We start from the raw sequence: 72,089 nt of genomic DNA, 5'->3' as shown, positions 1-72,089 counted from the left end.
TCTCAGATGAACAGTTGGATACCACCACTTTGGTTCTGTCTTCTGATTTTCATGGTGATTCGTGATTCAGACTCACTTCCAGGGGAAACACCTTATTCATCTCTTGTCTGGCACCCCTGCTGGGATTACCTTCCTGCTGAAACTTGGATTTGCACGGAACCCATTTTTTCAGAAATATGTTAATGTCTAGGCCAGCCTCAGTGCATGAGGATGCAGGTGTTCTCTTGTGAGCGTGTGTGGGGACATTTTAGACCATTGGGTGTCTGGTTGGTTGAGAGGTGAGCTGCAAACCCACTCAAACATGTCCACGTCGGAGCCACCATGAATGGGTTGAGAAAGCACACTGGGCTCTTCAAGTGGGAGACAAACAGTTTGGAGGATCCGCCTGACTTCCAGGGTGGAGAAGCAGCCTTTCTCCAGACTCTACAGGAGCAGGGACTCCGGGAGAAATCTACGAGTTACTTGCTACACGTCAGTGAGGAGCGAGCCAGGGATGAGACTCCGTGCCAGGCTTCCCAGAGGGCAATTAGGCCACTTTGACAGCGTTCTCATCTTTGACTTGGAGGGGCCTCTAAGACTGCTCTCGGGAGAGGGTGGCACAGTTGGACTTAATAAGGAGGAAATGAGCCAACGGGAAAGAGGGAGCCCTGAATCTCAAAGGAGCCCCGTGAGCTTGGTGGGAGATGGATGGCGGCTGGGACTTGGGTGTGGGTGGTGCCTCGGGACACCCGGGGAGGATGGATAGGGCTGCGGAGAGGAGAGAGAACGCCAAGGAACAAACGGCTCTGGCTTTCTGGAGGGTGATGGCAAATCTCTTGTACCCATTGCTGGACGGAAGGTCATTGATGCAGCCGAAAGGAAAGATGCCCAAGGCTTATTGAACACCCTGCTGTAGGCTGTATACTTTACAGGTGGGGCTTTATTTTATCCTCATAAGAGCCCTTTCATGAGAGTGCAGCTGAGATCACTTGTCATTTTGAGCTGATGTCGTCCAGGGTCAATGCCAGGACTTGCTTCATCCCCCCTCATGGCCATCTCACTGGGAAGAAGGCAACATGTTTCTCCAAGCCCTCCCCTTCTTTGTTGGGCACTTCCTCTCTGTACTGGAGCTCTTGGCTTCTGAAGCCCCTGCTTCTTGAGTTCCTACTAAGCTTTAGAAGCTGGCTAAAGACTTTTCACCCACTGTTTCATTAACTCCTCACCACACAGAGGTAAAGCCACTTGTTCAAGGTTACATTGTGAGGGAGTGACAGAGCTGGGCTCCATCCCAGCCCCGACTGAGAGCCAAGATGTGCTCTTAACAGCTATGGTATCTTGCCTCCTGCCCTTCTGATGTCTGTAGGACCAACTTGGCATCCCAAGATCTGGGGTAGGAAACAGCATTCGTGCAAGAGAACAGCATGATGCTTTGAATGACAGCCTAGAAAGCTCTTCTTTTTCTTCTGGGGTCTTCACTGCCGACCCCAGAGAAGGTGTCTTCCCTTGCCATCTCAACACCTTTGCCCTTCAGCGAACATGTGACAAGTATCGGGAAAATAACCGACAGTTGTTAATTCTTCCATCCCAAACCCAGTTGGGAGTGAGTTAATTCCAGAGTTAGAAATGAGGCTTCAACTTCAAGTTTACATCCAGCAATGAGGTTTCAGGACAACTAGATTTTTGTCCTTTAAGGGAGAGGTTGTGTTGATGGAAAAAGGCTGTGTTGTGATGCTGTGGCCTTACTTCACCTCCATGCCCACTAGGTTAAAACCCATCAATCAGCTCTAAAATTTACTAAAAAGCATGAGATTGTCTACTTATAATGGGTTATTTTTATGGTATAGAAATTACACTTCGATTTTAAAACAAAAAAGAACTACAAAGGACAGCTTGGGATCATTTAAGGAAATTTTGATATGAACTTTCTATTAGTTAATATTATCATATCAGTGGTAAATTCCTTGTATTTTTGTGGGCAGATGTTCTTATTCCTGTTCATAGTATTTACAGGCGAAATGTGATGATTGCAACTTATTTTCAAATGGTTCAGTCAAAATAAAAAGAAATATAAATAGAAAAAAAACCCCATCAATTGAGGTAAGTTTATCTTTTACCTATTACTTAGTGGCTCTTGGTATTGAGTCGGTTACTCTATCCTGCTGGGCCTTGATTTTTTTCATCTGTGAAATGGGTCTGATAGAGAAGAGAGAGAACAATTCCTCTTTACCTGGGTTATTATAAACCTTGAATGAGAAAATGGAGGTGAGCAAGTCCAGGTGCAGCGTGGGGGCCATGATGTGGGAGGTGCGGTCAGATAAGCCAGGGGTTTGCAGCCCAGCTCTCTCATTTACTAACAAGGCAAACTTGGGAGAGCGTTTCAGCCTTTCTGAGCATCTGTTTGCTTATCTCTGAAACGGGGGGTGGTAATAGCTCTTGCCTCCTGGGGTAACACATGGGGAATGCCCAGTGCAGCGCCTGGTGCCCTGTAAACACAAAGCCGTTAACTATTGTTCTAACAGGGACCTTGTTAATCACCCATCAGGGGGCTTCAGTAGGAGCTGGGAGGCAATATGGAAGGTGCGGACAAGGACTTGGTAGGGGGCATGGCGCAGAGGAGAGAAACCTCACTGAGGACTCCAGGAAGAGTCTGGGGGTTCGTGTGGTTTGAGCTGGGCGTCGGGGCAAAGAAGGCATTTTAAGAGTGGCTCCATTGAAAGTAGAGGATGGAAGGAACATTGCAAGGAGAGGATGGAAGGGACAATACTTATGGGACATTCCGGAGACTTTTTTCTACACTTTCACATACATCATTTCCCTTAATCCTTGAACAATAGCAGTCAGGTAGCATCCTTATCTCTGTTTTACAGATTAGAAAACGGAGGTTCCGGTGAGTGAATTGGATCCAGCAGCAGGGTGGGGGGGTCCCAGGTCTTTTAGGGCTTCTGGGAACACAGTGCTCTGTCTACTACACCCCTTAAGAGCCAACAGAGAAGCAAGCTGAAGGGGAAGACGGCTCTTGGGAGAAGAAACCAGGGAGGATGACGGAGCTCCCGGCAATGCTGGTGGCTCAGTCCTCCCCCCACCTCCACCTCCAGGGGACCCGAGGCAGCCCCAGGCCCCAGCGGAGTTTCTGATGACCAGGACACCCCCCTGCTTGGTTCATTCTGCCTCTCTGCATGCCCCAGCCCAGCAAGATACCAGTGGCCTCAGCTAATGTTCCCAAACAGCCCGTTCCCAGAGACCCAGACAACAGCCCAATTATCTTGGGCCAATCGCAGGCCTGCTCGCTGCTTGGGGCCCACATCTAGAGGCGATTTCTCTCTTTCAGGAGAGTCGTCCAGGGACCGGAGAGCCGCTGTGAAGGTAATTAGGAAAGTTTGGCCACGGAAACCCGTCTCCTCCTCCTCCCCGTGGAAGGGAAGGGAGGGGCTGCGTCAGGATCAGAAGGGAGAGGGCAGAAAAGCAGGGGCCTGTGTGTACGGAGAACTCTGGACCACAGAGGTAGTTTTCATGTATTTTCGAAGCAGGCTGGAGGCGTATCTCTCTCCCCCTCCTCCAGCCATACTTCTCTCCTCACTCCCGCCTCTTTCCAGCAACTGGTGATTAATAGCAATTAAGGTATTAATTACGGCTCCTTCTCCATTCACTGCACCCAGGAACCATCCTCTCTTGTCCCTCCCTTTCCCCAAGTCCCGCTCATCAGCAGGGTCTGCTGGCTCTGCCTCCAATATACACTGGGTCAGATCATTTCCCTCCCTCTCTGCTGCTGCTTTGGTCCAAGCCACCCATCTCTTGCCCAAACCACCAGGGCAGTTTCTTAACTCTGGATGATCCATTAGAAATGCAAATCCGGTTACGTGGCATCACCCTGTTTCAACCCTCTGGTGACTTTTTTTTTTTAATTTATTTATTTTATTTATTCATTTTTGGCTGCGTTGGGTCTTGCATTGCTGTGCGTGGGCTTTCTCTAGTTGCGGTGAGCAGGGGCTACTCTTCGTTGCGGTGCACGGGCTTCACATTGCGGTGGCTTCTCTTGTTGCAGAGCATGGGCTCTAGGCATGCGGGCTTCAGTAGTTGTGGCTTGCGGGCTCTAGAGCGCAGGCTCAGTAGTTGTGGCTCACGGGCTTAGTTGCTCCGCGGCATGTGGGATCCTCCCGGACCAGGGCTCGAACCCGTGTCTGCTGCATTGGCAGGCAGATTCCCAACTACTGCGTCACCAGGGAAGCCCTGGTGACTTTTCTTTGCTTTTAAAATAAAAGCCAAAGTCCTCTCTGTGAGCTGACTCGTGCCTGCTTCTCTGAGGCAATATCTGCATCTCTCCCCTGGGCTCAACCCCTTCCAACCAACGTGGACTTCATCACCTTCCTCGCAAATGCTCTCTGTTCCCCTGTCTGGATGCCTTTCCTCCAGGTCATTGAGTGGCTGGCTCCTTCAGGTCTGAATATCATCTTTATTAAGAGGTCTTTCCTGACCACCCTTTTAAAGTATCAGCCCACCCCACTTCCCAGTGACCCACTCTCCCAGGCCCTCTTTGCTTTTCTTCATGGCATTTATCACCATCTGAAAGTATTTTGTTTATTTATTGCTTGCTGCCTTGTAAGCTGCATATTGCCACTAAAATGTGAGTCCCATGGGATTAGAGACCTTTCCTGTTTGTCCATTGCAATATATATCCCCATCACCAAGAAAATGTGCTTGAAAAACATTGGTGGAATGCATGAATGAATGCCAGGCATGAAGTCAAGTGATTTTTTTTTAATTGAAGTATAGTTGATTCACAATGTTCTAGGTATAAGCAAAGTGATTCAGTTTTACATATATATATGTGTGTGTGTGTATATATATATATATATATATATATTCTTTTCAGATTCTTTTCCATTATAGGTTATTACAAGATGTTGGATATAGTTCCCTGTGCTATATAGTAGGTCCCTGTTTATCTATTTTACATATAGTAGTGTGTATCTGTTAATCCCAACTCCTAATTTATCTCTCCCTCCCTTTCCCCTTGAGTAACCCTAAGTTTGTTTTCTACATCTGTGGATCTATTTCTGTTTTGTAAATAAGTTCATTTGTATCATTTTTTTAGATTCCACATATATGTGATATCATATGATATTTGTCTTTCTCTGTCTGACTTACTTCACTTAGTATAATAATCTCTAGGTCTATCCATGTTGCTGCAAATGGCATTATTTCATTCTTTTTTATGGCTGAGTAATATTCCATTGTATATATAGACCACATCTTCCATTCCTCTGTCGATGGGCATTTAGGTTGCTTCCATGTCTTGGCTACTGTAAACAGTGTTGCTCTTGGGGTGCATGTTAGAGTTTTCATCTTTTCCGGATATATGCCCAGGAGTGGGATTGCTGGATCATATGGTAACTCTATTTTTAGTTTTTTAAGGAACCACCATACTGTTCTCTGTAGTGGCCATACCAAATTACATTCCCACTGACAGTGCAGGAGGGTTTCCTTCAAGGGATTTTTAGATCATGTCTTACTACTATTTCCCCTACCATCTTTGAGTTAGGGTTTATTTTCTTGTCCATTTTACCAGCGAGGAAACTGGGAGATTGAATAGACAAATGGACAATGGCCAGACCATATATGGCAACAGAATGTCTTCTTATTTGGGTGGTCTTTCTTATTTCCACAAAACTGAGGCAGCTTTGAGGGACAGGTGACTTCTCATGGTCACACAGCTAAGGAACAACAGCAGTAGGATTTGGGTCTTGTGTGTTTGACTCCATAGACCCCCTTTCGTCCACTGCGCCACGCTTTATTTCAAAGAGATCTCTCCCTTTCTCTGCCCCTAAACTGGGGAACCAGTGGTATGGCCACGGAAGGGAGAGGATGGGGAAAGAGGGACAGGCAGAAGGGTGGGACCTCTGAGGGCAGCGGGAAGGAGAGTTCAGAGCAGAGGGTCCCGGGATGGTGGCAGGCAGATTGGCACAGGGAGCTCAGTTGTAGAAGTTCAGCCTCATTGCCCTCTTGCTTATCCATTTTACAAAAAGAGTGCTAAATGTCGAGAGTCCATCATTCGTCCTTAGATTGTTATTTGTCTAAAGATAAGTATGACTATGGAGAGACTGGTGGGAGAGGAGCAATTAGTATTCCCATCCATCTCAGTGAAAGATAATAATAATATTAATTAATAGTCATACCAGGGTGCAGCGGAAATTTTTAAAGTCTACAAGCGAGAGATCTTCAGGGGCATGTCTTTTCCTAAGTTCCTCTCTGACAGGTGCCCATTTGTTATGGGAACAAGCAGAGACTGTCTGCCTCTTCCATCACCAGTAGCCGGTTCCCAATTCCTCATCCTGTCATGCCAGGTGTGGGCAGGTTTCAGGGACAGGTTGTGGAGCCCCAGAAAGCTAGTGGGCAAAGACTGGGGGTGGGGATGGGGGTCACAGATGGAGTCATAGTCCCTGGGAGCAATGGGGTTACCCAGCTGGATTTGGGAATGGAGAGAGAGCCCTGAAAAGAGCATCTGGTAGGATTAGCATTAACCTTCACCTTCTTCTGATTATAGCAAGGTATCTTCCTTTGGGGAACTCCCCCTGCCTAGCTCCCAGCCTTTATGGTTGCATTAGGACTGTCCCAATATCCCCTTTCTAGCCCTAGGAATGAAATACGATCCAGGCAAGTGCAAGGTGATAGCTCATTGTGATCCTTACTTGACTCTCCCTATTGATTAGTGATGCTGAACGTCTTTTCATGTAACTGTTGGCCATTTGTATGTCTTCTTTGGAAAAATGTCTGTTCAGGTCCTTTACCCATTTTAAAATCAGGTTATTTGGTTTTTCTTTTGCTACTAAGTTGTATGAGTTTCTTATATATTTTGGATATTAACCCCTTATCAGATACATGGTCTGCAAGTATTTTCTCCCATTCTGTTAGGAGGCTGTCAGCAACAAGTTAAAAGGTTGACAAGGATTGGCAAGGATGTGGAGAAAAGGGAATCTTTGTCGCGGCTGGTGTGAATGTAAAGTGGTGCAGCCACTATGGAGAACAGTATGGAGGTCTTCAAAAAATTAAATATAGAACTACCGTATGATCCAGCAATCCCACTCTGGGTATATAGCCAAAGGAAACGAAATCAGTGTCTTGAAGAGGTATCTGCACTCCCATGTTCTTTGCAGCATATTCATAGCCAAGGTATGGAAACAACCTAAATGTCTGTTGATGGATGAATGGATAAAGAAAATGTGGTATTATGTATACAGTGAAACATTATTCAGTCATAATAAAGAGTCCTACCATTTGCAACAATATGGATGAACCTGGAGGACATTAGGTTAGGTGAACTAAGCCAGACACAGAAAGACAAATACTGCATGATCCCACTTACATGTGGAATCTAAAAAACTAGAACTTGTAGAGAACTCAGAGAGTATAATGGTGCTTACTAGAGGCTGGGGAAAGGGAGAAAAGGGGAAATATTGACCAAAGGGTACAAACTCTCAGTTATACGATGAATACATTCTGGAAACCTAATGTACAATAATAATGTATTGTATACTTCAAATTTTTTAAAAAAGAAACGTGATCAAGACCTGGCATATTTCACTCCTTTGGTTGCCATGATTGGTTCAAAGACAAAAGCTTGAGTTTGTTGAATTAAGGGTTTTGGAGAGGCAGGCAACGAGCAATAAGAAAGGCCATGGTTAATTAGTGGCTTAGAGGCATTCTTCCTCTTTTCTGTCTCTTTGGACAGCCGCTTTATCAACTGCTATTAGTTAGCCTCTCAGATTACCAGTTTGGCTTTTCTAATTGATAGATTATTTAGTCTTCTATTTGTCTGGATTCCCAGGACACATTTGCATGGCACAGGGCTGGGATGGCTAAAACTCGGCAGATAGTAGTTGGATGAGTGATTGGAGGCTGGGTGTTGCCTCCTCTGCACTGTGCCTACAAATTAGGTACCTCTCATCATGTGGAGGGTGGTACCTACTTGTGGTTTATCACGCACTGGTTAAAATAGCCCAGGTGTGACTAATGGAGTGGAAAGAGACAACACCTGGGAAAGTTTCTTAATTATGCTACTTGTTGAAAGGTAAGCTACCAAATGACAGTATCTATTAGCGATTGCAGAAAACTAAGAAATTGACTGGACAAGAAATAAAGATGGAGTGAAATGTAAAGAAATATTACACCCAGGTACATATCGCAGCCTACTCCTGTGTTTCTCAAAGTGTGGCCCGTGGACCACCTGCCTTAGAGAAACTGAACCAGAATCTCTGGGGTGGGGCCAGAATCTGCATTTGCTACAAACTCCCAGGTGAGCTGATGCACAAGAATGTTTGAGAACAGATGTCCTGGCTTTGCGGGGATGACAGGGACATGTTTCTCAAGGGTCATGCACATCTGGACTCGGTGTGACTCCACGTTAAGTTGAAAAGGTGGAGGAGAAAGACTGGGGCACAGTGAACCTGAGATCAAGGAAAACAGATGGTGGGCAGGCATGAAAAGAGATGACATTTGCCTCAAAGAAATCAAGTGAGTTTGAAAGAAGAAGGGTGGGTTTAGAGTAGGATTTGCAGGATATTGAAGTCACATAGAATGAAAGAGGGGCCCTGAAAGGAAGGAAAAGGTGGGGATGGATGAATGTCCTGGGCAAAAAGAAATACAACTACCATAGTCCCTTCCACAGGCCGGGGAACTGAGTTAGGGATGGTGATAAAAAAAAACCGCGGAGGACATCTTGGGAAAGTAACCTGTGGTAGGAGCATTGAAAATATGAAAAATAGGGGAACTAAAGCTGGAATTATGGATGGAAACAGTGAAGAACCTAAATATCATGCTGGTAATGCAAAGCCATTTACTTTTTAAAATATGAAACATAAAATTTATTTTTTAAGCCATTTGAAAGCATGCAGTTCGGTGGCATTTAAGTACATTCACATTACTGCACAACCATCACCACCATCCATTGCCAGAACTTTACATCTTCCCAAACTAAAACTCTGTACCCCCTAAACATTAACTCCCCATTCCCTCTCCCCCAGGCCCTGCAAACTACTTTCTGTCTCACTGAATTTGACTCTTCCATGTAACTCATGTAAGTGGGATCATACAGTATCTGTCCTTTCATGTCTGGCTTACTTTACCCAGCATAAAATTTTTAAGGTTCATCCATGTTGTAGCATGTGTCAGAATTTCCTTCCTTTTTAAGGCTGAATAATATTCCATTGTATGTGTAAACCACATTGTGTTTATCCATATCTGTTGATGGACATTTGGTTCATCATTTAGTGTTTCTGAACAAAAGACTGTTATGTCTGGGTGTTGATGGAGAAACATGGTTTGGGGGTTGAGGGGATGGGCAGGAGTTTAGAAGGGGGAGGCACTCTTTGTGGCCAGACAAGGAATGTGAGGTGTGGCTAACCAGGAAAGATAAATAAATTTAATGCTACTACCAAATGGTGGTGAGTGCATGCCTGCTGTGTTGATCAGGGGGTGAAGAACTCTGTGATGGGTTAGCTATGTCTTCCATGCTCATGGCAGGAGGGGGAAGTGGCGGTCATGTATTTACATTCCTGGTCTAAATTGTTTGGCTAGTTTCATAGCCCCACTGGGTAAAATGCTAGCTTCTCTAGCCCTTTAACCAGAGCTGAGGGGCTGCTGGCAGTGTCTGAAGGGTCATTTCTGCTTCAGATTATAGCTCTGGTTTAAGAGGCTTGAGCAATTCAGTCTCTGCCCTTGGCAATATCTTGAACCAAAGGATCAATAGTGTTTTATTTTGTTTTCTCTTTCCTCTGCTGAGTCACCAGTGGCGAGAACGGGACAGACCTAGAATGTCTTGATCACAGGAATTTGTGATAGTCCTTCTTCCAGAAAAGAAACATCTGCTCGTTGACTCAAACTCCTATCAAAGTGAATTGTTAGGGATGTGATTTTGAAAGGCAGGGAATCTTCCATCTGTGCCTGTTACCTTGGGCTCGACACCTATTATGATTTACTCAACACTCTGTAACGGGCTCCCTGGGTTTTGCCTGCCCAGCATGACTTCCCTCTTCTTCAGGTAACTTCCTTGCCTCTTCCCCAGGAGAAGAGACCCACATCCCATTTCCTGTGGCCTCAGTGGGGCTTTCAATCAAGGTGCCCTGTCCCACTTCCACCCCCGGCCACCAGGCAGGCCCATGACGAAGTCTGGCCAGCCAGAGCTTTCTCCATCCCTGGCTGCAGCGAGTGAGGCAGGGAGAGGACCAGGACCCAGGTGTGACCCTTGGGAGTTTATACCTGCACAGGGCAAAGGTAGGAATCTTCCTTCCAGATCAGAGGGTGACAAGTGTTTTCTGTAAAGATGCAGGTGGTCAGTATTTAGATTTATACCATCCCTGTTGCAAGTACTCAGTGATGCTATTATAGTGAAAACGTAGCCACAGACGATACAAAAATGGATGGGCATGGCTGTGTTCCAATAAAACTTTATTTACAAAAATAGGCCGGCTACTGGATTTGGCCCATTGCCAATTTCTGTTTTAATTTAAAACCATTGGAATTCAGGAATATAAGACCCACCTTGTGAAAAAGCCATCTTAAAGCCAATTCAGAGGAAAACAGAACTACAAGTCACAGAGAACAAACTCCAACAAGAGCCATTACTGACCCCTGGATCTAGCTATGCCTGAAGGTGGCTGTCCCTTGAATAGCCAGTAATGTAATCCAGTATTACCTTTTATTGCTTAAGGCAATTTGATATGGGTTTTTGTCATCAAGAGAGTCCTGACTCATACAAGACCCTGTCCAGCAGTCTGCTCTTTGAGCCCTAAAAGTATAAAATTCCTGAGCTGGAAAGACTTTGGAATCAGGAAGAGGGAAGGGGTTCTTAAAATCTTAGTTTGGAGGCCTCCATGGAGGCTTACCCACTGCCAGAAGCAGGGAGGCTGATCCCATCCATCCACAGCCCACCCAAACCTCCACGTACTCTTTCAACCATTGATTGAAAAACTTAATTTGACAGACCCTGTGCCCTGATCTAGAAGGAAGAGAAGAATGGACATTGATTGCCTTGTAAAATATATGCACAGTGTATGTACAACATATGTACCAGGGACATGTATATAGAACATTTCATGCCATCCTTGCAACAGCCTGAGAAATAGGATCATTATCCTTATTTTGCACTTAAAGAATCATCGGTACAACTCAGCAAGGTTAAGTGATTTGCCCAAAGTAACCAAGACAGTAAGTGAAGAAGTAAGGATGTAATCCCAACTCTGGGGGGTTCCAAATTCCAATATTTCCCCCCAATATCATTGCTGTCTTCCCTAACAAGAGACCAAGAATGGGGCTTTGTCCCTGTCACAGAAGCAGCATGTTTATAATAAGCCTGCATGTTACACAGATGAGGAATGGAATAAAGGAAAACCAATGGCATCTGTCACCCTGTTCACCAGGAGTGTTATAAGCAAACCCAGGCCCATGAGCTGTAAATACCAACGCCAGCTCTTCTTTCAAGTAAATTGGTGGTGTTGTATCAGAAAATTTCTCTTTGCAAAATGCTAACAATGCAGTGGTGCTTAAATTTATGTGTGTAAGATTATGACTAGATACATAAAACAGGAGGAAAGAATCTACAGCTGACAAGAGTTGGGTACACAATGATTATTTTCTTCTTTTCTCCCAACCTCTTTCCCAAACAGTCCTCTTCCTCTTTCCCAAACAGTGGAAGAGTGTCTTTATGGAGAAAGTTAACAATAAAACTGCTGACTGTAAGCTGGTCCATGGCACTCATATGGGGAGGTAGAGAAGCTGGTGATCTCTGCTATTCTGGGGAAGAATCAAAGACCATCACTGGGAACACTGCAGCATCCTTAAAAATAGTGACGGTCCTACGGAATCCATCAGCAGTTTGGATGTGTTTCCCTGTGCTTGGAGCTGACTCGGCCCTGGAGTTCTGGCTGCAGGGTATTGTGTGGGCAGAGCTGCGATGTGAGCCCAGGGTCTGGGGCTGATGGAGAGAGAAGAAAGGGAAGCCAGAGACAGTCAGGGTGCTCTCTTTTCTCTCTTGCTCTCCTTTGGCAGAAAATGGAAGAATGAGATGAAGATCAAAGACACATGCAAGGCAGAGGGAGACAGATGTGGAGTGACAAAGATGGGAGAAGCATTAAGGGGAGGAATTAAAAAAAAAAAAAAAAGAGAAAGATGAGAGAATTCAGGCCAGAGCCCCAAGGACAACTGAAAGAGGCACAGAAATGCCAAAGGAGAGAAACAGACACTCACATACAGAGATGCAGGTGCGCGGGCAAACACGTACACACATACATACAGCAGATGTACAGGGAGAAATGTGTATGAGCTTTTCTTGGTGACTTTAATTGTGACATTCAACTTGAGAAAAGAAGGCAAGCCAACTCCATTTTCGAGCCTTTTAAAACTTATCATGCATCCAGAACTTAAGCTGAATGGGAAGATGTTTGAACATTCATGGAAAGCCTGCCCACAGCCTGAAGATGTTCTTCAGGGAGCAGTGGGGTCTCATGGGCATTCTGTCCGCGGTCCAGAATCTTGATCCACTGTCCTGGCTGGCCAATCCTGCTCCCTTCCAACCGTGGCCCGAGAGCTCTAGATTCCCTTAAAGACAGACACCTGGTGACATAACACAAGTTTGTACCAACCCACTCATGGCCCCCTGACAGCTTGGTGTGTCCAGCAGCTCCTTCATGTCAGGACGCGCTGACACCCCACAGCTGCACCCTGGCATCCTGGCACTTCATGGCAGCCTCTGATGTGACCCTCACGCTTTCTTTGAACCAACATCCTGGTGGACAAACCATGGCCTGAGTTGACACTGTGACCACACAGTAGCCTGAGAGGATTCCCACAATGGGAGTGAGGATTGTTTCTTTGAGAGAAGAGGGTGTGGTCTTTGTGTGTGCATGAAATTTGCGTCACTCTTTTCCCATAAAGGGGATGCCATCTTGGAGATTTTTCCATATTTGTTCATAGGAATCGACATCATCGAGGGACAAGGTTTGACGGGAGGATAAGGAATTCTTCTTAAACCAAGCCCACTGCCATGCCCACTCAGGAAGAGTCCTGGATTCCTCGGTGAATGAAGCATCTTTGTGTGCAAGGTCACCTTGGTCAAATTCTCATCTTCAAGAGCATCCCTGGGTCCGTCAGGAACCCAGCGGGGGAATGAACACTCATGGTATTGGTTTTCTCTCTACTGCTGCTTTGCGGAAGCACTATTTCATCTCACCTTGCCTTTCTCTTTCCTTGTCTTGCTTCCCCTCTGTTTCACACATCCAGACTCCCTCGCTTGCTCTCAAAATTAAAAGGGACTAGCAAATGGCTAGGCAACCCTGACATGCTCTGGTGGCATCAAACACTCTGATCGGTCTGGGGCTCCTTCTGCCAGGGGCAATCAGCCCTGGAAGTTTGGAACAGTTGTATAACAGGAAGTTTCAGCTCTCATCCTCTGTGGGCTGGGGTGCCAGTGAGGAGAATAACATCGAGTAGCATGTATCATCTTTAGATTCAGCAGAAAAAGAAAACACAGTAAAGATATTTCCATTTGTAGAAATAAAAAGAGATCAGTGAAGGGCCATGAACTGTTGAAGCATCTGAGCAGATCTGACAGGAAGATTTTATGTTGAGTTAATTGAGGGTAGAGATTAAGCGTGTTAGCTTTGGAGTCGGGTCCGAATCCTGGCTCCACAACATTGAGACTCCTACTTAAACTCTGAGACTTGTTTTCCCCATCTGTGAAATGGGATTCTCAGTCCCTACCCCAAAGTTTGCATGTAACCATTGATAGAAGAAAACCCTCCATGTTCCACATCGTCATTTTTGAAGCTCTAGCTTTGTGACCTTGGACAAGTTGCTCTAATATCTCTGCGCCTCAGTTTCCTTAAATGTAAAACGGGAGAACCACTGGTACCTACCTCATTAAGTTGTTTGAATTTACCATTGAAGCACTTAGATTAGTGCCTGCGTATACATAGTACAGGTCCAATAAATGTTAGATATGCCATTGAGGTTGTCATCAGGACTCTTGTTTGCAAATGACAGAAACCCTTTTTTTTTTTTTACTTTTTGGCCACGCTGCGCGGCATGTGCGATCTTAGTTTCCTGACCAGGGATCGAAGCTGCGCCCCCTGCAGTGGAAGTGTGGAGTCTTCCCTGGACCACCAGGGAAGTCCTGAAACCCATCTTGACTGAACTGGAGGAGGGCAGAAGGTGGTGGTGGGTTATGGGCTTGAGTAATCAAACTATGGACAGGATGGGAATACAGCCATGGAGAGAGGGTTTCTTTCTCCTTCCAATTCTCAGCTTTCCCCTCTATGCCTGCCAACCATTTTCTTTTTTTTTTTTTTCTTTCTGAGAATGGTTTTCACCTGCCATGTTACATTTTTGTAGCTTCTCCATCAGGGAGGGCAGAACTCTACCTCCAGCCCCAGGTAGAAATATCCTGGGGGAGAAGTGTGATTGGTTTGCCTTTCATCTTGTTCCTGCCCCTTGCTTGGATCAATCACTGTGGCCAGGGTGGTAAGGTCCTGCCATTGGCTCAGCTTTAATCACATGACTGTTTGAGATCCTGTGATTGGCTCAGCTTTAATCACATGATGGTTCTTGGGGAGTGTATGTGTGGTTGGAATAAAAGGAGAAGTTATTTCCCTAAAGAAGGGAGGTGCCTCATAGAGAAGTATAGACTTCTGCCACAGTTTTTTTTTTTTCTTTTTTAAGATCCCTGCATATTTTCTGGCATAGAAGTAGGTCCTCAGCCATTGGCCTTAACCTCAAGGATCTTTATCTATAAGACGGGACTCTCATTATACCAGTAGTGAGGATTGAGTAATACATTTTAGAACTTAATAGTGCAGGCACATAGTAGGTGCTTCATAAATTCCTTTGCTCTTCTGATTTCCGTAGCCAGAGATGCAGGAAGACCACCACATAAATAATATAAAGCTTCCTGAGCAAAGCTACTGGAGAGGTGCCTCCCTCCAGGACCCCAGAAACTCTAAAGCAAATGTAACTCAAGAAACACCACTCTTACCACTTAGTAATTAGGCTGTGATTGTTGTTTATCTGTGTGCTGTACCGTAACTCCCTCTGCCTGAGGCTGGTGCTAGAGCTGGGAAAATACAATTTCCTCCAAACTAATTTAGTTTTAAGAGGAAAATGAAAGTTTAAAGCAGTTTAATGTTTCGGCAAAACCATAATGGCTGGGAAAGATTGGACGATGTGAACCAATAAGGCACCCTAATTCTGATGATAACTCAAGACTTAACTCTTCCCCACATCAAAATCCACCCCCATGCTGACACTACACACAGGCCAACACAGCACCGGCGGACAGTGGAACAACCATTCTTCTTTATTTGGATTTATTTAAAAAATAGACAGCTTCACTTTTGATTTTAGTGGAGGCCTAAGGACACAGCTGTTAATATCATTTATACAGCCCTGTGGTTAGACCCTATGAGATGCCCCTAGGATTTACTCATTTCCATTCCATTCACATGTTTTCCTTAGACCTGCGATTCGATTCTTAGGGTAAGAGTCCATCCTTGGGTTGAAGGCGTAAGGTAATTGTTGAAAAGGCCTGAGTTACAACATGAACTCTAAAATGTGAATGCTCTGAGAGCCTCAGTTTCTCATTTATAAAATAGAGAGAATGAGAAAGACTTGTAGGGTTGTTGTGAGAGTTAAATAGGATACTTTATATGTACCTGGCCAATGAGAGAGAGAGACAGAGAGAGAGAGAACCAAGAAAACGAGCATCCATTCATTTGCTACATTTGCTGAGTACCTACTCTGTGGCTGCCATCATTATGAGGGTCTAAGGATTCATAAAGCTGTAAGACATGGAGGGTAGGTCTTAGCACCCAGATGACCTTTTGTATTGTTTTTTGATAAGAGAGTTTTCAGGCTTTTTTTTTTTCCCCTGTGTTTTCCAAGTTTGTTTTTCATTAGTTAATTCCTCTGGTCTTTCCATCTGTCTCTCCCACACATGTGTGTGTGCTCTCTCTTACTCTTTTTTTTTTTTTTTTGGTTGTGGGTGTGTTTCAGTTTTTAAAACTTTTTTTGTGTGTTACTTTCTGCTGTACAGCAAAATGAATCAGGTATACGTATACATATATCCCCTCTTTTTTGGATTTCCTTCCCATTTAGGTCACCACAGAGTATTGAGTAGAGTTCCCCGTGCTATACAGTAGGTTCTCATTAGTTATCTGTTTTATGCATAGTATCAATAGTGTATATATGTCAATCTCAATCTCCCAATTTATCCCATCCCCACTTTTCCCCTTGGTATCTGTACATTCGTTCTCTACATTTGTGTCTCTATTTCTGCTTTGTAAATAAGATTGTCTATACTAATTTTTTCAGATTCCACATACATGTGTTAATATATGATATTTGTTTTATTCTTTCTGATTTACTTCACTCTGTATGACAGTCTCTAGGTCCATCCATGTCTCTACAAATGACCCAATTTTGTTCCTTTTTATGGTTGAGTAATATTCCATTGAATATATGCATCACATCTTCTTTATCCATTCCTCTGTTTATGGACATTTAGGTTGCTTCCATGTCCTGGTTATTGTAAATAGTGCTGCAATGAACGTTGGGGTGCATGTGTCTTTTTGAATTATGGTTTTCTCTGGGTACATGCCCAGGAGTGGGATTGTTGGGTAATATGGTAGTTCTATTTTTAGTTTTTAAGGACTCTCCATACTGTTCTCCATAGTGGCTGTATCAATTTTTAAAAAGAATTGGATTCGCCATTGCCAGATGACCTTTGTAGCTTTGCCCCCTCCCATCTGACCTGATATACTATGTATTTCAGCCAATTAACATTTTAATTTTTAACCAAATTCCAGAAGAAACTTTTTCTCCTTTATGCATGTTATCCTGTCTGGCTTAGCTATATTTTCCCCCTTCTTTCACCTGGAAAACTCCTATTCTCTCTAAGATCAAGTTCAAGTTCCATTTATTCTACAGTCGTCTACTATTGCCCAGACATAGTTCCTTGCTTCCTTCACTGTCCTGCTGTAGCACTGTGTTTATATCTCTGTGATAAACCATATTTTAGTTTTACAACCTCTCCTTACATGCAGCATGAGCCGGATATGTCTTCCTGGTGTCCAGGTGTTTGGTCCATGTCTGCTCAAGGAATGATTAGAGTATAGATGGGGAACACATGACATGCATGCCACAGCTTTCCATTCCCTGCTGATGACAGACATCACTAATCAATAGGCTCAGGTTCAGGGTTTGTCTCAATCTAGCGCTTCAGCAGACACTGTTAATCAGTTATGTTAACATGTGTAACATTGAACTAGGAGAAGAAGGATGAATTTTGGGAAGAGGGTTATAAGAGTATTGGAGGATGGGGCTTCCCTGGTGGCACAGTGGTTGAGAGTCTGCCTGCCAATGCAGGGCACACGGGTTCGAGCCCCGGTCCGGGAAGATCCCACATGCTGCGGAGCGACTAGGCCCGTGAGCCACAATTACTGAGCCTGCGTGTCTGGAGCCTGTGCTCCGCAACAAGAGAGGCCGCGATAGTGAGAGGCCCGCGCGCTGTGATGAAGAGTGGCCCCCACTTGCCGCAACTGGAGAAGGCCCTCGCGCAGAAACAAAGACCCAACACAGCCATAAATAAATTAAATAAATAAATAAATAAATAATTAAAAAAAAAAAAAAAAAAAAAGAGTATTGGAGGATGGTCAACTGGGTAGATTCCATTCCTTATCTGGCTCTATAAATACCTTTCATTAGAGGAGAGATGATCAAAAGCTAGGGAACATTTCCCCTTTTTATTCGGGTGCAGCTTGTGGGATCTTAGTTCCCCAACCAGGGATCAAACCTGGACCCATGGCAGTGAAAGTGCTGAGTCCTAACCACTGGACTGCCAGGGAATTCCTGGGAACATTTCTTTAGAGCATTTTCAGACTCTGTGCAGAGCTGGGTTTGGCCCGAGAATTGGAGAAATGTGATTTTCTGCCTCCTAGTGGAACAGAGCGACACTCTGTCCCCCTCCTCCTGAGCCCAGCAGGATTGCAAGCCACAGAGGCTGCTGGAGAGGGAATTCTCAGCATGGACATTGGGTAGAGGCTGCAGTGAAGTCTTCCTATGTGGGTTTGTGGGCAGTGGGTGCAGGCCAGTGCCATCTGCAAACGGAGAGAAGGAACAGCCATGCTCAACTTGGTCACTGCAGCTGATAGGCTGCTTTGTGGGCTGAGGTGGCACTACAGGAAATTCATAACTAGAGACCACTTTAAGTGGGGGTAGTTTCCAACAATCAGGCTGGAGGGACACATGTACCGTAACTTGTTCATTAAAAGGAAATGTGTTTGTCCTCAGGGAAAGGCAAATCGAAACCACAATGAGACACCACTTCACACCCACTAGGATGGCTGCAATAAGAATGACAGACAGTAACAAGTGTTGGCAAGGATGTGGAGAAATTGGAAACTTCCTACGTTGCTGGTGGAAATGTGAACAGGTACAGTTGCTTTGGAAAACAGTCTGGCCGTTCCTCAAAAGGTTAAACAGAGAACTGCCACAGGATCCAGACATTCCACGTCTACAAATACACCCAAGGGAAATGAAAACACATGTTCACAAAAAAACTTGTACGGGAAAGTTCATGGCAGCATTATTCACAATAGCCCAAAGGTGGGAACAACCCAAATGTCCATTGATGAATGGATAAACAAAACGTGGTCTATAAATAGGATGGAGTATTATTCAGCCATAAAAAGGAATGAAGTACTGATATATGTCACAATATGGAGGAAGCTTGAATACATTATGCTAAATGCAAGTAGTCACAAGAGGCCACATATTTTATGATTCCATTTATAAGAGTCAAATTCATAGATCTAGAAAGTATGTTAGTGGTTGCCAGGGGTTGGGAGAAGGAGGGAATGGAGAATGACTACGGAAGGGTACAGGGTTTCTTTATGGGGTGATGCAAAATGTTCTGGAATTACATAACAATGATGGCAGCACAACTTTGTGAATGTACTAAAAACCATTGAATTGTAGACTTTGAAAGGGTCACTTTTATGGTATGTGAATTATACCTTAATTTTAAAAATTACAAAAGCAATAAATGTGAGATAATTTTGTGGTCCAAGAAGCTGTGGTGGCTCAATGACATATGGAAAGTCACAATTTCTAAGAGGATTCTTTTTTTTTTTTTTAACATTTTTATTGGAGTATAATTGCTTTACAATGGTGTGTTAGTTTCTGCTTTATAACAAAGTGAATCAGCTATACCTATACATATATCCCCATATCTCCTCCCTCTTGCGTCTCCCTCCCACCCTCCCTATCTCATCCCTCTAGGTGGTCACAAAGCACTAAGCTGATCTCCCTGTGCTATGTGGCTGCTTCTAGGAGGATTCTTGACCCTTCCCATGACAACCTGGTGGAAGTGTGGACATACTCCAGTAAGTGTTCCTGGATCCCAATGTTCTTTCTTGTGAGTGTCTTTCCTCCTGATTCATGGCTTCCTGCCCAAATCCTTCTATTCTATCAAGGCAGAGTGCAAACTGCTTCTACTGGGGATGCGAATATTGTCTGTATCGTCTTACTTGTTAAGAACTTATTATATATATTATATGTTTTATATATATATATATATATATATATATATATATATATACAGTGTGTGTGTGTCTGTGTATTTTACTAGGGCACTTGTACAATATTTTGCGTTATTAACAAATTACTTTGTTGGACTGTGAGATCCTCAAGGGCGGGCTATCTATTAAGATTCTTTTTGTTGCAAGGGATACAAAGCCAGTTTCACTCTCATTAGAGAAAAATCAAAACAAACAAAAAACCCTCTAAAGACTGAGCAAGTTTCAGATGTGGTTCCACCTAGGGCTCAGTTCTCTCTTTCCATATTTTGGCTCCCTTTTCTCAGTCCTTACTACGATTTATCCTCCATCCTTTCAGGTCAACTTCAGTGGTGAGTGAAAGTGTGGTCCTCTTTCCTGTGAGACCCAGCTCAGCTCCAAGGTTTAGTTCTGAAACCATCTTCATGGGCAAGAGGATGGGGTGCACTGAACAGCTGGGATTAGACCACACATCCATCCTTGTGCTAAGGGGGATTTAGATGGACCCCCACGGTTTAGGAACAGGAAAGTGGCTGGTTTTCAGAAGGAAACTGGGATGGTGTGGCCAAAAGAATGGGGGATCTATATAGAATGGCAAAAATTAACCAGTGTCCACCGTGATTCATTTCTGTATCGCCAGTACTTAGAACAGGACAGGCACTGAGCAAACATCTATTGAATTAAAAAGAACCCCGAAATACTAGCTTCCAAATCACAATCTGTAGGAAATAATGAGCTGAACAGGGAAGACATGTGATATTAAACCCTCAGCGTCTTTGTGGTTTATGTCTAAAAAGCGCATGCTCTGATTGCTATTTTGGATATTTCTTTTAAACTAGCGAAGGTGTTTCAGATACTCTGAAAGTCCAAATCAGTGGGTCCCAATCTTTTTGTTTAGTGACATAGCTATGGTTACTCTTTTAATATTCAATGGGAGCTATAGACTCTTTTTTTTAGAAAATTTTACAGTATACAATAATTCACCTGGGATTTTGGGAGTTCTTGGACCCCTAGGAGTCCAGGAATAATTACTGACATTGGATTTTGTATATTTCATGATTCCCTATTGTTTTCAAAATCTTTCCTCTTGTAACTACCCTGACTCAGGGCTAGAGGGCACTGTGTACCTAGAAACCACATCAGACACAGTGTGAAACCTCCTTAGATTTTCACACAAAAAGGCTTGTTCACTGCTCAGTTAACAAGTAAGTCCTTCCCTGCTCCCAGGAGGGAATGAAGTCAGCCCCCTGTGAAGAAAGGGAATGGGGAGAAAGGGAGAAGCACCGCCTAAATGTTTCCCTCATTTGTATGTTGATGAAATGTCGGCAGTCTCCCCAGAGTTCAAGTGCCTGGTTTGGACTGATTTCCCAGCAAGGATCCTGGTGTGTTGGGATGTGCAGCACATTGGGAGCATATGAGGTTCCAAGTCCCAGCCTTGCCTCTGGCTTCCTGTGGGATCTCTGGAAGGCCCTTCCCTTGTCTGTCCCTCCATGCTCTTATTTGCAAAATGAGGGGATTGGATTAGCTGCTCCCAGATAAGTACAGTATGTGATGCTTCTCAGGTTCAAATGTTTCAGGGGTGGTGGAGAGATGTGAGGAGAAAAAAAGTGCAGCCAAGGAAGGCTGTGGCTAGACGTGGAAATGAACATATCAGGAGATCCCGTGAGGATGGGGCAAAACAACAAATCCTGCAAGTGAATTTGGAGAGTTGAAGGAGAAGACCCCGCTACCATACTAAATGGTTGGTACATGAAAGCGGGCTGCTTATCCAAAAGGACAGTACTGCAGAAGGCAGCCTCTGAGACAGCCCCAGTGTAATCCACTCACCCTAGTGATTTACTTCTAACCAACAGAATAAGGAACACGTATAGGATGCCACTTTGGAGATTAGGTCACAAGACCATGATAAATTCCATCTTGGACACTCTCTTTCCCTCTAGCTTTCTGCTCTGATGAAGCCAGCTGCCATGTTGAGAGCTTCCCCAGAGAGAGGACCCATGGCAAGGAACTAAGGAAGGCTTCCGGCCAACCATCAGTGAGAAACTGAGGCCCCTAGTCCAGCAGCTCACATGGAACTGAGTCCTGCCAAGAATCACATGGATGAGCTTGAACTTGGAAGTGGGTCCTCCTCCATTTGACCCTGCAGATCAGACTACAGTCCTGGCTCACAGCTTGATTACAGACTCTGACAGACCTAAAGGCAGAGGCACCCAGCTGAGCCATGCCTGGATTCCTGACCTACAGAAACTGTGAGATAATAAATGTTTGTTGTCTTAAGATGCTAAGATTTGGGGGTAATTTGCTATCTAGCGATAGATAACTAATGCAAGTATTAAAGAAGTGATTTTCAAACTGTTCTCCTTCCCAGCAGTGCGACTTGGGGTAAGTCTTTTCCCTTCTCTAAGCCTTGGTTTGTTCATCTGTAAATGGTACCTACATCAGAGGATTGCTATGAGGTCTAAATGAGATCACACATGAAAAGTGCTTGCACGGAGTTTGGCACATGGGCAATAAATGGTAGCTATAATCATCATCACCATCATCATCATCATCATCATCATCATCAAAGGAATCCAATAGTAGAGGGGTGGTAGTAGAAGCTAGTAGCTATTTCCTATTCTTTTTCTAGTAACAGACTACCATTATGAGCAAGGAACTGACCAATCAGAGAGCCCCATCCTCTGGCAACAATGATTGGCCCAAAGAGTAGGCGTTGAACTAAAAGGACCAATGAGGGTTATTTCCCGAGATTCACACAAAGTTTCTGGGAGAGAGAGCATGGGAGAAAGTTTCTGACATGGGGCAGAATTTCTAGAGGCTCAATCCTTAGAGAGAAATCCTCTAACCTTTCTCCAAAACAAAGGCTATCAGTAATTTCCGGGGAAGCTCTGTGATATTTATTTTATTTCCATTAGAGTTAAATTCCGGTGAGTAATGAAGCCTTAAAAAAAAGAAATCCCCAAAGAAATAAACACAACAACAGGAACGGAACCTGACAAAAACCCTCCTCCAAAGTCTATCTGCAAATAATCTCTCAAGGTTTAATTGGCCCTTTTAGGTAAAACCTCTCACTGTTGCAACAGAAATTGGTTCTTTTTACTTCAGAGAGTGCTCAGGGCTGATTACCTCTGAGGAATGAGACCTGAGGGCAGATCATACAGTGGGTCCTTTTATCTATCCCGGTCCGGGCTTCACCAGGGACGGGTGGGTAGGAAAATACTCATCTCCCGGATACCCTGGGAGTCTCCTAGAAACACTCCCGAATGTCAGGCACTGATTTTTTCCTCCTGGGTGGCCAGGATGGGTAATGGCAGGTTGCCAGGAAACACACTGATTTATAGAATAATCCAGCTATAAATTACCTCCTTGGAAATGAGAAAAAAACCTTATTTGTGAGCAATTTTTTTTGGAAGGGGTAAATCAGGAGTTTGATTTTTTTTTTTTTTTTTTTTTACTTTTTATGTTATATTGGAGTATAGCCGATTAACAATGTTGTGACATAAAAAAAATTTAAAAAATAAAAAAAATTAAAAAAACAACAAGAACAACAACAAAAAAACAATGTTGTGACAGTTTCAGGCGCACAGCAAGGCGACTCAGCCATACATACACATGTATCCATTCTCCCCCAAACTCCACTCCCATCCAGGCTGCCACATAACATTGAGCAGAGTTCCCTGTGCTACACAGTAGGTCCTTGTTGGTTATCCATTTTAAATATAGCAGTGTGTACATGTCGATCCCAAACTCCCTAACTATCCTTTCCCCCCACCTTCCCCCCCCCCCCCGTAACCATAAGTTCGTTCTCTAAGTCTGTGAGTCTGTTTCTGTTTTGTAAATATATTTGTATCATTTTTTTTATAGATTCTGCATATAAGGGATATCATACGATATTTCTCTTTCTCTGTCTGACTTCCTTCACTCAGTATGACAGAAGTTCAAGTTTTTACTAAAAAAAAAAAAAAAAAGAAGCTCAGCTGCCATAAAGGAAAAAAGACACCAGAAACAAGGTTAAGGAGTTTGATTTTGGACGTGTTGAACTTGAGATACCTAAAAGACCTCTAAGTAGTGCTGTCAAGAGGCAGTTGGCTGGTTGAGTCTGTAGGTCAAGGGAGAGTCTAACCGGGATGTACACACTTAGATGTACACACCAGAGTGTGCAGGGCCTATGGAACCATGGCCCTGGGTGAGATCATGGAGGGAAGTAAAATTCTGCTCCTCCTGTCCTTGACATACGCGCCTCTTTCCTTTGGCAGGTAAGCTGAGCAGGATCCTAGGATGCCCCATGGGGACTGATCAGTTTCTTTTTTTGGGGGGGGGGTTTACCTAGGAAACAGTTCCGGTCTTCCAGCCATCATTGTGCTTCTGACTCTTGGAAGGGACTATGTCTCAATGTCAGGAGCTGTAGAGGAAAGGGATGAGGAAGGACTCATGGCTAGCTGTGATGGTCAATTTTATGTGTCATCTTGACTAGGGGACACCCAGAGAGATGGTAAAACAGTGTTCCTGGGTGTGTCTGTCTGGGGGGTGTCTCTGGAAGAGATGAGCATTTGATTCGGTAGACTGAGTAAAGAAGATATACTCTCACCAATTCAGGTAGGCATTGTCCAATCCACTGAGGGCCTGAATAGAGCAAACAGGTGGAGAAAGGCTGAATTATCTTCTCTCTTCTTGAGCTGGACACTCATCTTTTCCTGCCCTTGGACACTGGGGCTCCTGGCTGTTGGGCCTCCAGACTCCAGGACTTAGGCTAGTGGCCTCCCCCCTCCCCTAGTATCAGGCTTCTGGCTTTGGACTGGGTGTGATACCCATTGGCTCTCCCGGCTCTCAGGCCTTGAGACTTGGACTGAATTATACCATTGACTTTTCTGGATCTTCAGCTTCCACATAGCAGTGTGAGCCAATTCCCCGAACAAATTTCCTCTTCCATATCTCTCTCTATATCCTTTTGGTTCTGTTTCTCTGGAGAACACTGACTGATACAGATTCTGGTACTGAAAGTGGTCCTAGAGGAACAGGATTTTAAGGATGAGTTTTTCTGAATTGGTCTGGGTTTTCTGGAATGGGTTCTTTAATCTGATTAGATTTAAAGATGCTAATGGCTCTTTTTTTTTTTCCAGTAGTAAAGAAAGCGTGGATAGTCCATGGTGTGAAGTGCTGATAGAGACACACAATATCTGCACTGGCTGTGCCTAACCAACCACTTATAAGAAGTAAGGAACTAAGTAACTCTGTATGTGACTCTTTTGAATGTTTCTGGAAAACTAAGGAATATAATGACATTGGTTGGTTTCTCCTAATGTTGCTGGACGAAGTGGTGAGAGAAAAGGATGAGCTCAGGGATTCCAATTCCCAGCTCAAGCCCACATAAATGACCGGAGAACTTCTAGGTATGTCCTGAGGGAGAGCCTTATCTCCTGTAGCGGCAGGGCTGAAATTGCTGAAAATCAAATATAGGACCTAATCCTGTAATTGGCTGAATTATAAAGCCAGTTGAATTCCCAGCCTCCCAGGGTGTCTACTGTTAAAGTGAGGGAATTGATTAGAAAAGAATGGGATCTTATAAGTTGGGATGGGGACATGTGCGAAGACCCGGATGAGGTTGGGGACATTGAGCCTTAAATTCTGATGAAGTCCTTTTTGCCAGTGAAAGAGGTCTCCTCACCCCCTGTGGCAGCAGCCTCCCCACCTATAGGGGGAAGAACCTTTCCACGCACCACTGAAGGTGTTAACACTGCATTGCCTGGGAAAATGCTACTGACCTCCCCTGAGGCAGTTGCCATGCGGGACCATGCTGATTCTCCTCAGGACCTCCCCTTCCCCCCTCCTCTCTGGGCTTCTAGACCTATAACTAGTTGCAAATCCCAACAGGTCCCTAAAGGTAAGGTTTGCATTGTGACCCATGAAGAGGTATGTTACACTCCAAAAGAACAACTTGAGTTTTCTCACTTATACAAGCAGAAATCTGGGGAGGATGTGTAGGGACGGGGATTAAGGGTGTGGGAGAATGGTGGAGGGAAGATAAAGTTGGATCAGGTCAAACTGATTGATGGCCCAGGAAGCAGAGATTCAGCATTGAGTGTTGTAGCTCAGAGAGTATGAAAAGACTCTTAACAGTTTGTTTGTTTGGTTGGAATGTGGATCAGATGATGAGTGAATTGGAAATGCCCCATCTCTTTTGGATCTAGAGGCTTAGGGAGATTGGAATGTTATAGGAGATTTGTCATTTAAGACCTACTCACCCACACTGAGAGGGCCCAGAGGACAGACTTTTTTTTTTTTTTTTAATTAATTCTTATTGGAGTATAGTTGCTTTACAATGTTGTGTTAATTTCTGCTGCACAGCAAAGTGAATCAGTTATACATATACATATACCCACTCTTTTTTAGATTCTATTCCTATACAGGTCATTACAGAGTAGTGAGTTGAGTTCCCTGTGCTATACAGTAGGTTCTCATTAGTTATCTCTTTTATTCATAGTAGTTTATATATGTCAATCCCAATCTCCCAATTCATCCCACCCCCCCTTTCCCCCTTGGTATCCATACTTTTGTTCTCTACATCTGTGTCTCTATTATTGCTTTGCAAATAAGTTCATCTGTACCATTTTTCTAGATTCCACATATAAGCGATACTATATGATATGTGTTGAGGACAGACCTTTTACCAATATTTAAAAAAATAAATTTGTGAGGGGAGCCCCAGTATCCTTGAAGAGCTTTGTGATGGCTCATCTCTGTGGTCCGGAGCTTAAGGAGGGAAACACAGCCACCCAGTTGGAAAACTTCAGTGCAGTGGGAATAGTTGGATCTTGGTGTGTCAGGGGCCAAATGACAGCACTCAACCACCAAAGACAAGGTGGGCAGGGTTAACCTCATGTACAGCAGGGTCAAATCAGAAATTAGGATGGTCCAACTCACATAGACTCATGGTGTTGGCCAGTTAATTGTGGTGTTCCTGGAAGTGAAATAGGCCGGAAGCCTACTAAATTCTTACTTGATCTGTATAAGCAGAAAAGTTCTAGGTCAAGTAAACACAAGTTGAACTCGAATCATAAAAACAGAGAATCACATTCCTTCCATCAATTCCTAGCCTTGAACAAGTTTACAGACCCAGAGGCCCTCAGATGAAGGGAAGGCCGGGTTCTCTCGGGGGAGGACCCAGTACACTGCTGAAAATTTATACTGTGAATCTTTCTCCCAGCCTGACCGCAAAAGACCTAAGGCCTTTTACCAGGGTTGCTGTGCACTGGGGAAAAAGAAACAAATCTTTTGGGGACCACTGGACCCTGGCTCTGAAATGACTTTGATTCCAGGAGAACCAGAATGTCACTGGGCCCTCCAGTCAGAGTAGGGGGCTATGAAGGTCACATGGTCAAGGAGTCTGTCCCACAGTGGGTCCAGTGGGTCCCCAGGCCCATCCTGTGGTTATCCCCAGTTCCAGAATGTGTAATTAGGATAGATGTATTTAGCAGCTGGCAGAACCCCACATTGTGCAGTGCGGGCTATAATGGTAGAAAGGCCCCCTGGGGTAAGTCACTTTGTCCTTGAACTTCAGTTTTCCATCTATACAATAATACACCAGACCAAGTGATTCCCATGGACCCATTTCACTGTGCAATTTGTTCTCTATCAATTCCGGCAGGTTAAAACCTGCATGTGCTTGAGCTACAGCCAAGTCCTAAAAAATTCTGGCAGGTACCATCTGGCTCCAATCTTCCGTAACTCTACAGAGGCTTCTAGAGCAACCCCCTACCCCGATTTCTCTCTATGCCCAGGAGGCAAGGGAGGTGCTGAATTCTGTCATCTCCACTCACCAACCTTTTATGGTGGATCACTAAGATGAATTTGTCATGAATTAGAGAGAGAAGGTGCTGTGTTCAGGCATTAATGGAATCCTGCATTAGCAATCTTGTAAATTCCACCGGAATATTTTATGTCAGGCAATAGAGTATAATTTGAGGGCTTCTGTGAGTGGGGGTTTGTTAAGAAAAGACTGATCCCTTTGGGAACAGATCTAGCTTTCTACATAGGTGTCCTGGGTCATGGAAGAAAGGCTGGCTTAGTCAACAAATATTTAATGAACACCTACTATGTCCCACCCACTATCTTCATGACACCAAATGTCTCAGGCAAGGAAATCACTCTGGAGAAGGAGACTAAGTCCCCAGACACAATTTTGCCACTTGATAGCAGGGTGAATGTGGAGCAAAGTTCTTAAACTCAACAACCCTGTTTGCAAATCTGTAAAGTGGGCATAATGGTATCATCCCCCTCTTGGGGTTATGATGAGGTCTAGAGAAGACAGTGCTTGCCAAGAGGTTAACCCAGCTCTCAGTGCATAGAAAGCTCTTCAGAACTGGCTGTTATTATTACTTATTACCACGTGCCAGGCAGAATGTTCCATGCTTTGTTTATGCTGCTGCATCAAGTTTTTTTACGTCATCTCATGGCCATCTGATCCAGCTCCGATATCTGATATATGAGAAAACAGTCTTGCTCAAGGTCACACAATGTGTGATAGTTGGTCACAAAAATTAATGGATGCCAAACTCAGGTAGGCCCCTGGGGCTGCCTAGAAATTCTTTTTTATTTGCTTTGATATAGATGATCGCATTTACTCTGCATAGCAAAGTTAAGTGGTAGTGTTGCTATGATCTCCATGGTACCGATAAGGAAACGGAGGCATTACAAGACCACGTGGTCTTGCCTTCATCTCCATCATTCCGGGTCCTCTCAACAGCCCCATGGCAGGTGATATTTTCATTTTGCAGACTGAGAAGCGGAGGCTTGGAGAGATTAAGCCAATCTCTCAAGGAGAGTACAGGGTAGAGATGGGATTCAAAGTATAGCTCTGACTCTCAAACCCATGGTCTTCCCCCTAACAATGTAGCAAAGTGATTAAGAGCTACAGTTTTGGAATCAGATGCCCTGTGTTCTAATCTATTAAAAATGAAGAGCTACAGTTTTGGAATCAGATGCCCTGTGTTCTAATCTATTAAAAATGACAAACGCTAAAACTGTAGCATCCCTGCCCACCCTGCCCCCCACCCCTGCCCCACCCTGCTTCCCATTCTGGGCTTTGTTTTTCTCCTGAAGGCTTATCACCTTCTTACAGGTTGCATATGGCATTGTTTATTTTGTTTATTGCCTTCATCCCCTCTACTAGAATATAAGCTCTGTGAATACAGGAATTCTTTTCTCCTGTTTTATCCATCGCTGTATCTCCACTCCTGGAATATGCTTGGACCAAGGTAGGCATATCCAAAATAATTCAGCCCATGAATAATCTCGGCTCCTCCTCTCTACCATTTAGTAGCTGCCAACTTGCTTCGGTAAGTTACTTATACCCTCCACACTTCAGTTTCCTCAACAGTAAAATTGAGAAAATGCAATACCCACCTCACACAAAGGATGTGAGGATCAATGGGATTAATGCATATAAAGGGCTTAAGACAGGGTCAGGAACACAGTAGGTGCTTGATAATTGCTTACTATTACATAATCCGTTGCACGCCAGCACTCTAATGACACCAGGTCTCCCTTAATGACATCTACTAGTCCATGTTTGTTTTACGTATATTATCAAATTGACTTCTTTAAATAACTACTATCCTCGCTTTACAGATGAGGAAATGGAGGGATTAAAGAGTGATGCCTTTTGCCATCATGTCCTTAATCAGCATCCAGGGAAGGCATCTTTATAGTATCGCCCAAAGTCAACCATTCCAGGTTTCCTTCTGTGGAAGCCGGCTAGCCGCACTGCCATGCTGGCATTTCAAGTTTCCATTCATTAAACTTAAACGCTTTACAGAATCAGTGTTGGTTTGCAGAATGCCTCAGTGACATCCTCCCTTAGTTAATGCCAGTCTTAATGTAAAGCCACAGTAACAAGACCACTGTATCTTGAGGTCCTGGGTGATACAATGCCCAGGACAATCTATTTATATCCAAAGTATTTAAAATAGTTTCCCTACTCCCACCCTACCAAAAAAAAAAAATCAATTTATACTAAATGTTGTTGCAAAATCAGATTTATCACCCAGGGGATTAAGAAAAACGAAGGGTCAATTTAATGACAGGATTTAGTTCATTATTTATCTTCTAGCATGTAAATTATAGATTGTCATAAATTTTTCATTCTTTGGGTACCCACTACCTAATTCCAGAAAAAGAATGCAGAAGCCTGTATTACAAAGAGCAAGTGTCCCCTCTCTGGGCACAGGGGCCATCTCCTCTGCCTTCTGACAGACGATAATCTGTCAGAATGAAAAATTAATGGCCGCTCCCTTAATTCATCATTGCCTGCCTCTGTTCTATTAATGCCTCCCCACTTCCTCCCTCCCTCCTTCCTCCCTCTGCCTCCATCCACCCCCATGGCAGGAGTCCATTCACCAGCAGTGAATTGGAAGCAGAGAACTGGACTAGCCGTGGGAACAGAAAAAAAAAAAAAAAAAAATCAAGTCCATTGACCTCTGGACCCACAGTACATCTGTTCAAGTGGGAAAGGACTGGTTCTACTCTACCCATTAAATACAGCAGGACCCTGTGATGCAAATGCTGATGCAGCATGTGGGTACCACCAAGGGCATCTTGAACACTCTACCCCTTAACAAGACCTGTTGTGGGAATTGGGTGGGGCGGTTATGCTGTGTGGAATTTCAGTATCTTCAGATTCACTGCGCAAATGATGAATCTTGGAATTTGGTAGGGAAACTGAAAAGCCATTTGCTCCAACTCTCCTGTTTTACAGATCAAAAGACAGGGCTTCAGAAAGGAGATGGGTTTTGCTAAAGGTCATGCAACTAGTGAGATTGGCACCAGTGCAAATTATGGATGTCAAACTCAGCTGGGCTCTCAAGGCAAGGTATCGATCTGTTCATTTGTTGTAAATCAGCTCTCTTCTAATTCCCTTAAAGACTCTTCCAAATCTCATTCAACTTCCCTAACTCTTCATAGAGATCACACCTCATCATGATAACCATTTATGCCCTTTACCAAATATTTCTAGCTCTTCTCTTTGTGGATAGATGCTAGGGTTGCACGGCTCTACTCACCCTTGAGGTTAGGTTTGCTCATGTGGCTTGCTTCGGCCAATGAAATGTGAGTAGCAGCTTTAAGACCAGGTGTCGAATTAGCACATTCCCTTCTCACTGCTGTGGCAATGGTTTAGGTGTGGTAGAGTTCAGACCCCATCAGTCTGCGTCCTCAAGTGACCACGATGAGAGCACCCCCACTGACCCAGTCTCCACTGACCCAGCTCTCACCCAGTATGAGTGAGAGCTAAATTTTGTTGTCTCAAGCCTTTGAGGTTCTGGCTCATATATTTTTCTTACAGCAATATTTAATTTATTCTGACTTTGAAATGCATGGAAAAAATTGAGGTCACCAGGTTCTCCCTTCCCCAGCTTCCTGCAGGTGTATTTACCCATCATCCTCTCCTTTCCTCCAGGCTGAGTAAATGAGGGATCTCTTCCATAAGATACATCATCTTCTCCTAGCTTCTCAGTTTCTCCCTGCCTTTTGTTTCTGCCTTGTCAATGTCTCCTTTCATTGGCTTCTCCTTGCCTGACCTTTTATCCACTCTCCTTTCTATTTTTCATCCAATATCTTTGAAAGTTGTCTACACTTTTTCTCTCCCATCTCACCTCTATTCCCTCTCAACCCATTGTAACTAGGCTTCTCCTCTCGGGGCTCCAGGGATGCTCTAGATGATGCTCAATGACATCTTGTTAGGTCCAGTTTGTTTACCGTGCTTGACTTTGTCCATGGGTCTGCTACTGTTGATTCTGTCTCCTCCTTGAAATACCAGGACCCTTGGCTTCTGTGACATCTAAGTCTCTCGGATCTTTGCATATCTCTTGGCCAGTTCCTTATTGAAGTATAGTTGATTTACAGTGTTGTTAGTTTCAGGTGTACAGTAAAGTGATTCAGTTCTGTCTATCTATCTATCTATCTATCTATCTATCCTTTTTCAGATTCTTTTCCATTATAGGTTATTACAAGATACTGAATATATTTCCCTGTGCTATAAGTAGGTCCTTGTTGTTTATCTATTTTGTATATAATAGTGTGTATCTGTTACTCTCAAACTCCTAATTTATCCCTCCCCCCATTCTTTGGTAACCATAAGTTTGTCTTCTATGTCTATGAGTCTGTTTCTGTTTTGTAATTAAGTTCATTTATCTCATATTTTAGATTCCACATATAAGCGATATCTTATGGTATTTGCCTTACTCTGTCTGACTTACTTCACTTAGTATGATCATCTCTAGGTTCATCCATATTGTTGCAAATGGCATTATTTCATTCTTTTTTAATGGCTGAGTTAGTATTCCATTGTATGTATATATACCACATCTTCTTTATCCATTTATCTGTCGATGGGCACTTAGGTTGCTTCCATGTCTTGGCTATTGTAAATAGCACTGCTATGAACATTGGGGTCCATGTATCTTTTCAAATTAGAGTTTTTGTCTTTTCCAGATATATGCCCAGGAGTGGGATTGCTGGATCATATGGTACTCTATTTTTAGTTTTTTAAGGAAGCTCTGTACTATTCTCTAAAGTGGCTGCACCAATTTACATTCCCACCAACAGTGTAGGAGGGTTCCATTTGGAGGAGACAGGGAACTGATGGGGAGGATGGTGGGGTTTGATATTGTGTATAGCGACAGTCACTCCCACCACTAGACCCTGGCCCTCCCTTCCCTATAATATCCTTATCTCCTTCCTGCCTTCCATCTTAGTTCAAAGAACCTCAGGCAGCCAGCTGAGAGACAGTGTACCATAACACTCAAGAACATGGGCTTTGGAGATATGTGTGGTCTGGATTTATATTGAGTTCCCATCACGTACTAGCTGTGTGACTTTGGGAAAGTTACTTTACCTCTCCGTGTCGCAATGGCCTCATCACAACAATAAGTTCTAGTCTCCATCATCTACAACATCAGTTGTCTTCCAGAACAAGTTTTCATCTCTTCATTTAAGGTTGTTCAACCCCTCAGGCAGCCTGGGTACCAATGTCCCCCTCCCCAGTTGTATCCGTCATCTGTGACCCTCCTTTCTGAATGCTGCCCCAATAGCATTGCCCTTCTTTTATACTTTAAAAAATAGCACAGACATATGGAAGCAGAGAAAGGGCATAGAATGTGGAATGTGAGTCTTGCCTCCGTGCCTAGCTGAATGACACTGGGCAGATCATGGAACCCAGCTGAAACTGTACCTGAGCCTCCCTTATTTTAAATCAAAATTCCAAATTAAAAATTAAATTTAAATTAGAAATCAATAATACCTTTCTTCTCAGGTTTTTCTAAGTATTAAGTGTAATAAGATGCATGTTTTGGGCTTCCTCCATTTGTAGGTACCAAGTGAAATGACATTAAAATTAAAATTTGAGTTCTTGACTATGCAGACCTACCCTCCCCCAAGAAATTCATGAATCCTTATGGTATCCACGTGGGTCCAAATATCAGACTTGTTTTTTTCTCTCTGCCAGCCCACGTCAAGCGTGACAGGATGCTGCTCCTTCAAATGGCCCATGTTCTCAGTGATAGCTTTCCAGTGTCTGGGTTTCAGAAGGGCTGGCCCTCTGTCACTCCTCAAGGCTGCTGAAACCAGAAATGCCCCTTCTGAATCCCGATGCGAAGGATCCGAGTTGTAAGTCTTGAAAGAAAAGTGAGAGGGAGGATACTCCTTTGTGCCGTGCCAAGATAGGTGGCCGCACAGTTTGTTGCTTGAGCTCCAAGTGTCACAAGGTTTGGTAATAAAACTTTTCCACACTCTTCCATGCCTCACTGGACCAGGAATTCATACATTGCTTCTGGCCCAAGAGTTCACTGAGAGGCCACACAGAGGATGGGGCTCTGCTCCCATCCCATCACTGGAGCTCAGGTGCTGTGGCACTAGAGCCCAGACACATCCAATGTTGGTGGATTGGGAATACCAGCACTATGCCGGAGACTTAGATGGTATCTCAGGAAATGTGACAACTGCTCGGTTGGGGTATCACACAACTAAGTTGCTTGAGACTCAAAAGTATTACCGCATTGAGCGATGCCCACGTTTCCAGTCGTTTTCTTTTTATTTATTTATTTATATTTTTTATTGGAGTATAGTTGCTTTACAGTATTGTGTTAGTTTCTACTGTACAGCAAAGTGAATCAGCTATACGTATACATATATCCCCTCTCTTTTGGATTTCCTTCCCATTTAGGTCACCACAGAACATTGAGAAGAGATCCCTGTGCTATACAGTAGGTTCTCATTAGTGATCTATATTATACATAGTATCAATAGTGTATATATGTCAGTCCCAATCTCTCAATTCATCCCACCCTCCCCTTTCCCCCTTGGTATTCATATGTTTGTTCTCTACGTCTGTGTCTCTATTTCTGCTTTGTATATAAGATCGTCTATACTAATCTTTTCAGATTCCACATATATGCATTAATATACAATATTTTTCTTCTTGAAGCCACAGGAAGTGCCCATCTTCTCCCCCTCAGTAGCTAGAATTCTCCTTCCTTTTTTAAAAAAATTAATTAATTTTATTTTTGGCTGCGCTGGATCTTCGTTGCTGTGCGCGGGCTTTCTCTAGTTGTGGCGAGTGGGGGCTACTCTTCGTTGTGGTGCACGGGCTTCTCATTGTGGTGGCTTCTCTTATGGAGCACGGGCTCTAGGGCGCGCGGGCTTCAGTAGCTGTGGCACACAGGCTCAGTAGTTGTGGCGCACAGGCTTAGTTGCTCTGCGGCACGTGGGATCTTCCCAGACCAGGGCTCAAACCCGTGTCCCCTGCATTGACAGGTGGATTCTCAACCACTGCGCCAGCAGCGAAGCCCAAGAATTCTCCTTCCTTTTGATGCTCATGCCTTGCAGTTGAATCTGACTTGCAATGCTAGCCTCTGCCTTCTCTTTAGAGTGTCTTCCCAGGAACCTCTGTTCCTTCCTCTAACATGACCCCTGGTGCACCCTCACTCATCAGATATGTCTGAAATATTCCCGAATCCCTCTGTTGTCTGGGACCCTCTTCCAACTGGCTCCTTATCTCTGGAGTTGCAAATGGGTGGGACTACCTTCCTCCTCCACCCACCAGAAGCACTCTGAAGCCCAGCTTTGCCCAGCTAAGACCAATTCTACAAAATTCAGTGCACCATGCGGGCACTCAGAGGTTAATTTCCTTTCCTCCTACCCTGTTCTAGCATGACCTTGAAGACAGAACATCAGGACTTGTGAACATTACGTTCTTTCTCTTTCCCATCCATCTCACCAGTAATTTTTCCCCTCTCACTTGAATAAAACAACATCAAAAAATAGATTGGCTTGATTTCCCAGTAAATTGCCATTGCATAAGTGTCTGTTACTTTGCATGGCTGGAATATTCAGGGGGAATTAATGATATTGTTCAGTGGCTACTATGAAGATTTATGTGTGGATCCAGGGAGATTTGCATTCTTTCTTTCTATCTTACCCCCCTCCTCAAGTAATACTAAAGATTACAAAAGAGAAATAAACAGGGCAAGTTAATCCGAAATGAATCTTTAATCAGGTTTCACGTGTTTGAAACAAACGTCTCCTTTGTTTGAGCACTGCTGCAGAGGCAGGGCCCGGGGACACCATTTTGTAGATGGATCTGCAAAGTCAAAGCCATTCTGACAGAAATCAAACAAGAAATAATTTCTCCCTGAAGGAATTCTGTTTTCACTTAATGACGGCTGGAGTGTTTCTGTCGAAATGGCATAATGGTGGTTTTTAATTACGAGTCTTCCTGTCCGGTTTAATGGCAAGACTTTTACTTATTTGGTATTTTCCCTGAGCTCAGAAGCTCATTTGTTGAGTGTGGGCTTGCCAAATGCAGAGTTTACCTCAAGGTGAAGAAGTGAATTAGCTGCTAAACGCTGACCCGTGCCCAAACTTCCGCTTTATGGAGGAGGAGGAGACGGACCTGGCCAGTGGGACTCCACAGGGTCACGTTGGAGCTGGAAATTTATTTCCCAAGACCATGGGAGAGGAACTAATCAAAGCAACAAGCCTAGCCAATGGGGTAAGAGCCCCAAGACCAAGAATCCAAAAATCAATCTAAAACATCCACAAGGACCAGGGTTCAGGCCAGGCACCTAACCGTTCAAACAATTAAGGATGGGCTGGTGTCGTGCAGTGGAAAAAGCACTTGCCATCCTATCACTGGCACTGTTTTCCAGCTCTACGGAACACTGGGGTCATTTAACCTCCCTGAACTTCAGCCTCCAACGCCTAAGATGGAGACTTAAGGGAGAAACCTATTGCAGGAAAAAGTGAGTTGAAATCCACTCCTTGCCTCTTGCCCATCTGCAGAGTTACTTAAGCTCTCTGAGTGTCCTTCGCAACACGGAGAAAACACGGATGCAGAAGATATTAGGAATCATGTAATGTTCTCATATGAAATTTGAAGGAGCTCAAACTATTCAAACCCAGCTCTGTTCCGCATTTGCTGCTGGAGAGAAAGCTGACATTATCTTCGGGTGTCTTGGCTTTGCTATTTATTTATTTATTTGGTTGTACCGGGTCTTAGTAGCGGCAGGTGGGCTCCTTAGTTGTGGCATGCAAACTTTTAGTTGCAGCATGCATGTGGGATCTAGTTCCCTGACCAGGGATCGAACCTGAGCTCCCTGTATTGGGAGCAGGGGGTCCTATCCACTGCACCACCAGGGAAGTCCCTCTCTTGGCTTTGAATGGCTGAACATGTACAAAATGCCTTTCCTTTGTTTCTTGGCTGCCTAATGAATTGAGTTAGAGTATCTTAGTAACTAATAGGTCGCTAGACCTTGGGCCTGGCTGGTTACAGGTTTTACAGTAAGACTATAGGTGGGCAGGGTGAAGCATCTCTACGTTTTCCAGTTTGGTATACAAGATGTAGAACTCAGAACGATTCTGGCTTTACACATATATGTGGAATCTAGAAAAATGGTACTGATGAACCTATTTGCAGGGGAGGAATAGAGACGCAGATGTAGAGAAAGGATGTGTCGACTCAGGGTGGTGGGGGATGGGATGAATTGGGAGACTGGGATTGACATATATACACTACCATGTGTAAAACAGATAGCTAGTGGGAACCTGCTGTATAGCACAGGGAGCTCAGCTCAGTGCTCTGTGATGACCTAGATGGGTGGGATGGGGGGTGGGGTGGGAGGGAGGTCCAAGAGGGAGGGGATATATGTATACATAAAGCTGATTCACTTTGTTGTACAGCAGAAACTATACTCCAATTAAAAAAAAATAAAGAATGAGGTAGGGCTTCCCAGGAAAGTAGGGGGAGGGATTAGCTGCCTTTTTTTCTTCTATACTGTTAAAGTTTCCTTTCTTCTCCCCACCGTGTAATTCTATGTGGATGTGGGTAGTTCCAGGGGAGGGTGGGAAAGGTTGTTGAATTAATTACAGTAGGAAATTACTGTAATTTTGGAGGTGGCAGAATCTTTGTGAAAACCACACTCTGCATCAAGCTTGGCTGAGAACGTTGTCTATCTTCAGTGCATTGGTCAGCTGGACAATAACGGCACCTGAATTTCACTGCCAAGGCATCTCCGCCCTAATTTGCAGGCCCCTAGGACCACAGCAAAGGAGGGTGAGGAACTTGAAACAGTAACAGGTATTACCTTGATTTTGATCCATATAATAGATGCTCAATTAAGTATACATTGGATGAAAACAGAATCTATCAACCAGTGATGCTGTGGCTCTAGTAGGCATTCAATAAATAGTTATTGAACAACAAAGTTCTATAGCTTTGGATGACTTGATTAGCCTCTCCTGCATTTTATTTGCAATGTCTCCTCCATCTCACATTTTATGAATTTATAATCATTAACTAGAATTAATAACTTCCTATTTTATGAGTTTAGGTGCATTCACCTTAAATCTTTTCTGGAATGACGCACAGCAAAGGAAGAAAAAAAAAGAAAGGAGGAGGGACTTCCCTGGAGGTGCAGTGGTTAAGAATCCGCCTGCCAAGGCAGGGGACACGGGTTCAAGCCCTGGTCCAGGAAGATCCCACGTGCCGTGGAGCAACTAAGCCTGTGAGCCACAACTACTGAGCCTGCATGCCACAACTACTGAAGCCCGCGTGCCTAGAACCTATGCTCCACAACAAGAGAAGCCACCATAATGAGAAGCCCATGCACCGCAACGAAGAATAGCCCCTGCTCGCTGCAATTAGAGAAAGCCCGTGTGCAGCAACGAAGATCCAACACAGCCAAAAATAAAAAATAAGTAAAATAAATAAATTTTAAAAAAAAGAAAGGAGGAAAGAGTAAGTTTAAGTATTTTGCATACCACGGAGTGGTATTTAAGAAGAGAAGATTGGACTTGACCGTATGAATCATTCATTGGCTAAGATGCCAAAGAAATAATTGTAGCAGTGGAGACCTCATGCTCCGTGGCGTTGAATAGTCATATACTTGGGATTCAGGCTTTTTGATGTTCACCTTTCATCCTAGAGGCAGCGGTTCATACCTCTTTTGCAAGAGCCTCACTTTGGGAGATAGTTCAGGTACCAGGAGTATCAGGAATTTATATTTATTTCTGAATCAGACGAGAGCAACTCCCCCAAAATTCTTGAAGATTAAGAATTTAGTTCTGAACTTAGTGCTAAGAGTGTAATGATAGAATAACAAGTTTTAAGAGTCTAAAGGGTCCAAGGAAACATCGAATCAAACAGTCTCAATAAGTGGCTATCTAGTCTCCACTTAAATATCACCAGTGATGAGGAGCTCACTACCTTATGAAGAAGTCTCTTGTTATATAACTCTGAGGCTATGCTGTTGAAATTGATCTCCCTGTAACTTTCACCCTCCCTCCCCGCGTAAGAAGTCTGACTCTCTTCTCCTCGGCATTCACATGTTTGAAATCATTGATGGTGCATCACTGAGTTTCCTCTTTTCCAGGAGAAGCACTCCCAGTTCCTCTACCGCTTCTCACATGGTCTGGGTATCAGTCACTCACACTTTAGTGTGAAAGTCACTACTTGAAGAGGATTTGCATTGAGAACTGGCCTGTTGCAGCATGCACATCTGATCCAGGCACAGCTGATTATGGTTAGGAATATGACCAAGTGTCAACAAACTTCCTTAGGGAAGCCTTCCCTGCCTCTGACATTAGGTCAATTTTTCTTTTCATAATTTCTCTCTGTGCTGTATACTTTCCCTTGGAAGTACTTTGCAAAAATCACAATCTTCTAATTAATCATTTGATTCTTTGCTTTCCTCTCCCATTACCCAAGGGCTCCATGAGGTTGACGCTGTCTCTGGTTTTGCTCTCCAATAAATCTCCTCTGCTCTGCACAGTGGCTGGCACACAGGTGCTCAAAAATACCTATTAAATGAATGAATCATCTGGACCTCAAGTGTCACTTTCTAGCAATTTTTGAGCTTGGATCTTAGATACACAGGAGGTAACTACCACCACCCCGCCCTCCACCACACTCCCCCCCAAATAACGAGGGTTAATTCTCTCCTTTAAATTAGGGGAGATGTTTCTCACCAGCCCAACTCTTACTTGTCTTGTAGGGACATTGTCCATCGTAGGGTATTTGTCAAAGCCCTTAAGATAAAAGAATTGGCTACATCTGATTTTGACTGCTTCTGTTCCCAGACGGCTGACCTTCCTGTGTGACCCTGAACAAGCGTCCTCATCTCTGGACCTCAGTTTCTCCATTTGTATTACCAAGCGACTGGAAGAGATGTTCTCGTAGGGGCCTTCCTGTGTGCGTCCGTGGGCAGTGATTCTACCCATTCCGCACACTATAATTTTTCCTGCACTAGGCTGAACTCACAAAGCACCTTGTAAGGAGGTCCTTCAAAAGTTATGTGAACTCCACTTGGCTTCCGGAAAGCAGTGATAAAGTGAAATCAACAGAGTTCTGAGCCTTGGGGGACAGCCGTGCCGGAACAAAAAGATCCATCGTCTGGCGGCTGCTGTGGCCAGGCCAAGACTAGGCGACAGCAGAGACGCAGAGTCCTGTGTGAGATGGCAGGCCTGGTCTCCATGTAATCAGTAGGAGGAAGCAGCCAGGGGGCAGGTCTTGGGGTGGGAGGTGGGGAAGGGGTTAATCGGAGACTGGAGGCCTGCGTGCAGGTTGCTTGGGCCAGGGTGGTGGACAGGGGGATGCCCCTCGATTAGTGCTGGGCCTCTTGTTGATACCAACTCCCTTAGGTCTCGTAAGAGCCTTGGGAGTGTCAACTGGGAAAAAAAATGCACAACCTAAAAGTTGAGAATTACATTTTATTTGGCAGACAAAACTGAGGACTTAAACCCGAAAGCCAGCCTCTCAGATAGGTCTGAGGGCCCACTCGGAAGAGATAAGGGAGGCGCAGGGATATAGAGGGGTTTTGCAACAAAGGCCAGGTGGTCGGGACATCAAAAGATCACTGTTAATTAAAGAAAACCAGACATCTCAAGTTAATGAATCTAGCGCTTTTCTATGTATGGGAAGATGCAAGAGTCTGGGCTTACTGAAATCATTCCTTTGATATAAACCTTAAGTATCTAGGGCCACTATCCTGAATCCCCACGGGGTGCATATTTGGGGGCAGCTGGCCTGATGGCCGCAACATCCTTTGTTTACTGATATGGCAGGTGACATTTTTCATCCGCAGGAGGAAGGAATTCTTCATGGTAGATGAAGAAACTGAAATACATGGAGGTTAAAATATTTGCTGAACAGTGTTATTTAGAGTAGGTTGAGCTGGTATTACAAAGAGCGCCCCCCGACTTCAGAGGCTTAAAGAACAAGAGGGTTGAATTCTTGCTGCTGATTGAGTCCAAAGGGACTGTTCCAGGCAGATAGGTGGCTTGGATCGCACGGTTATTCGTGGTCTCAAATTCTTTGCACTTATTAGTGTCTGTGCCACCTCCTGGGGCCGTATTGTCATTCCCGGTAAGTAATAAATCATAAATACAGGAAGGTCACACATGCAAGGGTTTATGCAAGGTTGAAAGTTGCACGCACACACACACACACGCACACAGAGCATGCACATTTCCACTTTCACTCTTTCGGCGAGATCTTCCACCTCTTTTCCGAAGGGCTATCAAATGTAGTGTGTGAGTCCTGGGCGGTCACATCTCTGATACGACTCTATTGCTATTGCACAAGATGATGGGTTTTGGTGGACACCCAGGGCCCTCCTCCTTTTACATGACTCTTTTCCCAGTCTTTGAATGACCAGTCCCTTCCCAGCCTTCAGTCGCAGGTCACATGTCACCTCACAGAGCTGGCCCCTCTCTCTAGGCATGGCTTTCATCCGGAGTTTTCTGTCTTCAATCTCAGCCATGTAGGATTCATCAATGTGAACCAGGGGACTTTCTGAGATGGTTTCCTGGTTTGATTTCCTCCCTGGATTGCAGAGGCCATGGAAAGGAGAGAAAGTGTGCAGCCAACACTCTTGCTAATGTTGCTAAAGAAGAGAAAGCAAAGCAAGAGGCCGCTGGCGGGGAGCGGCACTGCAGCCATCGATTGGGTAATTGGAAGCCCTCCGGTGTGAGCCCTCATTAAGGCTGAGGGATATGGATCATTTTCTAATGACACCTCTTTGATCCCAGCGGCTCAGCGTGCAACCTGCCTCCACGGTTGGGCTGCACGTCAGGAGAGCCGGTGGGGTCTGCAGCCAGTCTGCCTGCCATATGCTGTTTCTTATAATTAGCAGGTGCTGGGGGTGTGGGCTGGGCACCCAGAGGGCAAGGTGGCTGCGTGTGCCAGAGAAGTTCTTGTGAGCCAGACCCAGAACTCAGGAAGAGAAAGAAGGTGGCTGGGCGGGGGCTGGGGGTGGGTGATGTACAGCCCCTGAGGCAGTGCAACGTGATGGCCAGGAGGGAGATCTCTGTCTCCAGATAGTTTTATTCCTGAATTTATGACTTACTGCTGCAAATGTATGAATTTTCAATCCTGGAATTGTAGTCATTCCTGTAGGTCTGTGGTGGGAGATATTTTGGGATAGTTCTTTTGATGTCTATATCACACCATGGAAAGAACCATAAAAATATTAGCTCTCCTCTGAGTAGTCAGTCTTTAATGGTATTGGTTATATTATATTTTTCCCAATTTTTTGGTTTACAGATTTTTCTTTTGGTGCAAGGTTTTCAAACAGTGAAATGCTTAAATTTGCCTAATGTCAAACCTTGATAAATGCATACACCTACCTGTAACTCAAACCCTTATCACAATATAGAGTATTATCATCACCCCAGAGGGTTCCCTCAAGCCTCTTCCTGGTAGTTTCCCCCCTGGAGGCAAATACTGTTCTGATTTTTCTGTCCTCAATAGTTCTTTCTGTTCTAAGATTTCACAGGAATGGAATCATACACTGTATACTGTTTCGTCTATGATTACTTCACTCAGTGTAATGCTTTTAAGAGCCATCTGTGTTGCTGCATGTATAAGCAGGTTATTCCTTTTTCTTGCTGAGTAGTATTCCATTTGCATAGATCTACCACAGTTTGCTGATAACATTCTCCTATTGAGAGACATCTGGTATGTTTCTAGTTATCAGCTATTACAAATAAAGCTGCTATGAAAAATTTTTTGCACAAGTCCTTTTGTGAATGTATGTTTTCTTGATCCTGCATAAATATTTGGGGATGGAGTTGTTGGATCATGGGGTCAATATATGTTTAGTTTTCTAAGAAACCGCTAGACTTTTTTTCTCCCCACAGGAGTTGTAGAAGCAATGTATTTTTAAAGCCACATATAAGAGTTCCAGTTGCTCCACAATTCCATTAAGATGTGGTGTTGTGAGTTTTTTGTTTGTTTTAAATTTAGCCATTCTGTGGGTGTGAAGTGGTATTTCATTTAGTTTAAATGTGTCTTCCCTGATGTTGAGCACTTTTCCCATTCTTATTGGCCATTTGAATATATAGAGTGTTTTGAGAATTCCCTGGCGGTCCAGTGGTTAGGACTCCATGCTTTCACTGCCGAGGGCATGGGTTCAATCCCTGGTCGGGGAACTAAGATCCTGAAAGTCACACAGAGCGGCCAAAAAAAAAAAGAAAAAGAAAGAATATATGGAGTGTTTTAAAAATTCATTGGCTCATTAAAAAAATGTTTTGTTTTTTTTAAAATTTTATTTTATTCTGGATAAGAGCATGGACTTGATTCAGTGAGATCAGGAGTCAATTCTGGCTCCTCCACTTATCTGTGTGGGCTTGGGAAAGTCACTTTAACTCTCTAGGGTATAATTTTCTCATCTGTAAATGGGGATAAGTAATTGAACACAGTTAATAGGGCTGTTTGAGGAGAAGGGGACAATGCATTGAAAGCACAAGGCACAGTGTCTGGAACATTTCAGGAGATCAACACATGGGAGCTTGACTATTGCTCTTGTTTGTGGTCAAGGTGGCAAAGCCAGAGCTTGGAACTTTGTGGGGTCTACTATATGTTTGTTGAACCAGAGCAAAGTTGAAACTACCTCCAGGACTCCTTCTAAAAGTCTTTGTGCTGATGCAATACCACAAATATGAAAAAAGATGTTGGAGGAGGTCACTGAGAGGACGTGGCCATGGGTTGACCCACAAACTGGACCCGGGCAATTAGAGGGTCCTCACCCCCTCCCCTGTCCTTGGAATTTACACTCCGCCCACTGTTCCCACAGTGGGAGCTCTTCCAATGATGCATCCTTGAGAGAGTGAGGTGTTGAGACCACCTGGACAGGATAGTGACTGAATCCCACTGAGGTCCCTCTATAAGCTGTTAAAATTCTGGTGGTCAGATGCTGAGATCTACTCGTTCTGCAGCCACCCAAGATAAGCCTCGGATGCAAGTTCCCTTGCTTATTGCCATCTACCAATCTGGAGTGGTCTGCCTCTCTTTGGTCTTTCCTTGCCCTCTTTTTACGGGGGCCAGCTTGCATTGCAAATGAACAGACTTTAGAGGTTTCAAATATTTCCAGAGACCTGTTTCCATTTCATTTTCACCACCACCCTTTCAGGTAGGTGTTGTCACCCCCATTTTATAGCTTAGGAACCTGAGGCTCAGAGAAGTGAAATGTTTGACCAAGATCACACAGTGCCTCAGCGCTATAGCCAAGGTCTGTCCCCACGTGCTCAGATGTCTAATCCAGGCTCCTTCTACCATCTTGTCTTGTGTGGCTCTGGGCCAAGCCTCAGTCGCCCCATCGGCAATGTGAAGGAGCTCATGAAGGTAAATTCTGAGGTTCTGTCTGCCCTCTGGGTTTGTATATCTGGAAGACAATGGGTTTTATGATATAGGGTATTCCTTAGGGCAGGCAAATCTTCATCCAAGGCAGGGGAGAAAGAGAAGTCCCCCAAATTCCTAAGGACCACATCTAGGCTAGGGCACAGTTTATAAAAAGACTTGTTTGGTTGAAAGTGGTGGGATTTGCCATTTACCCAGTGATTAATGTCTCATAATCCGTCCATCCATCCATCCATCCATCCATCCCTCCAGTATATTTTTTGCACACTACTAAGTACCAGGTCTGGTGCTGGGCACTGGGGGTTAAGACAATGAAAAAGAGAAATAAAGGGCCTGATGTCACAAAGCCTCCCTCCTAGTGAGGGAGGGAGTGGGTAGAACAGTGAGAGAAAGCTCCTTCCATAGGACTCTGGGGTTGCTGGCACCTCCCCCAAAGAAAGGTCAATTGACGAGAAAGTAGAAGTTAGAGCTGCCTCTAACTTGTGCGCTCAGGTGAGTTACATCATTTTGCACCTTTTTATTTATGTTTTTGACTCCTCTCAGTGGGCTCTATCACTTTACCTTCTGTCAGTGGGCCAGGCATTGGGGATTTAACAATGAAGAGAACATACGAGGTCCTGCCTTCCTGGAGCTTGTGGTCTTTGGGAAGGAAGAGCCATCCCTTGCTCAATCCATCTATTTGTAAATTACAACTGTGACAAGAGCTCTAAGAACACGTGGCAGGCGCTGCCTCAGGAGGGTCTGGGAAGTCTTCCTGGAAGAGGCAGGCACATGTGAACTGAGCTTAGAGGGAATGATGCCTTCCCATGGGTTAACAGGGTGAGGAGAGGGAAGACCACTTGGGTGGAGGGAGCAGAATGAGCTTCCTTGGCCAGAGGGCTCATGGCATCTTCAAAGATCTTGGCATATTCAGAGGTCATATTTGAGATCCCAGGTTACTCTCATGTCCAGAGTGGATGGCACACCTGGTTCTTAGTAGGCACCTAATGATTGCTTGCTGAACTGAATTGAACCCAGCCCTTCTCTTTCCTCCTGATGGGAAACATGAGAGCACTAGGCAGTATTTTGAAGGAAGAGGTGGCCAAGTCCATGGAATCTTCTCTCATTCCATTTATACTACTTAAAAATACTGATCAGTGTCATTTATTGGCACCAACTCTGTGACAAAGATCATGTCAAATATTTGCCATACATTTCCAACCCTACAGCAATGCTCCAAAGAGGACTGTGCTACCCCATTTTGCAAATTAGGAAGCTGAGATTCAAAGAGGTGAAGTGATACATTCAGTGCAATAGGATGGGGTAGGGGCTATACCAGGATTCACGTGTACGTGTCTTCAAAGCCCACGTTCTCCCCACCTGTCCCTTGCTGCCTGCACCTTGGCTGGAGGTGGGGGGTGGTCCCAGTTAATCTGCTCAAGTTAAATTTGGTTCAAATTGCTTCCTAATGAAAGCCATCCAGCTAGGATCTCAGCAAGATCCATTATGGAGTAACTGACTGCCAGAGATTGCCAATACAAGGTAATTAATATGGAGTAATGATGAGTGATAAGAGATGAAGATCTAAAGTGAACTATTAAACGACAATATCATTTTCTTGTCTTCTTCCTTTATGCACACTGACAGGAAGAGAGTTGACACGGTAATTTTATAAAACTCTCTGACACTTCCTGTTAACTCCCCTCCATTAGCTTAGTATGATAATTGGCAAGAACAGACACACAGGAATAGGAAACACACACTTGAAAGATGGAGAGGTGCCTCACAATGGGACGTAGTACCCTTGTGTCTCTTAGGGCTCTGGATTCCAAAGCAGAGCCTGAATTGTGCACTCAAAACGATGAGTATTTCCTTGGGCACATCTAGGAGTAGAGAATGTGCATGCTAGAATTGCAGAAGCAGAGGGAAAAGTGGACTTTCTATTCCAATCCTTTGTTTATATTCTGGTTCCACTTGGTACACATTTCTGCCTCTGCTCTGCTTGCCTAAATTTTACCCATCCTTCAAAGCCTAGCTGACTCTCCCGTAGCCAGAATCCTCCATCACATTCTCCTGACTTTGAACATACACTTGGGGGCAGGACCCCAGACTTTACAGTTTGTCCATGACTATGGGTAATGTGTGCACAGTGGTCTGGAGTCTCTACTTCCCAGAGAACTCCTATAACCCAAACCCCTCACTTTTATCTACTTATTTATTTTTTTAAATTTTATTTTATTGAAGTATAGTTGATTTACAATGTTGTGTTAATTTCTGCTGTACAGCAAAGTGATTCAGTTATATATATATAACATATATACACACATTCTTTTTCATATTCTTTTCCATTATAGTTGATCACAGGATTCTTTTTCTTAATAAAAAAAAATTTTTTTTTGGCCCTGCCACCCACCGCGTGGCTTGTGGGATCTCAGTTCCCCGATGAGGGATTGAACCCAGGCCACGGCAGTGAAAGCCCAGAATCCTAACGACTGGACCACCAGAGAATTCCCCACAGGATACTGAATATAGTTCCCTGTGCTATACAGTAGGACCTTGTTGTTTATTCATTCAAAAATAATGGTTTGACTCCCATTTACCACTGCAATAAAAAGAATAAAACACCTAGGAATAAACCTACTTAAGGAGACAAAAGACCTGTATGCAGAAAACTATAAGACACTGATGAAAGAAATTAAAGATGATACAAACAGATGGAGAGATATACCATGTTCTTGGATTGGAAGAATCAACATTGTGAAAATGACTACACTACCCAAAGCAATATACAGATTCAATGCAATCCCTATCAAACTACCAATGGCATTTTTCACAGAACTAGAACAAAAAATTTCACAATTTGTATGGAAACACAAAAGACCCCGAATAGCCAAAGCAATCTTGAGAAAGAAAAGCGGAGCTGGAGGAATCAGGCTTCTGGACTTCAGACTATACTACAAAGCTACAGTAATCAAGACAGTATGGTACTGGCACAAAAAGAGAAATATACATCAATGGAATAGGATAGAAAGCCCAGAGATAAACCCACGCACATATGGTCACCTTATTTTTGATAAAGGAGGCAAGAATATACAATGGAGAAAAGACAGCCTCTTCAATAAGTGGTGCTGGGAAAACTGGACAGCTACATGTAAAAGAATGAAATTAGAACACTCCTCAACACCATACACAAAAATAAACTCAAAATGGATTAAAGTCCTAAATGTAAGGCCAGACACTATAAAACTCTCAGAGGAAAACATAGACAGAACACTCTATGACATAAATCACAGATCCTTTTTGACCCATCTCCTAGAGAAATGGAAATAAAAACAAAAATAAACAAATGGGACCTAATGAAACTTAAAAGCTTTTGCACAGCAAAGGAAACCATAAACAATATGAAAAGACAACCCTCAGAATGGGAGAAAATATTTGCAAATGAAGCAACTGACAAAGGATTAATCTCCAAAATTTACAAACAGCTCATGCAGCTCAATATCAAAAAAAACAAACAACCCAATCCAAAAATGGGCAGAAGACCTAAATAGACATTTATCCAAAGAATATATACAGATTGCCCACAAACACATGAAAGGATGTTCAACATCACTAATCATTAGAGAAATGCAAATCAAAACGACAATGAGGTATCACCTTACACCAGTCAGAATGGCCATCATCAAAAATCTACAAACAATAAATGCTAGAGAGGGTGTAGAGAAAAGGGAACACTCTTGCACTGTTGGTGGGAATGTAAATTGATACAGCCACTATGGAGAACAGTATGGAGGTTCCTTAAAGAACTAAAAATAGAACTACCATACAACCCAGCAATCCCACCACTGGGCATATGGTGGGATTATACCCTGAGAAAACCATAATTTAAAAAGAGTCATGTACCACAATGTTCATTGCAGCTCTATTTACAACAGCCAGGACATGGAAGAAATCTAAGTGTCCATTGACAGATGAATGGATAAAGAAGATGTGGCACATATATACAATGGAATATTACTCAGCCATAAAAAGAAACGAAATTGAGTTATTTGTAGTGAGGTGAATGGACCTAGAGTCTGTCATACAGAGTGAAGTAAGTCAGAAAGAGAAAAACAAATACCGTATGCTAACACATATATATGGAATCAAAAAAAAAAAAAAAAAGAAAAGAAAAAAAAGGGTTCTGAAGAACCTAGGGTCAGTACAGGAATAAAGACACAGACGTAGAGAATGGACTTGAGGACACGGGGAGGGGGCAGGGTAAGCTGGGACGAAGTGAGAGAGTGGCATGGACATATATACACTACCAAATGTAAAATAGATAGCTAGTGGGAAGCAGCCACATAGCACAGGGAGATCAGCTCGGTGCTTTGTGACCACCTAGAGGGGTGGGATAGGGAGGGTGGGAGGGAGATGCAAGAGGGAAGAGATATGGGGATATGTGTATATGTATGGCTGATTCACTTTGTTATAAAGCAGAAACTAACACACCATTGTAGAGCAATTATACTCCAATAAAGATATTAAAAAAAAAAAATAACGGTTTGCATCTGCTAATCCCAAACTCCCAATCCATCCCCAAATTCCTTACTTTTCTATAGGGGAATCTGAGCCCAGAGAGGCCCCAGGGATTCTAACGAATGAAGCTGAAGTTTGTTGAGTCATTGAAATTTTTTCTTAGAACTTGATTTTAAAACCTTTGCCTGAGGTCCCCATATTGCCAATAGAAACAACTGCAGTATATGGGATGAATTGAATACTGTTGCCCCCCACCCTATTCATATGTTTAAGTCCTAACACCCCCAGTAACTCAGATGTGACTGTATTTGGAGATGGTGGTCTTTACAGATGGTGATTAAATTAAAATGAGGGCATTCAGATGGGCCCTCATCTAATCTGACTGGTGTCCTTACTTATAAGGAAATAAGAGGAAATTTGGACACAGACACAAACAGAGGGAAGACACAGGGAGAAGACAGCCACCTACAAGCCAAGGAGAGAGGCCCGGAACAAATCCTTCCTTCATGGCCTTCAGAAAGAACCAACCCTGCTGACACCTTGATCTCAGACTTCCAGCATCCAGAACTGTGAGAAAATACATTTTTGTGGTTTAAGCCATGTAGTCTGTGGTACTTTGTTATAGCAGCCCTAGCAAACAAATACAATTAGCCAAATAAATAGTAATACTATTTCAATAAATATAAAGACTTCTGCTATTATTAATAACATTATCTTTTGACAGCCGGCTCTATTATCACATGGGCTGCTGTATTATACATCTTAGCCCATTTATTCATAGTCTTTTCCTTTGATGGCAGCACAAGTTTCTCTGGTCCTAAATGTAGAATACTACTGTGACCAGCCAAAGTGGATGAATGACAAGAGGCAGATTAGATAAGTCACAGGGCGAGGCTGAGCCCCGGCATCTGTTTGGGGCAGAAGGAGAAGATAGGACAGAAGGACTATTTTTAATCAGGTGACTTGACATTTGATGAGATTGGATCCTAGCTTGGAGCACTGTGATTGTATTTCTGCCAAGCCCTGGAATGTATGGGTGAGTGAGACAGTCTTTCTGTGTTTTTCCAGGCGCCAGAACATCTCCAGGAAGCCCTGGAGGCTACTATATGCGTGACTGGATAGTTCCTTCCTTCACTCACTCATTCATTCATTCACCCATTTATTCATTGAAATAAACATTTAGAACAGCATTGTAGCGTCACTGAAAGAGCATGTCTTTGGATTAAAATCTTGGCTCTGCCATATGCTAGCCATGTGACCTTGGTGAAACCACTTAACCTCTCTGAGCCCTGATTGGGGTGAATTAAGGCAGCCTGCTCCCATCACTGCCAGTGACTCTGACCTGGGATTTTAGGGTAGGGCTGAGAAGACAGAAACCCACAGGGCTTGCCAACTGCGAATCCCTGAATGATTTACTTGGTGGAAATAGATGTACTGTCAAAGTAGTAAAAATGTCCACAAAATCTTATATAAGTTAAACTCCCATCCATGTTGCAATATCTTTTTCTCCCTTCCTTCCTTCGTTCCTTCCTTTTTTCCTTCCTTCCTCCCTCCCTCCCTTCCTTCCTCCCTCCCTCCCCCCCCATCCCTCCCTTCCTCTCTTGACTTCTCTCTTTTTCTGCAACCAGGCTTTTTCCTTCACCATAACAATCTACTTCCTGTTGTGTGCTGAATTATGTCTTCTCCAAAAGCTATGTTGACGTCTAATCCCTCGTACCTGTGAACATGACCTCCTTTAGAAATGGGGTCTTTTTGGATGTAATTAAGATATAAATTAGGATGAAGTCAAGTTGGAGTAGGGTGGACCCTTAATCTGACATGACTGGTGTCCTTATAAGGAGAGGAGAAGAGACACAGAGACAGACACAGACAGGGAGGAGGATGCCATGTGACAACGGCGGCAGAGATGGGAGTTTTGCAGCTTCAAGCCAAGGAAGGCCAAGGACTGCCGGCAACCACTCGAAGCTAGAAAGAGAGCATGACCCTGCTGACACCTGGAGAGCAGACTTCTGGCTTCCAGAACTGTGAAAGGATACATTTCTGTTGTTTAAAGCCACATAGTTTGTGTTACTTTGTAACGGTAGCCTTAGGAAACTAACACATTCCCCTAAGGCAGCTTTTTACCCACACAATACTGATCCTGGCATCTGGGCTTGCGTGCCATCTTGGTACTGGGTTTGGTCCCTTACCTGCTTCACCACCAAAACCTAGAGAAGAAACTTCCAGTGGGCCACTGTGTTCCTGCCTTGCTCTGGGGCTGGAGGATATTAACAAATTGTAACAGGGAAGCGCCAAATCTGACTACATGCTGGATCTGTTTCATTTCCTTTAACCTTTGCTTTCTGCGGCTTTTGTTCACTAAAAGGATACTGTCTATACATAATGGCCTGCCTCGGGGAACCCCGCCCCTCTGCCTGAATGTTAAACCAAAGTGCCTTTGTTCAGGGAAGCATCCTGACAGCTGTCCACCTGTGAATGGCTGCAAGAAAGAAGAAATTAACACATTCCCTCCCTGAGGCTGGCCATTCCAGGGGATATTTGCAGAACTTATGGCCTTTTTACTTTACTTCCTCATCTCCTCCCTCTCTCTGTGCTATAAAAGAAACTGACATCCGAACGCTGATAAGATGGTTATTTTGAGACTTTAGTCTGCAGGCCTATTGCTTGCCTAAACACCTAGTCTCTGATTCATTGTCCTGTCCTGCGTAGCCTAGAGCGAGTTTGGACTCAGTAACAAAACAAGGGAAAAGATGTTCAGAGCGACACTTTCCAATGAAGTGCTTGGGATTCATGAGTGACCTTCTTCAACCAAAGAGCTACCATAAGGAAAAGCCAGCCCAATGTTTCCTTATTTTTGTGTGGAACCACTTGACCTAGGAGTGGAGGAAACTTACTCCTAAACCTTCTGCCTCAAAAGCTCACAAGAATCCTCTTTCAGCGCCTCTCCTGGCTGTGGTTCCTCCTATCCAGAGCGCAGGCCTGATTCCAAACCGTTTGTGGGACGAGGCAAGGTTGTACCTTGTCTCGAGTCTTATTTATTAGCACATTACGACCACTAATCACAATTAGAAATAACGATGCCATCAAGATTATTCAAATCAGGGACAACCAATTTCAACTACCATTACTTGTAGATGGAATTATGGGTCTTGCTCTGTCTTCAGCACTTTTAAAGGACTCCTTTCGTTCCATTATTCCTCCATCCCCCATCAGACTCTTGAATTATACCAGGAATTAACCTAATATGTAAAGTCACTTCTAAATGAACCCAGTTCTGCTCCTTTGGCTTTGCCTGTCCCTGTATCTCCCTTGGTAGCCTTCAAATGTCAAGGCAGGGCATTCTGGGTCCAACATCTGGTATTGTTCGTGTAAACAACATTTTTTTCCCCAGGTAGATGTTTCTCGGGGTGAGTCAGTGCTTTGCTCATCTGGGTCATTTACATGGAAATCGCATTCTGCACTTGGTACTTCTAATATGTAGGATGTTTGGTCTTAAAGCATCCAGGGTTTTCCCATAGTATCAGATACAGAACGGTCCCCCGCCTCCCCCTTCTCTTTCTCTCTCTCCAGGTCTCTGGGGGTGTGTGTAGGGGTACCTCAAGGGAAACTTCTCTACAGAGGTGAAATTTTAGCTGAGATGGGCATCATGGAAAGAAAGCAGTTTGTAAGGAATTTGAAAACTGCATTGAAGGCAGAAGGAGAAGCAGGGGTAAAATCCATGAGGTGAGAATGCACTTGCAATGTTTAGGAGCAGAAAGGAGGCTGGTGAGGCTCGGGCATGGCGAGAACGGGGAGGTGGGATGGGGGTGGTAGAAGACCCAGTCAGAGAGGCAGGAAGGGCAGATGGTGCAGGACTTTGCAGGCACAAGAAAAACTCTTGATATTGGTTCCTGGAATACAGAGCGCTGGAGGATTCCTTGTCTGAGACGGACACGCATGCGCGGGTCACCCTTCCTGCTGACGAGCACAGGTGAGGAGAAGTGTCCCCTGGGGAAGTGGAGGCGTATTCTGAGAAGGTCACTTTGACTTAACCATCAGTCATTTACCACGTCCGTTGGTGGACATCAACAGTGACTTCATCTACCGTTCCCTTCTCGCCATACTCACCTCCACTGCCCTAGATCCGGTCCCTCGAACTGGGGCTGTCACACTGGCCTCTTACTGTCCCCCCACCTCCTTCAGCCTGTAACTAGAATCTATTCTTCATGCTTCCTGGAGAAATAGAAGTTCAAGCAGTAAGTGCCTCCCTACAGCTCTTCCGCCATTGACAACACAATGGAATCCACTCCGAGTTGGTATTTCAGATCCCCTGGGATCAGAACCTATCCACCTTCATAAATTCCTCCCTCCCTTAGAAGGCATCGTGTGTAGCAGGAGCCCAACAAACATTTGTTGAATGAATGAATGAATGATGTCATCCACAGGAGTAATGGATGTGGCTACGGGACAATCCCTCTGAGAATCTGTCCTTGTGGCTATTTTTAAGATGGAATCTCAGTAAGGAGAGGCCACCTCCTTCTGACTTTGCCCTCATTGATTCATTCTTCCATTTAAAAAAAATCAAATGGATTTTGAACACCTGCTATGTAGCAAGAGCTATGCTGGGCTGCAGGGACACAGCAAACAAGACAGATTTGGTGCCTGTCTTCACGCAACTTCAAACCCAGGGGCTTATTTTTGGGGATGGTTTCTATTCACAGTTGTATCACCAGTGTCTATCACAGTTTTTGGCATTCAGTAAACATGCTAAATAAAATAAAAAAGGAAACGGTTTCAGGACACACACATATCCAAGTGTGCTTATACAGAAAATGCAAATGGTCTTTCACCTAGAGAAGGAGTTAGGGTTTTCAAAGGAGAACAAGGCAGGTCCAGGGACACAGGTGTGGAAGCAGCAGGGCCACTGTGTTTAGACAGCTGGCTCTGCCCCCGTTCAAGTCCCATTTCTAGCATGATGTCATCTTTGACAGTCACTTTAATTTCTTTACACCTCCTTTTCTGCATCAGGAAAATGGGGATGGTAACAGAATTAGCCTCATTGGATTTGTGTGAGAATTCAAAGAGTTAATCAATCCAAAGCTTCCAGCATAGAGGGAGTCATTTGTTAAATGTTAGCTTAGGAGTAGAGGCTTAGAATGATATGTTGTGCTTGGGAATGGCAGAGAGTGGAGTGTGTGTGTGTGTGTGTGTGTGTGTGTGTGTGTGTGTTTATAATGGTAGTATTAGAGGGTGAGACTGGACAGTTGGCAGGGGTCAAGCTATCATGTTTTCCATGCCAGGGGGCTTGGTTGACCTTAATGGGGAACCACTGAGGATTACATATGGTGGAGTGACGTGGTTATGTGTGTCCACATGAGAGAGGAGGACTGTCTTACCCTACGCAGTGGCAATAGGGATTCTTTGAGAAGAAGGAAAGGGAGAAGAGAAGGAAGGAGGAAAAAAAGTCAGAAAGAAAAGACAAAGGAAACCAGTGGATGGGGAAGAGGAAGAGTAGAGGAAAGGCAAGAAAAATGGTGGAAGCATCAGTTCGGTGCCAGGATCCAGGGCTTGCATCTAGATTATCCAGGCATCTCAGGGTGGGTACCAGGGCTAGAAGAGGGGGAAGGGGAGCTGTCATGGTGATTTACAGGTCTCCATCTCATTGCCTGGTTGAATGGGAAGAGTGAAGCCTCAGAGGTGCCCTCCCCCCGACCGCGCAGTCAGGATCTGTGGATGGGCTCCTGTCTTAAGGCACACCTGAGGCTGCAGGCTGCCTGTGTTAACTACGAGGGGCCAAAGCTCAAGAGCAGCTCACCCTGGGGTGTGCTTTGTGGCCTCTGGACATCCAGCTGATCTTGCAGGAGGACGTCCCTGCATTGTCACGGCCAGGCTGATCAGCACAGCCCCCATCACGTTTTCCTTCCGGCAGTAGATCCAAGGATATTTTTCTAGCTTTAATTTATTTTAAAGTAGCTTTATGAGCCTGTTAATAAAAAGAAAACTTGCTCCTTGCCTGACTGTCACTCAGCCTCGGCTTGTCTCCCCCTACCTGGGAAACTCATTAGAAACAATGCTGGCTTCTTTCTCCCCGCACATAAAAAGGTTTATAGATCTCCAGTTCCCTACAACTCAGCCCAAAGTAGCTCTCGCTTGACAGTCTTCAGAAATCAACGTTTTTCCCCCTTCAACCAAGCTGCCGGCCCTTGCAAGGTCAGCCTTCTCTCCAGGAAGGAGCCAAGTGTTTGAATCTCACTGACTGGGGCTGCCTGAGCCCCAACCCCGCCAAGCTGGGATGTTTCTCCTTCAGACGACACCTCCAATTTGGAGAGGCTTTGAAACCATTCACAGCACTGACAAGAAGCTTACACTTGTCAAACAGACTGTTCCCCGCTGAGCTACAGCTAGGGGCTTGGATGTGAGAAAGGGGTCTGGGCTGTTGGTCTCCCCCCACCAACTCCCCATTTTCTTTCAGTGAAGGATTATGGGGAGGACGACTATTTTGTGTCCATGCTGCCTGTCTGCTGATGACCCCAGTGGCCATGACAAGTAGCCACGGGATAGGTCCCTCATCTGTGCAGTACGAATTGGCCTAAAGCTGAGGTTTTGCAGCCTTCATACTATTTGCATTTGGGACCAGAGCATTCTTTGCTGTGGGCGCCTGTCCTGTGCACTGTAGAATGTCTAGCTGCATCTCTGGCCTCCACCCACTAGATGGCAGTGGCACCCTCACCTCCAGTCATGACAACCAAAAGTGTCTCCAGAATTGCCGAAAGGCCTCAGTTGAGAACCACTGGTTTAAATTACACATTCTTGACGGGGGTGATATGGTGCACATCAGGGGATGAACTGGTCTTCGTGTGGTGAAATATCTTGTTCTTTTTATGCATAAAGTGCAGATATGCCTACGGTACATGCACAGATATACAGTATATCTGTGGTGTTAAAATTTCAGGGAGGGTGTTGGTTAGGGAAAAAAAAAAGTCTAAATAAGACTTTTTAGGGAGGTGATAATGAAAGAAAAAGATTGAGAGACACCAGTCTAAAGAAGATAAAAATTGAGGCAAGTGTAGGTTTATTTTCCCACCTCTCTAGGGAACTGAATTCTCCCTGTTGAGTATCTGCAATGTGCCAGGCTCTGTGCAGGGAATTTTGCATCTGTCCCCATATTAATGCTCTGAGGAAGGAGTTATCACCATCTCCACCCTAAGAGAGGCTAAGGAAGGTCTGCATCTAGCAAGTGGTGGAGGTAAGATTTGGATTTGGAGATGAGATCAACTGCAGAGTACATAGTCCTTGACTCTGAGTAGATGCTCCATAAACACTAATGCATTCATCTTCTTGGGTTTTCTCTTTTTTAGTATACCAACTGAATTGGCTATAATTTAAAAAAGAAGAGCAAGCAAAGTTATGATATGTTGGTTTAAATCTGTCTCTTTCTTCCATTCCCCCAGTATTTATTGAGCACCTACTATATTTTATGCTCCCTGCTGGGTGAATAAGACAAGAGGGTCCCTGCCTGTGTGATGCTTATAGTCTAGATCTGCTCTGTCCAATATGGTAGCCACTAGCCACATGTGGCTCTTGAGCATTTAAAATGTGGCTAATGTGACTGAGGCATGGAAGTTTTAACTTTACTTAATTTAAATTTTAATTTAAAAACCGATACACAATTCAGTTATTAAAAAACTTTCAAGGACTTCCCTGGTGGTGCAGTGGTTAATAATCCGCCTGCCAATGCAGGGTACACGGGTTCGAGCCCTGGTCTGGGAAGATTCCACATGCCATGGAGCAACTAAGCCCATGCACCACAACTACTGAGCCTGCGCTCTAGAGCCCATGAGCCACAACTACTGAAGCCCGCAAGCCACAACTACTGAAGTCCGTGCGCCTAGAGCCTGTGTTCTGCAACAAGAGAAGCCACTGCAATGAGAAGCCCGCGCACCACAACAAAGAGTAGCCCCTGCTCGCCGCAACTAGAGAAAGCCCGTGTGCAGCAACGAAGACCCAATGCAGCCAAATATAAAAAAAATAAAAAGCAAAACAAAACAAAACAAAAGTTGTAAGTGTGCTTGCAACATCCTGTGAATCTATCATTTCAATGGTAAAATTTATTAAATCTAAGTACAGACTGGTCATTTCCAGTGAAAATTTTGTGTCTACATTGAGAGGTTCTGTTAGTGTAAAATACACACTACATTTCCAAGACTTAGTAAAAAAGGTTGTACACTATTTCATTATTAATTTTTAAAATACTGACTACATGTTGAAATGATAATATTTTGCATATAGTGGGTAAAATAAAATATATTGATTTGAATTTCACCTATTTCTTTTCCACTTTTAAAATGTGGCTACGAGAAAGTTTGAAATTATACCTTTGACTCACTTTCTATTTCTATGTCATGACACTAGTCTAGGAAGTTATGGGTTCATTTCCCTCTTTACCACAATCTTCTTGCACTGACTTGGGCAAGCTACTTCTTCTCTATGCGCTCATTTCCACATCTGTGAAATATAGGCAATAATAAGAGCACAGGAACATTCTGTAAATTAAATAATGCATGTGAATGTCTCAGCATACTGATTGGCACAAAGCTGGAACTCAGCAAATGCTTGTTAAATGACCAAATTAGGCCACTGGTCTGATTGAAGGGGGCTGAATATTTTATCTCTTTTCAACGGAATAAACAGTTCATGTTTATCATAAAATATTTGAATAATACATAAGAGTACATGAACAAAGTAAAAATTACCTGGAGTCCCACTATCCCCTTTTATACAGACATCGTGCTTGTGAGCCCAGACTCTGGGGGCAAATTTCAGCTCTACCACTCAGTTGGCTTGCCCTAGTGATTACTTAGTTCTTTGTTCCTCAGTTTTCCCATCTGTAGAGTGGGGATAATAACAGAACACATATCAGGTAGTTGTCAGGGATTCGATGAGTTAATATATATAAAACACTTAAAATCATGCCTGGCACATAATAAGCATTATGTAAATAAGTATCAAATCTTAAAAAAATACATGTGTGCTCTCCCTGCCACCGCATGCCCACCCCAATGTTAGCTAATATTAGGATCGGTTGTGGATCCTTCATACTTTTTTTTCCTGGCCCATAAATCATGTATGGTTGTTGGTAATTGCTTATTTTATAAAAATGTGTTCATGTTATCTACTCCTTTCTAGAACATGACTTTTTTTACTTACAATACTTAGATTGTGGAATCTGCTCTGCCCAGTAACTGGGTGTCAACAAATGACTTCATAATAATTCCATGGCAGAGATGTAAATGCTTTTATATAACCCTTCCCCTATTCATGGCCATTTTCTTTGTTTCCTGGAAATTTCTGAGCATTAAAATGGTATGTCGGAAAAGTAGGAGAGAGGCCAACCTGATTAATTATACTTCCAAACGTGAGTACGCTTTGGGGCTGAGCTATGGATCCGATGCACATGGCAAGGCATTCATTTTGAGTTCAGTAGCAATCTGAAATCACCCAACAGTTAGATAATTGACCCAATTTAATTTTCCTATAGAAGGACCACTGCTGGTCTGTCTCTTGATCTATAGGGATGTCACCATGCGTATTACAAACCAGTCAGCTAAGTATGAAGCTATTATTACTAATTAAAATCACTTCCCAGCAGAGCCCTCACCTCCTCTGCCTCGCTAGCCCACCTGCCCACATTACCCAGGATTCACCCCTTCAGGAACAGTTAATGTGAGCCAAAATCAATAGCTCAATTAACAATCAGGATTGGGGCTTCCAGGCAACAGAGATGAGGATCAATAACTTATGTTCAGTGAAATTAAAGGAAGTTGTTAAGTCAAGTGTTTAAAAGCAGCAGACACGGACGATGGGGATATCCATCAAAACCCGTTGGGTTCTTTCTCTGGAGAGATTGGGAAGTACATCTTTCTTCGGCCCATCTTCCACATGGATGAGCGCCTAATGAAGCAGGTACGTCCTCACAGATTCTTTTCTGAAATAAATTCCCAGGCCCTGGGGTGGCCATGAGCATCTGAGCTGACTCGAGGGAGACTCTTATCAAAGACAATACAGCAAAAGCAGAGATTCAGAAGCATCATTCAAGATCCTCTTCAGCATATTTTGGGAGCATGGAGGGAATGAAGTTTGCCTTCATCTTTGATTTTGTTCGACCTGCTCAGCATCATAAGCATTTAGTCATTCAACCAACATTTAATGAGCACTTACTCTGTTCCCCTAGGCTTGACTTTTTAACCTTTCATGAGTTGAGCCCTATGTACAGTTCACATATTACTACTTGGATGAGTTAGGGTAGGCTAGACTGAAGTAACAAATAGCCCCAGACATGTGATGGAACCACACAACGGAAGTCTGGGCCTGTTCTGTAATAGTCCTTGGTGGGTATTCAAGCTGAAGGGCAGCTCTTCTAGAAGTGGAGGCTGGAGCTGCTTCTACCTTGTAGCTCCTCTGTCCTTTAGGACCTAATGATCATCTTCATCCAGCTGATGGAAGGGGCAAGACAGCAGGGAGAAGTTACACATCACTTCTTAAAAGCCTGGGCTCAGAAGGGCATTCATTATTCCTGCTTCCATTACATGGCCTAGCCATCAATCACCATCCTATCTGCAAGAGAGGTTGGAAAATATGGTCTAGCTATTTCACCCAGGAAATGAAAAAGGGGAGAACAGATTTAGGGGATCAGCTAGCTGCGCCTGCCTCATTATGTTTACCTCCCATTGTGGGTATCTGTAATTTTACCTGCCTGTCATGTCTTCCCCTTTTTTTGGCACTAGAACGTTTCTGTCTTTGAGAGAACTCATTCCATCAGATGGAGTAGTCTACACCCGCTGGCATAAGGAGGTGAAAATGACCCAAATCAGGCCAATCACAGCCCCTCTTGGGAGATTTCTGTTGGATCTATCAACAAATGGCCACCTCTTTCCAGTGAAGTTACTATGAGTCTTGGGCTGTCTGATACATCATACCTGCAATTTGAGACTTGATTATATCATTGAGTCCGCCCCTCCTACCCGTCTCATTGTGGTTCCTCTTTTATGTCTTTAGTTGTAGAAGATCTTTTCTGGTAGGTTCCAGTCTTTTTCATCAATGATTGTTCTGCAGATTGTGATTTTGTTGTGCTCGTGAGAGGAGGTGAGCTTGGGGTCTTTCTATTCTGCCATCTTGGCCTCACTCCCTATACCTGCAAGTTTTTAAAAACTATTTATTTATTTATTTATTTGGTTGCACCGGGTCTTGGTTGCAGCAGGTGGGCTCTTTAGTTGTGGCTCGTGGGGTCCTTAGTTGCAGCACGTGGGGTCCTTAGTTGCAGCAGGTGGGCTTCTTAGTTGCAGCTCTAGGGGTCCTTAGTTGTGGCATGAGAACTCTTGTTGTGGCATGCATGTGGGATCTAGCTCCCTGACCAGGGATTGAACCCGGGCCCCCTGCACTGGGAGCATGGAGTCTTATCCACTGTGCCACCAGGGAAGTCCCCCATACCTGCAATTTGAATAACACCTGCCTAAGTCATAGAGAGACAGCATCCCATCATATCTTCTGGAAAGGGAGAGGGATCCCTGCGAAAACTGCTTGAGTCCTTGGATCCAATAGTTCCTGAAGCCAGTTATTTCTGGACTTTTCCAGAGAAAAATAATACAAATGTTCACAAAGTCCTTGGCCCGTATGGGCAGCCCACCTAACTGGAGACAGACTTGTTGGAGATGAGTTAAATAACAAATGGTAGGGCTGGAATCTGAACCCAGGCAATCTGTCTACAAGGCTCTTGCTCTTAACCATTGTGGATGAGTGCCCCTAAGAAAGCTGACCGGGGCACGTATACAGCAGAGTGATGAGGGTGGCGGGGAAGGAGGTGATGCTGGCTGTGATGTCCCCTACTTTATCATGAGCTCCTTGGATTTTATTATCTCAGCTTCCTTCACATTCTTCCCCAGTGCACCTAGTACATAATAGTCCCCTTTACCTAGGGTTATTGAGCAGATGTGCCAAAACCTCTGATAGAAAAAAGGGATGCACAGTGGTAGATGGAAAGATTAGAAAATGTGGGTGGTCTTCCTTGACTGCTGTTAGGTCAACTGCCTTGAAATCTTCAGATTCAAGAGGAATGGGAATGGTGGTCATTAAAATATGGTATATCTTGCTTCTGAAGGTAGCAATGATTATGATGGACATGCATGCCAAGGTTTCTACTGCAGCAGTCAGGATCCAGCCAAATGACACATCTTCTTCACACATCAGCCATTTGGGAAATGATGCATTTGATCTGTAGCCATGTGACTAAACACAATAGCAGCCTGCATTTATTAATGGATAAGCACTTCACATGTATTCTATTATTTAATCATAAAAAACCTTTCATGATAGGCCTTTCATGTATTATCCTTTTATAACTTTGTGATCAGTGCCTGGAGAAGTAGCTAGCATGTAATGGTACCTGCATTGACACAAAAATCCTGCACAAAAAAACTCCCCAAACTCAGCTTATACCAAAAAAAGGATTTAGTTCTCAGACATCTGGGGGTCAACTAGGAGTTGGCTAGGTGGCTCTGCTGATTTTTGCTGGGGATCAGCGCTGGGCATAGGCTGATCTAGGCTGGCTTTATTAATGTGACTCTGCTCCACGTGTCTCTCTTCCTCCAATAGGCTACCCTGGGTGTGTTCTCATGGTGATGCCAGAGGCATACGCCCATTTCAAGCCTCTGCATTGCATCTTGTTTGCTGACATCCAATTGACCAAAGCAAGTTGCATGGCTGAGTCCAGGGTCAAAGGCAAAGTGGGAAGACATTGCAAAATTACATAAAATGTCATTTTACCTCCGAGTGGGCCTATAGGAAGGGGCCATCGTTGCAACTGACCACAGTACCCAATAAATTTGTATTGTATAAATGAGCCAGTGGGTGACCAAGTCTCTGAAAAGTTAAGGGAAGAGCTGAGGGTTACACAGAGCTATGCTTTGAATGCAGGCGAGATGAATTCTCTGAGGGCATAATTTTGGTAGAGGTCTCCTAATCTATTACCTAAAGCTTTTCCCCTACCTATTAGCCAAGGCCTGGAGTTTCTTATCCAGGGACCAAAGCCATTTAGGTCCCAAACTAAAATCAGAGTGTCAAAACGAGAAGACACAGTAATGCCAACTAAGGTAACAGTAATTGGTTTGAAAGACTCAAATGAGTCCAGCTTTTTTTTCTTCCATTAAAAAAAAGTTAAAAAAAACATAAGCTACATATGTTCATTATATATAAGATGACAAGAGGGAAATGCACAGCAAGTAAAATGAAAATCATTTATAACCAATAGATAACAACTGGTAATACTTAAGTGTATTTGTCTTATTATTATTATTATTATTATTAGTAGTAGTAGTAGTAGTAGTAACAAAATTGGGAGATGTCTTTGATGCAAAATTTTGGCTTAAACACATGCCATAAACATTTCTGTCCACCATTAAAATCCCATTGCAAACATTATTTCCAGTGGCTGCATAATACTCTCTTACACAGGTAACATCTGTGCAGGTAATTTATTTGACCAATCTTCAACTGAATATTTATGTTGTTTTCAGCTTTTCACTGTTATAAATAATGCTGGTATTAACCAGGTTTTACTCTCATATATCTTTTCCTTACAAAAGTGACAAATTGCTGTAAATAAAGTTTGAAAAAGGAACAAAAAATACCAACCACCCACCACCATCATAACGACTGCTAATATTTTTCTATATTTTCTTCTAGTTTTTTCTTCCACACATAATTTTAGGCTCACCTTTTCCTGACTATAAAAATAACATATGATGACTTTCTAAGAATTCGAAAGCATAGAAACAAAAAGGCAGGAACAGAAGGCATTCATAAGTCACTAGCTAGAAGCAATCACTACTAACTCCTTGCCTATTTTCTCACATTATTTTTACTGTTATAATTAGTGTTAATTATTATTTTACATGACTGAGACTGTGCTAGACCTGCCAATTCTTTTTTTTTTCTTATTTTGCTTAATACCATATCACGAGCATTTCTCCTTGTGATTAAAAGCTTTAAAAGATACTTTAAAAAGCATTAAATATTACAACATAATCTTTCAGTGATGGCACACTATCCTTTCAAATACATGTGTCACAATTAATTCAACATCCCCATGGTGGCAGACAACTTTAGCTATCACGTTTTGCTGCAAGAAGCATCTTTACATATACATTTTAAAATATATATACATTTTTTATATTCTTTTTTAAAAAATTAATTAATTTTTGGCTGCATTGGGTCTTTGTTGCTGGGCACGGGCTTTCTCTAGTTGAGGCAAGTGGGCTTCTCATTGCAGCGGCTTCTCTTGTTGCAGAGCACGGGCTATAGGCGCACGGGCTTCAGTAGTTGTGGCTCATGGGCTTAGTTGCTCCGTGGCATGTGGGGATCTTCCCGGACCAGGGCTCGAACCCGTGTCCCCTGCATTGGCAGGCGGATTCTTAACCACTGCACCACCAGGGAAGTCCTATATTCTTTTCCATTATGGTTTATCACAGGATATTGAATATAGTTCCCTGTGCTATACAGTAGGACCTTCTTGTTGATCCATTCTCTATATAATAGTTTGCATCTGCTAATCTCAAACTCCCAATCCTTCCCTTCCCCACCCACCTCCCCCTTGGCAAACAGAAGTCTGTCCTCTATGTCCGTGAGTCTATTTCTGTTTCGCAGATAGGTTCACCTGTGTCATATTTTAAATTCCACATATAAATGATATTATATGATATTTGCCTTTCTCTGTCTGACTTACTTCACTTAGTATGATCATCTCTAGTTGCATCCATGTTGCTGCAGATAGCATTATTTTATTCTTTTTTTTAATGACTGAGTAGTGTTCCTTTGTGTACATATACCACATCTTCTTTACCCATTCATCTATCGATAGACATTTAGGTTGTTTCCATGTCTTGGTTACTGTAAACAGTGCTGCTTTTACACATGCGTTTTGATCACATTTCTGGTGATTTCTTCAGGAAATCATGTGCTAGAAGTGGAGTTACTGCCCATGGACGGAAGTATATGAACACTTTATAGACTTCTCTTGCACATGTTTTTACACAGCAGACACAGCTAACACACAGGGCATGCCATGACTTATTCTGATTTTGTCTTATCCTGTTAGCATAAGATTTCCTCTAAATGTTGATTTCCTTGAAGGAAGGGACAAGCTTACATCCCAGTTTATATCCCCAGTCCAGTGACTTGCGCAAAAAGAGGCACACCTCTAAGTTTAGAGGTGGTGTAGATTAGTAGTGAGAGCACCAATTGTGAATCCAGGCAACCTGGGTTTGCATCCTGGATGCATCTCTTATGGGCAAGTTAATTAACCTCTCTTGCCCTTTAGTTTCCTTGTCTGTTAAAGGGGAACCAAGTTAGTACCAGCCTCACAGAGTTGTTGGAAGGATTCAATACATCACTCCTAGCATGTGCTAAGCACACTGTGAGTCTAAGTCTCATTCACTCTTTTGAATTGGAGGGTGCTGTGCGTTGGTTAAGAACACGAGCCTTCAGAATTATGCAGCCCTCAAGTTTGTGCTGCTCTCTGCTATGAGATCTTCAAATGTCATTTTACCTCCGAGCCTTACTTTCTTCATTGGTACAATATCTACCTTATGGTATGATTGGTATGTGAAGATGAACTAAGGTGATGTGAGTTAAGCATTCAGCATGCTGCCTGGCAGCTAGGAATACTTTAATAATTGGGAGCTGTAATAATTACTATAGAGGGAATACAGGCTTACAGTAACATGTTCTGACTCCGTTCTCAGTGATAGCCAGCATTAGGAATTTGATGTGTCCTTGTAGACATTTTTGTTTCATTTACAGTCATAAACACCTGTGTGTGTGGGTACAGTCACCACTGCTACTTTGATCTTTATTTTTCTTTTCTTTTCTTTCTTTCCTTTTTTTTTTTTTTTTAACCCACTGATAGCTTAGAGCTTCTCCCTTTAATTTCTGTTCTGGAAGCAGGTCCTGGTAGTAAGATGAGAGGAGATGTCTTCATAGGCTCTTTTCACCTGCACTTTGGCAACACTGCCCCAGGCAAGACAGGGTGTTTAGAAGCAGAAGGATGGAGAGATCACCCCGAGAGCACATGGCCTCTTTCGCCATCTGGTTAATTTGTGTGTGTTCTGCACTTCTGGCCAGAGAATTTGGGGGAGATTTGTTCTAACAGTTATTGAAAAGGAGGTATTTAAGTCTCTGAATGTAATTGTGGATTTGTCTATTTATCCTTGAAGTACTATCATGTTTTTTTCAAAAATTTTTATTTTATATTGGCGCATAGTTGGTTAAAAATATTGTGTTAGTTTCAGGTGTATAGCAAAGTGATTCAGTTATACATATATTCATTCTTTTTCAAATTCTTTTCCCATTTAGGTTATTACACAATATTGAGCAGAGTTCCCTGTGCTATACAGTAGGTCCTTGTTGGTTACCTATTTTAAATATAGTACTGCGTACATGTCAATCTCAAACTGCCAATCTATCATGTTTTGCTTAACGTATTTTGAAACTCTGCTGTTAGGTGCATACACATTTAGGACTGTTGTGTCTTCTAGATGATTCGATGCCTTTATCATTATGAAATGACTTTCTTTTTCTCTGGTCATGTTTTTTCTTCTACTATCTACTTTGTCTGATATTAATATAGCCACTCCAGCTTTCTCTGGACTAGTATTATCATGGTATATCTTCTTTTCCATCCATTTACTTTAAACCTATTGTGTTCTTTATACTAAAGTGCCTTTTTTTTTCTTTTTTTGTCAGCAGAATATAATTGGGTCTGCTTTTTATCCAATCTGATAAACTCTGCCTTTTAATTGGTGATGTTCAGCCCATCTGAGTTTATGTGACTTTGGATACAATTAAGTTTGAGTATTTCACTTTGCTACGGTTTTCTATTTGTTGTATATGTTCTTCGTTCCCCTTTTCTCATTTTCTTCTTTTAGATAATTGAATTTTTATGATTTAATTTTATCTCCCTTGCTGATTGATTTGCTATGACTGTTTTGTTATTTTAGTGGCTATTTTAGGGTTTGTAGTGTATATGTTTAATTTATCACAGTCGCTCGTCAAGGGATATTATACTACTTCACATAGAGTATAGGGTTCTCTGGCATTTATGCTATATTTATCATATAATTTACTTATACATATATTCTAAACTTCAAAATACATGTTTGAGTTTGTTAAAAGTCAATTATCTTTCAAAAATATTTAAATAACAAGAGGAAATCTTATAGATTTACTTCTAGTAGTCTACATTTCTTCGAGTAGATCCATGTCTCTATCTGATGCCATTTTCCTTCTTTCTGAAGGGACTTCCTTTAACATTTCTTGGAGTGCAGCAATGCTGGAGATAAATTCTTTCAACTTAAAAAAAAAATGTCTGAAAACATTTGCCTTCATTTTGAAAAGTATTTTTGCTGGGTACAGAATTCTAACTTGACTTTTTTTTTTTTTTTTCTTGCACTACCTTAAAAATGTTGCTCCACTGTCTTTTTGCTTGCATTGTGTCTGAAGATAAATCTTGCTGTCATTCTTATCTTTGTTTCTCTTTATGTAACATGTCATTTTGCTCTGGCTGCTTTGAAGATTTTTCTCTTTATCACTGGTTTTGAGCAATTTGGTTATGATGTATCTTGTGGTAGTTTATGTTTTTTTTCTTTCACTGTTTTGTACTTCAGTTTTGTTGAACTTTTCATTAATTTTTTTTACCTTGTGTACATTTCATTTTAGACGTTGTAGTTCTCATCTTTCAAAGTTCTGTTTGGGTCTTTTTTTTTTAAGATTTTTGGTGTGGACCATTTTTAAAGTCTTTATTGAATTTGTTACAATATTGCTTCTGTTTTATGTTTTTGTTTTTTGGCCCTGAGGCATGTGGGATCTTAGCTCCCCAACCAGGGATTGAACCCACATCCCCTGCATTGGAAGGCAAAGTCTTAACCACTGGACAGCCAGGGAAGTCCCTGTTTGGGTATTTTACTGTATGTTTTTACTTAACCTTTGAACGTATAAAATACATTTATATGAACTATTTTAATGTATTTTGACTTCTAATTCTAACATCTGTGCCTGTTTTGGGTCAGTTTTGATTAATTTTTCTTCTCATGGGCTGTATTATTTTTCTTCTTTACATGCCTGGTAACCTTTGATAGGATGTCACACGTTGTTGGCTGTTGGATATATTTGTAGTCCTATAAATAATCCTTGAGCTTTTATCTGGAATATAGTTGTTATTTGGAAACAATTAGATTCTTTTGGGTCTTGCTTTTAAGATTTGTTAGGTGAGATGAGAGAAGTGCTTAGTCTAGGGCTAATTGTTCCCCACCTTTGAGGCAAGATCCTTCTGAGTACTCTGAATTATAAGGCTTTCAGTCTGGCTTATAGGAAGGGGCATTATTCCTAGCCTTTGCGAACACCTACTACTGTTCCTTTTAATCCATCAAATGGCTCTTTCTTTGTCCTAGGTAAGTTTCCTCATACATATGTACCAACCAGTACCCTGCTGAATACTCCAGGAGGACCTTTTGCAGATCTTTAGGGCTCTCTCTCTGTGCAGGTCTTTACTCTCCAGTACTCTGTCGTGCAAATCCTAGCCGCTTTGGTCTCCCTGGAACTTAGCTCCTCAACTCAGGAAGTCCACTGGGCTACTCCTGGATTCCCCTTTCCTGCGCTGTGGCCTGGAGCATCCCTTAGGCTTCCTGGGAAGTCCTATGGCTCACTCATTTGTTTCCAGTCTTCCAGGGATCACTGTCCTTTGTTGCCTGATGTCCAGTGTCCTGAAAATCGTTTTATGTATTTGTTGTTGTCGTTGTGTTGTTGTTTTGGGGGGAAATGTAAATCAGGTCCCTTTTACTTCATCTTGGCTGGAAGCAGATGTCCTCTACAGGCTAAATAATTTCCCAAGGCCACGCAGTTAATTTGTTTAACCACTTGGAATCAAATCTCTGTATACTATGTCATATTTCAGTTCTCATCCCACTGTTTTTGAAAATTTCTGCCAATGTGAGTTCTCTATGGTCTTTTTTGGCTCATATTTTTAGAGAACATGATCTATTTTTCCTACAAGAATTTTATTTTGAGATGAGGATATATTCCATCCTGTTTTATAAGTATGCGACCATGCAAATAGCAAGGACAAAGTAAGATATCAATGTGGTAATTTTACCAGTCCCCATGATTTGAGAGGTCTCTAAAACACTTCAGAAAATTATGCTGCATTTTTAGCTGCCATATCATGTTACATGTTGCAGCATTCTTTTCATAATTGCATCTTTAAAATATATGCTTGATGAATAAACAGCTCCACCTCCCACTTTCAATTATATTTACTGTATAGCATTTCCCAAGGGAACTATTAAAAACACACACACTCATTAACTCCAAGTATTTTCACAGAATAAAATTGGTATCTCCTTTCCCTGAGATTTTTTTACTTAGGGACAAGAGTCCTGCCAACAGTATGACAGAGGCAATAAAAGATTTTGCTGAACTATCTCACAGAGATAAAAATTTTCCTCTTTTAATTAATTTTCTCCTTAAACAGAGACTGACTTTGCCGAGTTTGAATTTAAATTTTTAAACATTTTCTGCTGAAGGGTTAATTGCCCACTTTCAAAGGCATCATCTTGGGATATTTCTGCAGGAAAATTTATGGCTTTAATGATTACTTAAATTGTTCTTTTCTTAATAAGAGCCTTAGACTGCTAACTTGTAAAGTGATCTTCATCTCTTGCAGTGGTTCCCAACTCTGTTTTCACATTAGAATCACCTGGGAGCATTTAAAAGCTGTCAGTGCCAAGAGCCCCTACTCAGACCAATTAAATCAGTATCTCTGGGCATAGAGCCTGGGCATCTGTATATTTTAAAACTCCCCTGGTGGTTTTAGTTTGCAGCCAGGATTGAAAACCACTGATGGAGTGAAAAAGCCTCACTTTAGAGATGAGAAAATGGAAGCTTAGAAGGGCTAGCTGGTTGACTAATGTTATACTGAGAAATTACACACTCAGTGTCCTGCATGCAAGGCACTGTGATAGTACTTCAAAGACATTTTCTTATTTAGTCCTTACAATGACCTAATGATTTCCCCCCACCCCCATTTTATAGTCAAGGGAATCAAGGTTCACAAGCTTATCCAAGATCATATTTTTGGAAACTTGGACACACATCTGTTTCCTGATCCTCAGTATAACGCTTTTCTCATTAAACCTCTCTGTGTATACTGTCACTCGAAGTTCTCTGTAATCCTGTTCAGAGAGCGGCATCTTGGGATTTCCTGCATTGGTTTCAGTTACTGACACATCAATGGCTGGCGCTCTCACAGTGCCTGTTTATATCAGTTGTTTGATATGTTTGTTAAATAAACAAATAAATACATAAGCGCTGTTTATGCTCATCAGCCTTGTTGGTTTTAAATAAAAGAGAACTTAGATTCAACGGCCTTAAGCTAAAAAAGGGTATATTGGCTAACATCATTTTTAAGTCTAAGTATCCTGAATCTAGGCGCTCAAATCCTACAGTAAGGAGTCTTATTTATCCCCATTTCTTGTTTCGGTTTTCTTGTGTTTTTAGTTATGGGCTCAGGACTGATATTCACGGGCTCAGATTGGCTTGGTTTGAGTCACGTGCCTGCCCTTGAATCAGTCATTGTGTGGAAGGGAATGCAGTTGTCTCATTGGCTGGGTTTGAATCACCTGACTGAGTTGGCACCCAAGAGATGGCGGTGTTAGAGCTACCGAACCACGCAGACGCCAGATGAGAAGGAGAGGCTCCTTTCCAAGAAAGCAGGGGTTGGGATGCTGTCATCAAATTGATTCTGGAGAGGCCGGACAATAGTGCCTGAGACTTTGGACTAGGAGGGGCTGATTAAGCTTTGAAAACTATCTCTTGACAGGATTGGATGTCAGGGAAGGGACCAGCCATTAGTAAGCTCCCATCTTTTCCCGAACTGCCTGCCCAAGGCTTTGGAAATCCACCTCCCCAGGGGCTCACAGAAGCACTCCATCAGGTCTAGGATGCCATCACCTCAGTCCAGGCACCGCACCTTTCTGTGCCAAGACAGAGCTAAGGAGCCACAGGTAGGCATTCTTTTTTTAATAAAAAAAAATTTATTTTTGGCTGTGTTGGGTCTTCGCTGCTGCGCGCGGGCTTTCCCTAGTTGCGGCGAGCGGGGGCTACTGTTGGTTGCAGTGCTCGGGCTTCTCGTTGCAGCGGCTTCTCTTCTTGGGGAGCACGGGCTCTAAGCGCGCGGGCTTCAGTAACTGTGGCTCACGGGCTCAGTAGTTGTGGCTCTTGGGCTCTAGAGCGCAGGCTCAGTAGTTGTGGTGCACGGGCTTAGTTGCTCCGCGGCATGTGAGATCTTCCCAGCAGGGCTCGAATCGTGTCCCCTGCATTGGCAGGAGGATTCCTAACCACTGCGCCACCAGGGAAGTCCTGGGAGACATTTTCTGATGGGGTTTCAAACATTATCAGAGCAAGGTTTACTTACTCTGTGTGTGTGTGCGTGTGTGTGTAGGTCCCCATAAAACCAGAATTAGTTAAGGCGTTAAGGCCCCATCAAGTAAATGGAAATCAGTGAATCTTGTCCATCTCCCATGTGACCTACTGGGAATGCTGCTGATTCATGTGGATCTTTTGTTTTAATTATATATTTTTAAAATTATTATTATTATTATTTGGCTGCATCGGGTCTTAGTTGTGGCATGCCGAATCTTCATTGAGGCATGCGGGATCTTTAGCTGTGGCGCATGGGCTCCTCTCTAGTTGTGGCATGTGGGCTTTCTAGTTGTGGTATGAGCGCAGGCTCTGTGGGCGTGTGGGCTCTGTAGTTTGCCCCACGCGGGCTCTCTAGTTGGGGTGCATGGGCTTAGTTGCCCCGCGGCATGTGGGAATCTTAGTTCCCCAACCAGGGATCAAACCCGCGTCCCCGGGCTTCCCTGGTGGCGCAGTGGTTGAGAGTCTGCCTGCCGATGCAGGGGACACGGGTTCGAGCCCTGGTCCGGGAAGATCCCACATGCCGCGGAGCAACTAAGCCCGTGCGCCACAACTACTGAGCCTGCGCGTCTGGAGCCTGTGCTCCGCAACGAGAGGCCGCGACAGTGAGAGGCCCGCACACTGCGATGAAGAGTGGCCCCTGCTCACCGCAACTGGAGAAAGCCCTCACACAGAAACGAAGAACCAGCACAGCTAAAAGTAAATAAATAAATAAATAAATTAATTAATTAAAAACAAAAAACAAACAAAAAAAACCCGTGTCCCCTGCATTAGAAGGCGGATTCTTTACCACTGGACCACCAGGAAAGTCCCTGATTCATGTGGATCTTAAAACAAAGTAAGAGAGAGAGAAAAAGACAGAGAGACAGAGAGAGACACAGACAGAGACAGAGGGAGGTATTGGGGCTGACTTCTGAAGAATCATTAAGAACTTGGGAGTACCCAAGTGACACGATTACTCTGTACATTTGATGAATCACAGCAGCAGTAGCATTTATTGCTCCAGTGATGAAAGTTCACAGCTGCTAGAAATGTTTTTATGAGGCCCTGTTTAAAGAGAAATGAACAGTGTGGTGGCAATGCTGTTTCAAGTTGAAGCACCAGAAGTCTGGGCCTTCTAGATGCTGGGCTGGAACTGGAAGGGGCTCCAGCTCAGGAATCAGAACACGGTATTATGTGGAGACAGTGATGGAAAGCAGGTGAGGAAGCAAAAGGCACTGAGGATATTTAGCTACTGGTTATGGAGTGTTCCAGAAAGTGAGAAGAGTAAACGGCAAGACATTTAGGTAATCAGAAGACCACGCATGTGAAAATGCTGATGGGGATGGATGAGATTTACATACAAAAATGTTTAGCACAGTTACCACTAATAGCATGAAAAATGGAAATAACTCAATTATTTCTCAATTATATAATGGTAGAGGATTAAATCAGTTACGATTCATTCATTTATAGGCTATTATATAGCCATCACTAACAACACTGTGGAGAATTTGCAATAAAATGGGGGAATACTCTTGATCCATGAAAAATGAGCAGGGTACACAACAGAACATTGTCTCAATCACACTGTTGTTTCCATTTTATGGTCCCACCATTTTCTTCATTCTCATATAATTAATAGAAACATATTTTGTTTTTATGCTTCTGACGTCAATACATCTACATCATGGAAACTTGGAAAGTATCGAAAAGTATGAAAAAAAAAGGACCCACTATCAAGAGATAGTGATATCTCTTGCCAATGTTTTGGAGCATTTCCTTTAAGCTTTTTATTTTTTTTTTCTTGTTTTCTCCCTGTATGTGTTACCCTAGATTTTTCATGTCTTCAGAATTTTTGGAAACACTCTTGCCTTTGCAATGAACATAGCTTGAATCTCTACTTCTTAATCTGGGGGCGGTCCAGGGCCTTATAAAGATATCTGGGGATTTAGTGAATTCACTCTATTTTCTCCCATTCTGTCTCCAGGGATCTATCACCCCAAAGGATACACTGGCCCCTTTCCGTGTATCTTCTCAAAAAGGCTGTGATGTGATAAAGGGCTGGGATAAGCTGGGGTTAATTACAAAATATGCTAAACATCACTTTTCTTGGAATTCATTGACAATTCTGTACCACTGGGAATTTCTTACTGTCATGCTCTTCTGTAAGTTCCTGGCTCCCACCATCCCAACTACTATCTTGATCAACTAGCATTCAATTAAATAATCCTATTAGTATATTCAGCGGTTTAATTATCCTGTCATTTCATTTCATCTAGACATATATAAAGAGTCTTGAATTTCAAATTCAAAAATTACTATCCACCTGTACTCCCACCCTAAAGACAAAT

Source organism: Balaenoptera borealis (genome assembly GCF_965194805.1).
Source record: "Balaenoptera borealis genome assembly, chromosome: 16".
Taxonomy (NCBI): Eukaryota; Metazoa; Chordata; class Mammalia; order Artiodactyla; family Balaenopteridae; genus Balaenoptera; species Balaenoptera borealis.
This window is presented reverse-complemented; position numbering follows the sequence as displayed.